We start from the raw sequence: 70,555 nt of genomic DNA, 5'->3' as shown, positions 1-70,555 counted from the left end.
TTATTAGTTATTTTGCCTGATTAATTTATTATTTTGCTTGTTCAGGTGCTAATGATTCACTTAAAAGTTTTTAATATGAACTAAATTACAATAAATTGAATTATGAACTGATTTGAATTACGAACTGAATGTGTATTGTACAATGCTGGAACTTCAAATGAATGAATCTATTTACATAACTGTAATACAATTTATATTTTTGTATTTAGAGGAAGATTTTGTGTGCACACAGAATCTAATTGATTTTTGGATCATATGGGTCCTGTTCTTTATCCAGGCCATATATAGATGGTGAGCTAAGCCCAAACCAGAGACAGAACAAGCACTGGTGCCTACCTAGGAACTTTCTGCATCCTATTGCTCAATCTAAGCTTGTAGGAGGCTCCTGTAGCCTACAGAGACTCATTTCTTTTTTTGCATTTGCATTCTTCCTACAACCCAGTGACATTTTCATAAACTTCAATCACCCCCCTTCACTGGACACCTGCCTCTGGATTTATCAATTCCTGTTTGGGTTGTACGGACGATGCATGAGCTGATTCGAATACATTGGATCCCTAAAAGGACTATTATTTGTAAGTAGTTGAACATTGTAATTTCCTGGATTTGTGCTTTCCCTATTTGCATAGTATTGCATGTTATGTCTGTTTTTTTGTCAAATTATTACAAAGTATTTTTTCAAAGCAAATCTTACAGTCTCTGCCTCCTCTCTCCTTAAGCCGTTCCTGATTTTTCTGATCACTAGTCCACAATATATATGCTACAGAATTAGTGGTGAGCTAGCTAGGAGCGAGGTTTGGCAGAACTGTTGGTATGGTGAAGTATTGTCATTAATTCAACACAAATATGGATGTATTTGAGAAATTTGGCATTAAGATTCCCAACGCAGTGGCCATTGATGGTTTCACCAAAACAGAAACAGATGAAGAGATATTTGGTTTTCTGAGCAAGTATGGTCCGATTTCAAAAACTCACGTTATTGATGAGCCTGATTCTGCATTTAACCAGAAACTTATTGTTGAATTTAGTTCCGGGTTTGCGATTGCTGCGCTCTGTGATATGTTGCCGTATACTTACTTTAGTGAAGATAAAACCACCACATATAAAATTTCTGAACCATCAACTCTTTGCGCAGCTCAAGTTGAAAAAACGATGACTAACACTTACCTGCGTGAACTTCAAACTGTTGCAAAATGTATCGGAAAAAACTATGCAGAAGTTCTTAGGGATGTGATGTCTCTGCTGGGCCACTCAGTAGCAGAGCTAGGATCACAGTACCCTGAAGATGAAGTTGAGATGTCATCAGCTACATCATCTACTAGAGTGCCACCATTTGCCGCTGGTCCAGATTCACAGGAACCCCCTCGGCGTACTCTACCAGAACCAAGAGCTCAGTTTCCTTCCCATGTACCTGATCTCAATCTATCAGGAACTGATCTACCAGGAGTTCAAGGTTATGTTGTTGAGCACATCATTAAAAATGAAGACACTCAAAGGCTGAGAGTATTTTTTGGTCGGCTGCCCCGCCCACAAAATGAAGGTGACTTTGAGACATGGAGGTCTTGTGTTGAACTGATGATGAATGATTCTGTTGTTTCAGACTTGCAGAGAACAAGAAGAGTCTCAGGAAGTCTACTGCCTCCAGCTGCAGATATGGTAAAACATCCAACCCAGAAACATCTCCAGCAGAAGAGCTTTATGCAAAATTCATGGACACATTTCAGAACACAGGAGAAAAACCATCGTTATATCTACAACGGTTGCAAGTTGCACTCACTGCAGCAGTTAAGAGGGGAGGAGTTCCGCCCTCTGAAGTTGACAAGCGACTCCTCAATCAATTCTGCAGAGGTTGTTGGGACAATACATTAATCACAGAACTACAACTCAAGCAACGAAAGTCAAACCCACCACCATTTTCCGATCTGTTACTTCTGCTTTGAATAGAAGAGGATTGGGAAGCTTCCAAGATGCAGCGGATGAGACAATACCTTGGTCCTGCCAAAGTCAAGACTCATGTTCAATACGCTTACTCTGAGCATGAAGAGAAACCAGAGACCACTACAATACAACAACTCGCGAAACAACTAGCTGATATTCAAAAGCAGCTAGCGTCTTTGACTGCTGCCCAGCCAAGTTAAAAGTCTAAAGGACCAAAGACCACGTCTAGCAGTCACTCTAGTGAAGGTCAGCAGGTGGGGAAATCTCAAATAAACCCACCTTCTGCACCTAAGCCTGGTTACTGCTTTAGATGTGGTGAAGATGGGCATATCAAGCCTCAGTGTAGTAACCCTCCTAACTCTGCCCTGGTTGCTGCAAAGAAGAAACTGTTCAATGAGAAACACGGCAAGTGGACAGAGTCAAGGTCATCTACTAGGCCTGGGCGATAAATCGATCAAATGAATTAATTTGAATTTTTTGTTACGGGCGATTTCATAAATAACTGAATCGAGTTGTTATGTGGCGCATTTTTGGCTCCCCAAAGCTTCCGTAGCATTAGTGTCACACGGCGACAATCGACGCACGAAGCAGCTAGCGACAGCACGGCGACCGGTGACAGTGGGACGTTTGTTCCCAAGAAAGGAATACAGTATAATCATCTGTTGTTTGGAACTGGTCTGGGTTTACTGCCACAGACGTGGAGGAAGAGACAGGACAGGAGCAGGAGCAGGATGGTCATCTGAAGGTCATCGCTTACGCCAGCCGTCGACTCTCATCGAGTGAAGCAAGGTATCCAGCACACAAACTGGAGTTTCTGGTGTTGAAGTGGTCCATAACAGAAAAGTTTCATGACTATCTGTATGGAGCCAGTTTTGTTGTCATCACTGATAATCCATTAACATACATACATACTCACGTCAGCTAAATTAGATGCAGCTAGTCATCGCTGGCTTGCTGCACTCTCCACTCACAACTTTACACTCCAGTATCGCGCTGGCATACAAAACCTCGATGCCGATGCACTCTCGACGTCCACACGATCCTTCATCAGATGTTTCCTCTGCTAATGATTTTATCCACCAGTTCACCCAAGAACACAGCTGTGAAACTGAACAGGTTTCAAAAGAAGTTATTGCGGCTATCCGTCAGCTGGTAAACAAAGTAATCATCAAGGAGACGCTGGATTCTGCCTGCTGGGATGGGCCGCTGAGGACCAACCAGCGCTCTGTGCTCAGATGACTGTGGAGGACTCCAGGGGGTTGTACCTATGTCTGTGTAAGGAGGGCGGCGTGGAGCCTCAGGAAGGGGTCCTGGATCAGCTGCAGGAGGGTTCCAGACTGGACCTGAGTGGACAGAGCCTGTCTAAAGACACCTGCTCGGTGCTGGCCCGGGCCCTGTAGGACGGCGCTTTTACGCAGGTGTCGCTGAGCGACTGCATGCTGAGTGAGGAAGGGGCCAAAGTCCTCCTGAGTGGACTGTTTGGGGACACCACAGTGAAATCTCTGGACATGAATGGGAATAACCTGCGGTCGGCCAGAGCTGAGGTGCTGGGAAAGCTGCTGGCCCCTAACAAGACCCTAAGTAGGCTGGTGCTGGAGTGGAACGCCTTGGGCGTGTGAGAGGAAGCGTTCTCGGGGTTTTGTGACTGTCTGGGCATCAACAACACGCTGACCCCTCTAGACCTGCGCAATAATCAGATCAGCCCCTGTGGAGCGGCTGCCCTGGTGCTGGCACTGCGACGCAGCGGCTCCGTGGAGGAGCTAGATCTGAGGTGGAACAACCTGGGCCTGTTGGGTGGCAGGTCCCTGTTGGAAGCCCTGCAGAGTAACAAGAGCATGGTGAGGCTGAAAGTGGCTGGGAACAACATCCCAAGCGACACGCTTAAAGCTCTCGAGCAGACCGCAGGACACAATGCAAGATGGCGCTGTAAGAGACAGCAGCTACTCCAGCCGGTCCACAGCACTGTTTCTTGTTTTTCAATCTTTTTTTGTTTTTTTCTCTCTTTTTTTTTATCCTCCGATTTACTGCTGTATCCTATGGATACGGAGGTTTTTCACATTAGAGCCAGCTCTCTCGTTTAATCTAGAGGTTTTGCTGGCTCTCAGGAAGAGTACGCACGGAGTGAGGCACAACATCCCAGTGGAGTTGCGGAGGAGATACCGCGGCTGCAAAGCCGGGGCTGAGCTAAAGGCTAGGCTAGCGGACAATCGGAGGCGTTATAAACCATCGCTTCCCTCTGTGATTATGGGGAACGTCAACTCACTGAGCTCGCTGGAGGCCGAGAAGGAGGACAAGAGGGAGAAGCAGAGCAGACGGAGGAGGAAGAAGGAAGAGGACAGTTTGCTCAAAGAAGAAAAACTTCTGAGAGAAATCCAAAACCTGTCGGAAACCAACAGACAGCTGAGGAGCAAAGGCGAGGAGCTGGAGCAGAGGTAAAAGTCCCAGCAGCAGCAGATCTTTGAGCTGAAGCAGGAGCTCGCCAGCAGCACCGCCGAGCTGAAGATGCTGCTGGCACAGGCCGACAATCGGCTGGAAATGGAGAAGCGAAGGTCCAAACAAGCTTTGGAGGACAGCGAAGGCCTCCGTCAGAAGGAGGTGGAGCAAGTCAGCCAGCGGCTGGAAGAGAGTCACAGGGTGCTGCAGGAGCACATCCTGAAGCTGGAGGAGCAGCGCATTCAGCTGGAGAAAGTCTCCGTAATGACATGGGCCATTTAGGCATCGAACGGACATTAGATCTCATCCGGTCTAGATTCTTTTGGCCTCATCAGATGTTGAGACCAAGATCCGAACCTGTTATAGATGTGTGAGGAGTAAGACGCCGCTGGAGAGAGCTGCACCTTTAGTTAATATTTTCACTTCTCGTCCATTAGAGTTAGTTTGTATGGATTTTCTTTCCCTCGAACCTGATCAGAGTAACGCAAAAGATGTTCTCGTGCTTACAGATCACTTTACAAAGTTTGCAGTGGCTGTACCAACACCGAACCAAAAGGCCAGAACAGTTGCTCGCTGCTTATGGGAAAACTTCATCTCATGTTATGGGTTTCCTGAACATCTTCATACAGACCAAGGAGCTGATTTTGAGTCAAAACTCATTAAGGAACTTTGTGAAATATCAGGAATAAGAAAAACAAGAACAACACCCTATCATCCTCGAGGCAATCCAGTAGAACGTTTTAACAGAACACTCTTGAGCTTGCTGGGAACTCTCGAGTCTACACAAAAGAAAAAATGGAAAGAGTACGTCAAACCTCTCGTTCATGCGTACAACTGCAGCAAAAATGAAGTTTTCTGGGTTTGTGCCATATGAGCTTATGTTTGGTAGTTCACCACGTCTTCCTATTGATTGGCCTTTGGACTTCCTGTCCAGAACAACAATTAAAAAAAAAAAAACATTCACAGTACGTCGAGAATCTACGCTCCAGACTTAAACAAAGTTATCAACTGGCTTCCAAGAATGCTAAAAAAAAATCTGCTGCTAGAAATAAGACCCGCTTTGATCAGTGTGTGGTTCCTGGAAGCTGGTGATCGAGTTCTCGTACGCAATCCGAGACTGCGAGGAAAACAAACTGGAAGACAAATGGGAAAGAGATGTATACCTTGTCCTCAGTCGTGCTGAAAATCTCCCAGTATACACAGTAAGGCCAGAAAATGATGCTCGTGCTCCCACTCGTACACTTCACCGTGACCTCTAAATCCCTTGTGGTTTCCATCCTTTTGATACCAACCACCGTCTGGAACTGTCTCCTGTTCGTAGGCCTGTGACTCGAAGCCAGTAAAAACCGGATCCTGTGACATGCCTACCACCAGATGATGATGAAGATGATGAATGTGAATCACCTTTTGTCGTACAGTCACCTGAGTGCTACTGGGTTGAACACATTGCTCCTGGGCCTGTACTTTCCGTTGCTGCTGACCCAGAGCCAGTGTCTACGCCTCCAACTTTGCCCTCTCTAGGAGAATCCTCTGCTGCTGTTGAAACGATACCACTGTCTTCACCTGTCGAAATCATTCCAGAGCCCTTACCTCAAGATGCAGAACCTCCTGCCAGGGATGTCCCTAGCGATGAGGCAATGTTCTGTGGCCTAGCAGGGGCATCTCTAGACATTTCCGAGACTGCTGTTGCTCAGCCTGTTTCAGGCGACTCCCAACAAACCATTGCCAAAGCAGAACCTGATGGAGCTATGCGTCGTTCGTCTAGAATGCGACAGCTGCCTAGTCGTCTCCACTATTCCACTCTAGGTAATCCGTTAGTTTCCATGGTTCAGACGGTGTTCCACAGTCTGGTGGATCCCTGTGGAGATGTGCTCAATACGGTCCCAGTTGCAACTTATGGGTCAGACTCGGCCGTACATGTTGTTTAGCATGCACAAGGAGGTGCACAGTCTTAAGGGGGGAGGGTGAAACACGGGTGCCAATCTAGGCCATTGTATTTTTTTTATCTTCCTCACCTGTTGCGTGTGTACTACCTGCCTTGGGTCACGTGACCGCGACCAACCAATCAGTTAGCTTTATAAGCCGCTACCCCGGAAGCTATCACAGTACATGACAGGAGAGCCGGATTATGACGCTACGAGGTATGTTTGGCTTCGGATTTACTTTAAAATCATTCGATCGTGTCCTGATCTTTGCCATATGACTTATCAACTTGTAGGAACCAACTACCAGTTTAATCTCGTCGCAAATAAACCGCATATTTGACGCATTTAGATGAAATCGGTAAGTCTGTACTTCCTCCTGTTTGTTTTTTGGTTAGCTTAGCATTTGATATTGTCAATGAATGACGTGGACCGGTTTTCAGATGCCATCAATGCCAAATTTCTGGTTTTTACAACGTTGATGTTTACACTATATGGTAAAATGTTTTTGTTAATGCAACCACATTGATTATTAATCAATGTATAGGTTTTTTAGTTATTTTGCCTGATTAATTTATTATTTTGCTGTTGTATTATGAACTGAAATGCACGTTAAATTGAAAAGCCGTTCCATTAAATGGAAACACACACTTATGTTCCTTTTTCTCTTGTGCTTGTTCAAGTGCTAATCTTCTTTGTCATTCGGCTTATCCCATCAGGGATCGCCACAGCGAATCATCCTTACTTTCGAGGACGAGTCGCATGGTTAACTTGGCAATGTTTTACGCCGGATGCCCTTCCTGACGCAACCCTCTCAATTTAGCTGGGCTTGGGACCGGCACAGAAGTAGAGAAGGGAACCGGGAGCAGCCCGGATTTGAACCCTGGTGCTACGGACAGAAAGCGCCGTGTGCTAATGATTCACCTAAAAGTTTTTCAGTAAGGGTTAATGGCCGACGAAGTGTGCGTTTATTGCTTTTTAACGCACGCCGTGGGAGCCTGAACAGTCTGACGCGAACCCGCTTATACCATGGTCACTTACAAATGCAATACACATTAACCATGTTTTAGCCCTTAATTCTTGTTTTTTTTCCGATTTTGGATATGTTACGTGACAAATGGTCCGCGTTGCGCCGCATCACCGCTACAGTCAAAGTTCTGCGATATATATATCTCCTGATCGTCCCGATGGGTTGAATAAAACGTCAGATCAGAAAGAAAGTTCCTCTTTTACCACTTGTTTTTGTCCAGATGATGAAGTCAAAGGTTGTTTTGAAGAAGCCGGCGCAGTGATGCAAAACATTTAAGCTAAGTGACCGGAACTTATTTTTTCACCGTGCGGTTATCAGGTTTTAACGCATACCCAGCAGCCAATCAAAATCGAGTATTCACCCGGACCATGGTATAATATGAACTAAACTACAATAAATTGAATTATGAACTGAATTGAATTATGAACGGAATGTGTATTGTACAATGCTGGAACTTTAAATGACAGAATGTATTTTTTTGTATTTAGAGGAAGATCTTGTGTGCACACAGAATTTAATTGATTCTTTGGATCATATGGGTCCTGTTCTTTATCCAGGCCATATATAGATGGTGAGCTAAGCCCAAACTAGAGAGAGAACAACCACTGGTACCTACCTAGGAACTTTCCGCATCCTATTGCTCAGTCCGGGCTGGTAGGAGGGTCCTGTAGCCTACAGAATCATTTCTCTCTTTTTTTTTTTTTGGCATTTGCATTCTTCCTACGACCCAGTGACATTTTCATAAACTTCAATCACCCCCCTTCACTGGACACCTTCCTCTGGATTTTTCGATCCCTGTTTGGGTTGTACGGACGATGCATGAGCTGATTCGGATACATTGGATCCCTAAAAGGACTATTATTTGTAAATAGTTGAACAATGTAATTTCCTGGATTTGTGCTTTCCCTATTTGCATAGCATTGCATGTTTTGTCTGTTTTTTTTTGTCAAATTATTAAAAAGTATTTTTTCAAAGCAAATCTTACAGTCTCTGCCTCCTCCCTCCTTGAGCCGTTCCTGATTTTTCTGATCACTAGTCCACAATATATATGCTAAACAAGCTAACAACTAAGATTAACAGGCTGAAGAAAGAAAATAAAAAGTACGACTTGATGATACAGGAACTCAAGGCAGAACAAAAGACTCTTGAAGAGAAGAAGAGACAAAGTCAGAAATTGGAGGAAGATCATGAGGAGTTAAGAGACTGCAAAAGCTTATAAGCTTAAGGTTAGCCAAATGAAAAAGAAATTTGGCTCTTTCCGATGAACTCCATCAAACCCAAACTGCTATTGAAAGCAAAGAAAATGCTCAAGCAGAAATTTTGGCTTTATGAAAAGAAAAAAAGTCTTCTCAAGAACGACAAACTCATGGTCGAGCAGGAGATTCAAAAATTGAACATGGACAACAACATCTTCAGAACAACAACAACCGACTCCAACAACATCATCATTAAGTATGCAGACGACACAACTGTCCTTGGCCTCATCAGAGGAGGGAACGAGTCTGCATATAGAGACCTTGTGCACAGGATCACCATCTACGGAGAGGACGACGACCCTGACATGAGAGATGCCAAAGAAAAATTCCGATGTACCGCATGTGCAAACGGCAATAAAACCTTGAATAAAACCTTGAGAACGGTGTCCAGATGCACACCATGGATGTTGAGAGACGCTTTGGAGCTAAAAATCCAGGAGGAAAAAGAGGCCATCCAACAAACACAACAGGAAGTCTGCGCTCTGCAACAGGACCTTCAGGTAAAGCAGGATGTTACTCAGCACAAAGAAGAACTGAAAGATGAACCTTCTAAACTGTAGCAGCAGATAAAAAATTTTCAGAACTCAAGTTTCAAGCTGAGGTGTGAATTACAGAAGCTTCAAAATACTGGTGGCGACTGCAAATTACTGAAGCACGAACTTGAGGTGGAAAAGACGATTCTTTACGTCAAAAGGCAGAAATTGAAAACTTTCAAAAGAGAATATGAAGATGTTACCACAGATGTGGAGAAGGAGAAACGAGACATTGACACACTCAGGACTGAAAACCAGGCTCTGCTGGGAGAAATCCAAGCTTTAGAAAGAGTTGTGAAAAGGAAGGCCGAGGCAGAAGCAGAGCTGGGTGGTTTGAGGAACGAAAGCTCCCGTCTTAAAAACAGCGTACAAAGACTGAAAGTAGAGATTCAAATGAAAAAGGCTGAGCTTCAGCGTCATTCTAACCTCATTTGGGAAGGAACTGTCAGCTCGTCGGATCCACAAGCTCTGTTAGGGGCAGTTCGAGAAGAACAGCGTGTTGTCGAGCTTTTAAAAAGGGAAGCCACATACCTGAAGACTCAACTGCATGAATTGGAACTATCTTCAACATTCCAAGGAGGTTTGAGAGGAGAACTGAGGGGCCTGTTGGCTCAGAAAAAGTCAGCAGAGGAAAATAATTCCAGGCTGAAAAAGAAAATCCGACAACTCCAAGAGGAACACAAAGAGGTGATCGAAATACGAGGAGAAGTTGGGGCACAAAGCAAGGCTCTGGATGCTTTGAATGCAGAAGAAAAGGAGTTGGAGGAAGCTTATAACAGCATCAAGGCTGATATCGTGGCTCTTGGATACGGCAAAGGTCAACTAGAACTTGAAAAAGAGGTCCTGTCGGGGCAAATCCAGGAGAAAAAGAAGGTTTTGCAAAAGAAGGGCGAGGTAGAAGCTGAGCTGTGTGCTCTAAAGGAAGTTAGCAGTTCTCTCAAAGACGGCATAGAACTGATCAAACAGGAGATTGAAAGAGAAAAGGCTGAATTTGAGCGGATCAGTGAGTCTAAGGAGCTTCCTGACACACTGATCTCAACTTTGACGAAGAAAGTTTGGGAAGAAAAGTTTGCCGTTGAAAATTTAGAACAGGAAGCTGACGTTCTCAAGCGCAAGCTCCAAGACCTGAAAGTTTCTGTTCAGCAAAAACAAGGCGTAGAAAATGAGCTGCGTCAGGTTTCTGCACAGAAACGGTCGGCGCAAGACAATATTTCAGAGATGGAGCGTGAAATCACCAATCTTCAGAGCACGCTCCATCAATACGATAAGATCAATGCTGAAGTTCTGTCAGAAAGCAAGACTCTACATGCTTTGCATCAGCGACAAAGGGAGTTGGAAAAAGAACAGGAGAGCATCCAGGCTGAGATCTCAGCTCTTCAAGTCAACAACAGCAAACTGGCTGCTGAAAATCAGACCCTGTCAGAGAAACTCCAACAACAACAACAACTTGGGAAAAAGAAGACAGAGGCAGAGGAAGAGCTGCGTGCTCTGGGGAGAGTTACCGCTAGTCTCAAAGACAGCATAGGAACCTTGAAGCAGCAGATTAAAAGTGAGACGGCTAAGTTTGGAGGCGTCTTCCAAGACGGTGCGCATGAAGCCATGCCTGACCCATCAGACGTCTTCAAGGATTTCTCCAGGAGAATTGCCGACCAGAAGATTGTCGTTGAGAATTTAAAACTGGAAGCCGACAATCTCAACAGCAAATCCCAAGAAATGCAAGAACTTAACAAGCAAATACCATTATTGGAGAAACAGCTTTTGGACCTTGATCGACGAAAACAGTTATTGCAGGAAAATGTTTCCACGACGGCGCGAAAAATCTCAAAATTTCAGGAGAAAAAAAAGAGCTACATCAGCATGAATGAAGAAGTTGTGGCAAAGAACAATGAACTTAAGAAACTGTACAGAGAACAAAAGAGGGTGGAAAAAGAATATGAGGCAGCAAAGACTGAAATTAATGCTGTTCGAGCCAGCACTAGCAAACTGAGGGAGGACAATTACATTCTAACCAAAAAACGTGAGTCCTCACAAAAACGTGTGCAGAAAATGAAAAAAAAACAGCCAAACCAGGGGGCTTCAAATGTAAAAGAGCCGGTTTTGAAGGAAAGTGTTTCACCAATTAAACATTTGAAAGAAAACCCTCCACCGAAAAACCCCAAATTGAAAAGTCCTGATCCTGTCTTAGAAAGCTCATCTGATGACGATTTAACCCTCGATGACATTTCAGAGCTTCCTTTTGACACTCCTTCCCTCAGTGACTTCTGAATTCAGCAAACTGATATAAAAGACGTTTTTTTAGTTTTATAGATCAGTTATATAGTTGTTAGAAGACTCAGACTCTTTGTTTTAGTTAACTTATGGGCTGTTTTATATTGTTTTATTTTCACTTGACTTTTATTGTATGTTTTTACTGTGTATTTGTCATTAGCTTAAACTAGAAGTAGGTCTTTTATATCTCTATTTTTGTTTTTATGGTAATTTAAAGTAGTAAATTCAAATGTAATAAAAATGATAATAAATAATAGGTATTAGTATTATTATTTTTTTTTTTATTATTATTTTTTTTTACTTGTCCTGTCCAACAGCTAGGCAAACAGATGAGAGCTGAGGGCCTCTTGTGTTGGACATATTTTATTTTAACAAGAGGGGTTATTAATCTTCAGACAAACCAAAGGTATGTCTGAATAAACCCCTTTTGTAATTGAGGCCAAACTTTAGTAATTTCAATCATGTTTGAAAATCTTTGGTGTTGGACCGGACGGAAAAGGAAAGAAGGGAAGAAGAGGGAGGGACGATAGAGAGAGGGGGGGGGGTAGGAGGGTGATAATAGGAGGGGAAGGGGGGTAAGACCATGAAGCAGCATAGAGCAGACAGGTTTACTGGTTGTTTATCATTACGGTACGGTTCAAATGTAGTACAAAAAGGGCGGGGCCTGTTCACACACACTCAAATATTATCAACACACCTGCTAGCTGCAAAAATGTCCACATGTCAACATGTACACAAAACAGATAGTGTTCACAAACGCATACCTATGCCTTAAAACCAACTAGTGTGAAATCTTTAATTCATTCAATCATGCAAACTATTAGTGCAAAGGTAAGCTAACACCTGTGCTCAAGTGAGTGTTTATGTTCTTCTAAAATGGATGGTGGAATGTGAAAAGAAGGAGGAGGAGCGCGGTATTAGTATTATTTAAATGAGCGATCAGTCTGCCAGCTGTCCCCGACCTACCCTCTTTCCTCTTCCAACCACTTATTGGGACGATGGGGGGGGGGGGGGCAGCCTGGGGGGGGGGGGGGGGTACTGAGAAATCAGGCGATGTCCTCTCAGTGCCCTCCACTCTTAAAATATAACTGCACATTACTTAATAAAATCAGTGAAACATTTCACTTTAAAATAGCTGAGTAAATATGAAAGCTCTCAAATCAGTCAAAAGACAGGAATATTCAGTATATCTACTTAATATTTACTATTCCATTGCAATAAAGTGACTTGGCACAAATGGAATTTAAATGGAGTAGATGTAACTCAAATACTGTGTAAACTACATAGAAAATATATGTTAAAAAAATTGAGTTGATCTACCTGAAACGATTCACAGGAGATAACTTGAAAAATGAGACCAAGAAACTACCAAGAAAATCTATTTGAAACTCTGACAAGTAATACTGCGCATTACTTAATCAAATCAGTGAAACATTTTACTTTAAAATAACTGAGTAGATATGAAAGCTCAAATCAGTCAAAAGACATGATTATTGAGTATATCTGCTTCATAGTTTCAATTTCATATCAATGAAGCGACTTGGCACCTCTTTCATACTTCCAGTTAACACCTACGGTCCCTCTGACCGTCACTGGGACATTCATACTCATTCACACACCAGTGGAGCATCACTGATGAAGTGTCTTGCCCAAGGACACAACCACAGCTGACTGGGGAGAGCAGGGATTCAACTGCCAACCCTTTAATCATTGGATGGCCTGCTCAACCGCTTGAACCGCTGTCACCCAAATAAAAACATCTTTCCACGTCTACTTTCCTTAAGTGGTTATTTCTACAGCCGTAAAGCACATTTTGAACATAGAGTGAATGCTCGATCAAATTTCTCAAACTCATAGACAGAAACATGCAGGCATTCATCAACCTGGAGGACAAGGTTCGGCCGGTACTTGTTAAGGCCGAGCCCGTTGAGTTGGCGACTGAAAAAGTCATGGTGGCCTGAAAGTTTTAAGCTTTACACGGGTGCTCCCACCTGGCATTAGAATTGATTTTGACTCTAGTCCCAAACTGGCTCCAAAAATTGTCAAACATTTTGACATGATACAAAATATTCCTAGTGGTATAACCTGTAAAATATGTATATAAGTAACATTAAGAATCTGCTGCAATGTCAATTCAATTCAAATTTATAATCATTCATAATATAAAACTATTTATCATCCTAAGTTAGTGCTGTACAGCATAAAACAAGAGAAATTTCAGACTGATAAAACAAAAACAAAAATCTATTTTAGTACAAATTAATATAAAACATTAAAGCACTACAGTAAAAAGCAATAACTACAATCATAAAAGCTATTGCAACAAAGATTGTAAAATAGCACTACTTGCCCTACAAGATCAGTCACTCTCTGAAAACCGGCAGAGGTAGTGATTTTGTTCCGTCTCTGCAGGTCTGAGTAAACCTGATCTCCAGCAAGCAGCACACAATCTAACTCACAACTGTCCCACAGAAACACACTTAACAGTGTGCTTGGCTGCAGCCACCAAAGAGATGGCCATGCACTGCCGCCCACTGTTCCTGCCAAACGGCTCACTGCCTTGTGTTTTGGCGGAAGTTGTTAGCGGGGATGCTAAAATCAATTCAGGTGAGATCATAGATGTGGGTGCCTTGGTTCCCCTGAAGGAGGGCTCGGCTAGGATGACGGCACAGTGCAACATGTGTCTGCTGATACTGTGTGAGAACACGTGTGCCGTCATTGCTGAGAATGGACGCTGGGCTATTACAGACTCCCATTGTCGCAGTCCTGAAGGGTTGGTGGGGTTCCTGACGGAACAAGTGTAGTTTTGTTTTTTGACTCTGTGGGTGAAGTTCATAACTACCTGCAGAGGTCAGTCGAGGGCATTGTGTTGACTCAGTTTGAAATAGTTGGTGTAGTTATCTTTTCTGCTTCAGAAGGGTTTGACCCTTTCTTAGGAAGTCCTACAGAGAGAAACTCTCTGAACCTCTGCACAGAGAGCCTCTTCAAAATGGCGGCTTTTCTGTTGATTTTATCGACAATTGAATCTTTTGGTCAGCTATGGATAATAAATTGACGTCAGCATCTGACAAATGGGAACAAGTAGCCTTTTTGATCTTGGAGTAACTGAGATTTTTTGCTAACCACGCCCACATTCCCTATATATCCGTATCCAATGTTAAGAGGATCCACTCAGATGGGACATGGAGTGAACCCACACACAAAGGAAAATATGGGACTTCCCTCAATGTGTCGTTCTGGACCAAACAGTCTCCTCCACTCAGCCACGGACGCATGCAGAAGATCCTCCAATGTGGGCGTGGTCCATGTGAAAGGAGCCAAACACGTTTCCATGAAGTCCTGTGAAGAAATGAGAAAAAGGATGAAGGGATCCATGCAGTCGTCCAAGCGAAGAAGGTTTTCTTACCTCCAGAGAGCTCACAAAAACAGCTCCAGTCAAATGGGCTTGCTGGAAGATCTTGGAGATGTTCGGCTCGGAAACTCTCCAAACTGCACCAAAAGGAGAAGCTAAGCAAGGACACCGTCATACCGGACCTATACAGGCCATCGGCCGGTGCCCCCACAAAACCTCCCCACCAGGTATGAAGTCCACACACAGAAAATCTCTTCTTTACATCTATTTTTTTTTTAATATTTCTTTTTCTTCATGTCTCCAGTTTTCAAGGATGGATGGTGTCATCCTTGCAGCCATGGATGGAGAAGAAGCCGCAATGCGGGGGCAAACTCAGGCATTTTCCCAGGAATTCTTGGCAGTCTGTGAAGAAGAGGAGAAAAAGGATGAAGCTGACAGATGCAGGGATCCATGCTCTCAGTTAAGTCCAGACGGTTTTCTTTTTTACCTCTAGACAGGTCCTGGCTAATTTGCAATGTCCTAAAAGAAAAAAACAGTGTGGAGTGGATTGTGGGGGAAGAGGTCAAATGGTCACATATCGGGGGACGCCATTTAAGAGGGAACAAAGCTAATGGTGGAATTTGGAAAAGTAAATAAGTAAAACAAGTTCAACTAAAGCTACAAGTAGCATTTAGCGGGCCCGAGCACGTGTGACCGCCTGACACGGGCGACCGCCCCGCGAGAAACACCCTGCTTAAGCTTTTTCATGTCGTACTTCCTTCTGCATTCTGGAGCTGTGAGCTACTGTTAACATGACAGGAGCCAGTAGGTGGGGGGTGGGGGGCTGTAATCTGTTGGCTTTAAGGACAGAGACTTTTGCATATAGCATGAAAAAAAATTCTTCAACCGAAGCTTCGTTCAGATCTGCTCATTTTCTCATCAAGAAGAAGGCATTTTCAGATTAAGCAATTGTCAATCAAGCAATGATTGTAATTACTAACACCGTACCTAAGGATGAAAAAATGGAGGTGATCTAATTTCCACTACAATGTCTAGACCAGTGTCGGCTATGTTTGATAACTTGGCCAATTAGCTGGACCGGGATATTCCAAAGTGCTGGTGGTTTTGCATCGAGTGTGATGAGTCTGTGGAAAGCAGCAGTACAGCGCAGCTGTTGTTTTTTTTTAACATCAAGAAAGAACTCTTGACACAACTGCCCTTACAGACAACTACAAGAGGAGTTGAAATGTATAACACGGTGAAGGAGTTTTGTGCAGAAATAGGTACAATTAGAAAAGCTAGTAGCAGTGACTGCAGACGGGGCTTCTGCTATTATCAATAGACAAACAGGTTTCATCACTCACTGTAAAGCTGACCCAGACTTCCCAAAATGTCTGCATTACCGCTGCGTCATTCACCAGTAGGCTTATGTGCAGAAGTGATTGGCTCTGTACATAGAATGACTCCTGCTGTGAAAACCATAAACAACCTCAGCTGCAAAGCCAAACAGAACAGGATTTTCAAAGTGCTATTGGAGGAGATGTCTGCTGAATATGGTGAATATGAATTTGGTGAATATGAACTTGCATTTTTGACTGATATTACTGGAAAACTAAACCACTTGAGCTGCGAGCTGCAAGGCAATGACAAAACTATATATTTTTTATGAAACAGCCTGCCCGAGCCAGTGTTTATTGTGGGGATCTTTTCTGCCAGGGCTTGCCGGCTTGGTCGGTGGTTGTAGCTGCAGTTGTCGCCCTTGCTGGGACAGCTGGGGTTTAACTTTGCAGCCTCCCGGCTGTGAAGTGGACCCCGTTACTGTCCCAGTCTGGGTGGGTGCTGTGGCGATATTCCTACAGCCAAGCTGGCTCCTGGAATGAAGAGATTCCCAAAAACCGTTTCCTAACTGCAGAGCCAAGTATATGTTTACATGTTTAGGTCAATAATGTGATGAACAGCTTCATGTTGTCTTGTGATGTAAGTTTTTAACCTAAGTAAGCCTAAACATGCCACCCTGTTACTAATCCAGTTGATATGGTTCTTCATTTGTGTCTAAGTGATATAAAAACATTGTTTTTATATTTAAAGCTCTAAGCAACAAAACAGTTGTCTATACAAAAGACCTTTTTACAATTGTGCACTTTTAGCAGGACTCTGAGTACATGTGACCAATGTATGGTCGATGTTCACAGACTTTGTTTAAAACTGAAGGTGACAGAGACTTTGGAGAAGTGGCTACATTGTTCTGAACTTCTTTGTTTCACCCACAGAAAAGTTAAATTGCTGATTTGTTTTAACAAGCTGCTGAAAAAATTATCTTTTTAAAATTGCAATTTCTAATTTGGGTTTTACATTTTGTGTTCCATTTTTTGTGATTTTATTAGAAAGATTTGTTATTTCTTTGGTGTTTAAAGGTGGTACATATTGTATATACACAATCATCTTAGAGACATTTGCTATATGTTGTGTTTGTTGTCGTTGTAGTTTAATTTCTTTGGAGGAATAGAAAGGAAAAGAAGTTGCAGCATTGATTAAAAAAGCATAAAAGAGACATTTACTGTCTGACGTTACAGCTGTAGGAGTGTACTGAGGCTGGGTTTTGTTTTGGAGCACATTCATATGTGTCGTTTGTAAAAAAATAAAAGATAAAATATAAAGTTAATTGTATTTTGGATGAATAAAAAAGCAATGATTAGTGCTAAAGATGTATAAAAGCCAAACAAAACAAAGGAAAAGGCTGTCTTTCAGTGTTGAACTAGGCTTTCTAACTGTTGACATTCTTGTCTGCCACTCCTGGCTAATTTACATGTGAGCACACAGCCGTTGGGGGGGGGGACTCCACTCCTGCAGCAGGGGAGACTGAGGAAAGGCTGGAGGATGTAAGATTTAAAAAAATCATAGAGTTGACCAGTTCATTTTATATATGTATATATTTTTTATTTTGGTGCTGATAACCTAAACAGAAGCTATGATAAAAATATTTGTTTGAGTCAAAATGTCCAAAAAGTTGCTTTCAGCACAATAGGGTGATTAAGGTGGTTAAATGTTTCTCGCACGTATAGTGCTGCTTTTCAAACGTGGAGCTTTGTTAGACACATCTAATTCTGAAATCTCAGCTTCCTGAGACAAACGGCTGACTGATATGACGCTTTTTTCTATGACCGCATCACAATCGACCACTTTATCATATCCATTGAATTTTAGTGAGATTGGACAAGGAATGTGCACGTGAGAGCAACTTTTGTGTGCATGGCGAGATGCCCAACTTTGCCGCTATGTCACAACCACACCCCCGCATTGAAAGATATGTTTTTTATCAGAGTAAACTTCAATGGTTTTTCAACAGGTGGACGTCATTTTGAGGTGTGTCGGCTCATCCTACTTGGAGCAGTGATGCTCCAAGTCAAACATGTCATTTCCTGTTGCCAACAGGTGGCGTTACATCTGTTCCGAATTCTTCCACTGCTGATGTGTTTAAGTCAGACTATAATCATGCACATCAATTTTGGATCAGATTGGATTATGCATGGATGAGTAATGGCCATTTGTCTTTTCATGGCATGTTTTCGAAACGACCTCCAATTTTGACGTGCCGCCACGGTCACAAACAACCATAAAAGCTTAAAAAGCTACGCAATTTCACATTGGACATGGGTTTAGTTTACAAAACACAAGTTTGGAGTCATTATTCACAAATCTCTAGGAGGAGTTCGTTCTAGAACGAGGCCTGCGAATGACCAAAATCCACCAAAAATGACATATTGACATCAATATATCAGACTTCCTGTGCGTGTGACAGGTGGGGCCTGAGAGACTTTTTTGTAGGTATCCATCTGATGAACATGCCCTGTTAAAATCAAGCTTGTACATTAAAGAACATGGCGGGGCTCGCAAAAACAAACATTGTAGGTGGCGCTATTGAGCCGTTTTTGTGCACCCATGCGAGTGCTGTATATCTGGAGATATACAAGAGGCATCTCATTCTGAAATCTCAGCCTAATGATACAAACGGCTGATTTTTTATGAATTTCTACTTATCTTTTTTTTTTTTTTTTTTTTTTTAACTTGTCCTGTCCAACAGCTGGGCAGACAGACGAGAGCTGAGGGCCTCTTGTGTTGGACATATTTTGCTTTAACAAGAGGGGTTATTAATCTTCTGACAAACCAAAGGTATGTCTGAATAAACCCCTTTTGAAATTGAGGCCAAACTTTATTAATTTCAATCATGTCTGAAAATCTTTGGTGTTGGACCGGACGGAAAAGGAAAGAGGGGAAGAAGAGAGAGGGACGCTAGAGAGAGGGGGGGGTAGGGGGTGATAATAGGAGGGGAAGGGGGATAAGACCATGAAGCAGCATAAAGCAACAAGTTTACTGGTTGTTAATCATTATGGTAAGGTTCAAATGCAGTACAAAAAGGGCGGGGCCCGTCCACACACACACTCAAATGTTATAAACACACCTGCTAATGGCAAAAATGTCCACCTGTCGACATGTACACAAAACAGATAGTGTTCACACGCATACTTATGCCTGATAACCAACTAGTGTGAAATATTTCAGTCATTCAGTCATGCAAGCTATTAGTGCAAAGGTGAGCTAACACCAGTGCTCAGGTGAGGTTTTATGTTCTTCTAAAATGGATGGTGGAACGTGAAAAGAAGGAGGGAGAGTGCCCAGCCATCCCCACCCCAAGACCCCCACCGCAGCAGCAGCGGCAGCCGGAATCCCCCCAACGCCACACGGGAACCGGCAGGGAACAACCGCCGCCCGGGCGACCAAGCCCGCCACCCAGGCCAGGGCCAGCAGGGCCGCCGCAAGGCCCCGAGAGCCAGAGGCCAGGGAAGCACGGAGGGAAAGAGAGCGCCGCCCCAGCCCAACCAGGAGAGCAGCCCCCCCGCCGCGCCGGGAGAACCCAACGCAGAGCCCCACCGGAGAAGGACGCCCACAGCCCCAAACGAGCACCCCACCACCACCCAGGAGTTCCGGGCATCCCCCCGCCCCAACCCCAGGTACGAGCCAGGACCCCCCAAGGGAGACCCGCTCCGCACTCCAGGCAGCCATCCGCCCGGCCCACGGTTGGTCCAGGGAGGAGCGAGGCAGGGGGCCCGCCGCCCCCGCCCAGGAGGGGGGAACCCCGGGGAAAAAAAGAGGGCCCACAAGGGGTGTTATAAATATCGCCCGACCAGGCTCTGCCACAGTTGGAAATTTGGCGGGGCCCAGCACTCAGGAGCAAGGACCAGAACCCACCCCCCAGGGACCAGACACCCCCGGCTCAGATGTAATGTGAACTCCCCCACCGCGCGGAGAGAGCACCGCCGGGCCCAGGAAGCCGGCACCCCGGGGACACGGCCGCCGTTGCAAAGGGGGGCCCGCACCCCCCACCAGGGAAGAGGCAGGGGACAGATGGACCCAGGTCCCACCTTCCTTGCAAATTGTGTGTGCGTGTATGTGTGTTTGAGATGGTGTGTGTGTGCATGTGTGTGTGTTTATGTTGGGATGTATATATTGAGGGGGGAGGGGTGTGTGTACTAAGGGGGGTGCAGTTAAAATTGGCGGGTAGGGCACTAAGGGGACATCTCCTGATTACTCACAGTGACGTCCCCTCACCCTCCCCACCAAGGGGCCCTAAATGTCTAAGGTGCAAATAAAACCGAAAGAGGGGGGGCCCACTCCATACGGCAACCATAGGAGGGGGGCCACTGCCTAGTAAACCCCCCCCCCAAGCCTCATCGCAGGCTAAGCCCCCCACCCCCTCACCCTATTATGAGGTTATATGAGGAAGGGGGTAAGTTGGGGACAGCTGATAGACTGTCCCCCGGTGGTCAAACAGCTGTCCCCCCCCCCCAGCAACTACTTATCTGACTGCAACGCAATCAACCACTTCCTGTTTGGCAGTGGCTTGCGCAAGCACCATCAGGTTTACATCCATGAAACTTTAAACGATGAGAGAAAACCCTTATGAGTATCTCCTGTTGTAATTTTATGAACGTCGGACAAAGCACAGAGAAAAGATAGGTCAGAATGTGATATAAAATGTATTTGTCAATATCTAGGTGGCGCTATAGAGCTCGTCCAAGATTGTCATATCCATTGGTTCAGAATAAAAGCCTCATTATGTCCATCGAATTTCAGTGAGATCAGACAAGGAATGTGCACGTGAGAGCAACATTTGTGTGCATGGCGAGACGCCCAACTTTGCCGCTCTGTCACGACCACACCCCCGCATTGAAAGTTATGTTTTTTTATCAGATTAAACTTTAATGGCTTTTCAACAGGTGGGCATCATTTTGAGGTGTGTCGGCTCATCCTACTTGGAGCAGTGATGCTCAAGTAAAACATGTCATTTCCTGTTGCCAGCAGGTGGCGCTACACCTGTACCGGATTCTTTTACTGCAGACGTGTTCAGAGTCGGACTAAAATCATGCACATCAATTTCGGATCAAATTGGATTATGCATTGCTGAGTAATGGCCATTTTTCTTTTCATGGCATGTTTTCGAAATGACCTCGAATTTCGATGCGCTGCCAAGGTCACAAACATCCGTAAAAACTTAAGAGCTTTGCAAATTAACATCGGACATGTGTTTAATGTACAAAACCAAAGTTTGGAGTCATTACTCCAAAATCACGAGGAGGAGTTGGTTCTGGAACGAGGCCTGCAACTGAAGGTTGCATCTGGAGATCAAAAAAGTCTTGGAGGGTGTCTTGGAGGGTGTTGAATGACATTCTCAGCCGCAGAACAAAAACTACAGTCATCCCCGATGCCTTAGAACAATGTCCATCAAACAATCTCAGTTTACCTGATATTTTTAACAATTCTTTCTGTTCAGTTTGGAAAAGTCTTTCTCAAAACATTTGTCCACCAGGTGGTGCCAATTACAATGTTTATCTTCAGGGAAGAACAAATTCATTCTTTTTAAAACCCACCTGTAAAACAGAAGTGGTGAATATTATAAACAAGCTGAGATCATCCTACACAGTTGGTGCTGATAACATAAGTAGTAATATCATTAAAGCCATAGTAAATGAAATTGCAGAACCTCTCACCTATACCATTAATCTTTCACTAACACATGGCAAAGTTCCAAAAATGACAAAAATAGCTCAAATAATACCCATATATAAGTCTGGGGACAAAAATGATATTAAAAATTACAGACCCATATCAATACTGCCAATTCTTTCCAAAGTTTTTGAGCGAGTTGTGTACTCAAGATTATCCGACTATTTTGTAAAACACAATATACTAGTGCCTCAACAATATGGCTTTAGGAAAAACAGCACCACAGGTATGGCTATCTTAGATCTAGTAGAAAAAATCAATGACGCCTTTGAAAGAGGTGAATATGGTATTGGGATTTTTCTGGATCTTTCTAAGGCATTTGACACTATAGATCATGAAATATTATTCAGCAAATTAAGGCATTACGGGGTCAGGGGATTAGCGCTCCAATGGTTAAGGAGTTATATCTGTGGAAGAGAGCAACATGTAAATTGATGAACTAAAATCACAGAAACTCAACATTCAAACGGGTGTGCCACAAGGGTCCATATTGGGACCACTTCTCTTCATAATTTATATAAATGATTTTGTTTACTGTTCCGGCGCCATCCACAAAATACTTTTTGCAGACGATACTAGTTTATTTCTGGCACATAGAAATATAGACCAATTAGAAAAACTCTTAAATGAACAACTAATAAAAGTAGATACTTGGTTCAAATGCAATAAATTGTCATTAAACACTAGCAAAACCTTTTTTATCGTATTCCACACATCCAGACACAAATCCACCTACAGGAAGTTAAACATAAATATAGATAGACGACCTCTACAACAGGTGGACTCAATAAAATTTCTTGGAATCCATATAGATCAATTTATAAATTTTAAAAAACACATAGATGAACTTGTAAAAAAATTATCCAAATTTGTTGGTTTGTTCTATAAGATTCGACACATGCTCCCATCAGATGCATTGCTAACATTGTACAGATCCCTGTTTGAGCCTCACCTGAATTACTGTAACATCATACGGAATAACACATACTCTACCATGACTCTACCGCAAAACTCCTGATTACACAAAAAAAAGCAATAAGAGCAATAACCTGGTCCACGCCAAATTCTCCTACAGATCCACTCTTTCACAGATACAGCCTCCTTAAGTTACCGGAACTTAACACGTATCATAACGCATGCACAATGTACAGTGTTGTTAATAAACTAAAAAGTGGTTTGTGTGACCTCATACCACTTTCCTCGCCCTCTTATTACCATGACACCAGGGGAAAGCATATGCTAAAAGGCAAAAACAGAAAGTTGCAATGTACAAGCTTCTCTGTCTGTACTAGAGGTCCACAAACTTGGAACACATTAGACAATGACATTAAACAGTCTGCTACAATATACATGTTTAAAAGGGAACTGAAATTACTATTATTGTCATCATACTGTACAAATGCTGCTCCGACTGAAACCACCTATTAATGTTTTGTGATTTCTCTCTGTTTGTTGACACTTATATGGCAACACGCCAGAGTTTATGTTGTTCAAATCCATTGTCCCTATTGTATAACACTTTCCACTATATTACCATTATTTTCTCATATTATTATTGTATTTTATTTTTTTAATTATTTTCTTTTTCTTTTATTTTCTTTTTTTTTTCTTATGCCACTCATCTTCTGTACTTTTATGCTGGTTTCAATGCAGGACCCCTAATAATAAGCAGCTGCTTCAGGGATGTCCATTTTTTCCGCATTTTGTATTATGAGGGGATTTGTTGCTTTTGACACATTGTGGAAAAAAAAAATAAACTAAACTAAATATGAACATGGTGAATCTGAACTTGCATTCTTGACTGATATTACTGGAAAACTAAACCACTTGATCTGCGAGCTGCAAGACAATGGCAAAACTACATATATTTTTTTTGACCAGCCTGCCTGAGCCAGTGTTTTTCTTGTGGGGATCTTTTCTGCCAGGGCTTACCGGCTTGGTCGGTGGTTGTTGCTGCAGTTGTCTTCCTTGCTGGGACAGCTGGAGTTAAACACAGCAGCTCACGGCTCTGAAGTGGACCCCGTTGCTGTCCCAGTCTGGATGGGAACTGTGGCTATGTTCCAATGGCCAGGCTGGCTCCTGGTATGAAGAGATTCCCAAATACCATTTCCTTTTTTTTTTTTTTTTTTTTTTTTTTTTAAACTTGTCCTGTCCAACAGCTAGGCAAACAGATGAGAGCTGAGGGCCTCTTGTGTTGGACATATTTTATTTTAACAAGAGGGGTTATTCATCTTCAGACAAACCAAAGGTATGTCTGAATAAACCCCTTTTGTAATTGAGGCCAAACTTTATTAATTTCAATCATGTTTGAAAATCTTTGGTGTTGGACCGGACGGAAAAGGAAAGAGGGGAAGAAGAGAGAGGGACGTTAGAGAGAGGGGGGGGTAGGAGGGTGATAATAGGAGGGGAAGGGGGGTTAGACCATGAAGCAGCATAGAGCAGACAGGTTTACTGGTTGTTTATTGTTACGGTACGGTTCAAATGTAGTACAAAAAGGGCGGGGCCTGTTCACACACACTCAAATATTATCAACACACCTGCTAGCCGCAAAAATGTCCACATGTCAACATGCACACAAAACAGATAGTGTTCACGAACGCATACCTATGCCTTTAAACCAACTAGTGTGAAATCTTTCATTCATTCAATCATGCAAACTATTAGTGCAAAGGTGAGCTAACACCTGTGCTCAGGTGAGTGTTTATGTTCTTCTAAAATGGATGGTGGAGTGTGAAAAGAAGGAGGAGGAGCGCCCAGCCACCCCCACACCCATACCCCCGCCGCAGCAGCAGCGGCAGCCGGAGCCCCCCCAACGCCACACGGGAACAGGCAGGGAACAACCGCCCCCCGGGCGACCAAGACCGCCACCCAGGCCAGGGCCAGCAGGACCGCCGCGAGGCCCCCAGAGCCAGAGAGCAGGGAGGCGCAGAGGGAAAGAGAGCGCCGCCCCAGCCCAGCCAGGAAAGCAGCCCCCCGCCGCGCCGGAAGAGCCCAACGCAGGGCCCCACCGGAGAGGGACGCCCACAGCCCCAGACGAGCACCCCACCACCACCCAGGAGTTCCGGGCATCCCCCCGCCCCGACCCCAGGTACGAGCCAGGACCCCCCAAGGGAGACCCGCTCCGCACTCCAGGCAGCCACCCACCCGGCCCACGGTTGGTCCAGGTAGGAGCAAGGCAGGGGCCCGCCGCCCCCGCCCAGGAGGGGGGAACCCCGGGGAAAAAAGGGCGGCCCACAAGGGATGTTATAAATATGGCCCGACCAGGCTCGGCCATGTTGGAAGTTTGGCGGGGCCCAGCGCCCGGGGGCAAGGACCAGGACCCACCCCCCAGGGACACGAACACCCCCGGCTCAGGTGTAATATGAACCCCCCCACCGTGCGGAGAGAGCACCGCCGGGCCCAGGGAGCCGGCACCCAAGGGACACGGCCGCCATCGCCAAGGGGCCCGCACCCCCCACCAGGGAAGGGGTAGGGGACAGATGGACCCAGGTCCCACCTTCCTTGTAAAATGTGTGTGCGTGTATGGGTGTTTGAGAGGGTGTTTGTGTGCATGTGTGTGTGTTTATGTTTGAATGTATATATTGAAGGGGGAGGGGTGTGTGTACTAAGGGGGGTGCAGTTAAAATTGGCGAGTAGGGCACTAAGGGGACATCTCCTGATTACTCACAGTGATGTCCCCTCACCCTCCACACCAAGGGGCCCTAAATGTCTAAGGTGCGGTTAAAATTGGCGGGTAGGGTGCCAGGAGGACATCTGCTGCTTGCTTGCAGTGATGTCCAAGCACCCCCCCTACCAAGGACCCTACATGTCTAAGGTGCAAATAAAACCGAAAGAGGGGGGGCCCACTCCATACGGCAACCATAGGAGGGGGGCCACTCCCAAGTAGCCCCCCCCCAAGGCGCATCGCAGGCTAGACCCCCCACCCCCTCACCCTAATATGAGGTTATATAAGGAAGGGGGTAAGTTGGGGACAGCTGGTAGACTGTCCCCCGGTGGTCAAACAGCCGTCCCCCAGCCCACCCCCAGCAAAGGGGCCAGGGCCACCCAGCCCAGGGGCCCACCCCCGGAGGCGCCGACACCCCAGGCCCGGCACCACCCACCCCACACAGAGAGAGAGGAGCCAGAAAGCATCGCCCCCCCCCCCCGGAGCAAGCCCAGGCCCCCACCCCCAGACGCCGGCCCTAGAAGAGCTCTGGTCAGGCCTCGACGGGACCGAGGAGGCCAACCGGCCGAGGCAACCACTGATTGCCTCAGCGGAGACCCCGACCCGCTAGCCCCCCCGACCCGTACTAATAATGGGCCCCCCCCTCCCCCCCAGAACGCCCCCCCACAGGACAGGGCCGACAAGCCCCCCACCCCACCCCAGACCCCGCAGCCGAAGCGGGTGACACCCAGAGCGACCGGGGGCCCCGAGAGGGTTGTCCCGTCCCGTCCCAGAGCCAGGGAAGGGCCGATCCCAGCCCCAAATACCATTTCCTAACCGCAGAGCCAAGGATGTGTTTACATGTTTAGGTCAAAAATGTGATGAACAGCTTCATGTTGTCTATTGATGTAAGATTAAACCTAAACATGCCACCCTGTTACTAATCCAGTTGAAATGATTCTCCATCTGTGTCTAGGTGATAGAAAAGCATTTGTTTTATATTTAGAGCTCTAAGCAAACAAACAGTTGTCTATTTACAAGAGCTTTTACAAATGTGCCCTTTTAGCAGGTCTTTGAGTTCATGTGACCAATGTATGGTGGATTTTCACAGACCTTGTTTAAAATTGAAGGTGACAGAGACTTAGAGAAATGGCTTCATTGTTCTGGAGTTCTTTGTTTCATCCACAGAAGAGTAGAATTGGTGATTGATTTTGAAAAGCTGCCGAAAAAAGTATCTTTTTCAAATTGCAATTTCAAACTTGGGTTTTACATTTGGTGTTCCATTTTTTGTGCTTTAATTGGGAAGTATTTATTTGTTTGGTCTTTTTAAGGTTCTGTAAATATACACATAATTTTTAGAGACATTTGTTATCAGTTGTATTTGTTGATTTGTAGTTTAATTTCATTGGATGTCTAGAAAGGAAAAGAAGTTCAAACATTGATTATAAAATAGGATATAAGAGATAAAAAAAAGAAAAAGGAAAAAGATAAAATATTGATTTAATTGCATTTTGAATGAATAAAAAACAATGATCAATAGAATCAGAATCAGAAATCAGAAAAAGTTTTATTGCCAGGTTCAGTAGAGCGCACTTTACAAAACGAGGAATTTGACTTGGTGTATAGTGCAATTAAGAATAAGTTAAAAATTAAGTTAACAACAACAACACACTATATACAGTAGAGTAAGGTGAAGTAAAGTGGGAGCACAGATGGGCTGGGATGGTGGGGCCTGTAAGTGGCACAGACAGTCCTTTGGTGGGGGGGGGGGGGGGGGGGGTCACCTGGGGGAGTTGGGGTACTGTTCAGCAGGCTGACTGCAGTGGAGAAGAAGCTGTTCTTGTGGTGCGAGGTCCTGATGGACCGGAGCCTCTTGCCAGAAGGGAAGGGCCGAAAGAGATTATGTCCTGGATGAGAGGGGTTGGCTACAATCCTGGCTGCCCGCCTCCAGGTCCTGGAGATATGCAGCTCCTGGAGAGACGGGAGGTGGCAGCCGATCACCGCGTTGCAGCTTGGCCTTGTCTCTGGCCGTGGCCGCAGCGAACCAGACTGTGATGGAGGACGTGAGGGTGGATTCGATGATGGCAGTGTAGAAGTCTACCAGCATCTTTTCAGGGAGGTGAAACTTCTTCAGCTGCCTCAGGAAGTACATCCTCTGCTGGACCTTCTTAGTGATGGAGCTGATGTTCTGCTCCCACTTGAGGTCCTGGCTGATGATGGTTCCCAGGAAGCAGAAGGACTCCACAGAGGTCACCGGGGAGTCACAGAGGATGACAGGGGGGAGGGGGGCTGGGGCCTTCCTCAAGTCCACTGTCATCTCCACTGTCTTCAGAGCATTAAGCTCCAGGTTGTTAGCGCTGCACTATGACACCAGCCTGGCTATCTCACTCCTGTAGGCCGACTCATCTCCGTCAGAGATGAGGCCGATGAGTGTGGTGTCGTCAGCAAACTTCAGGAGTTTGACAGACGGGTGACCAGCTGTGCAGCTGTTTGTGTACAGGGAGAGTAACAGGGGTGAAAGGACACAGCCCTGGGGGGATCCGGTGCTTGTGGTCCGAGTATCTGAGACAAGCTTCCCCAGCCTCACATACTGCTGTCTGTCCGTCAGGAAGTCTGTGATCCACCTGCAGGTGGAGTCAGGCACATTCATCTGGGAGAGTTTTTAATACTAAAGATGTATGAAAGACATACCGAAAAAATGTCTTTCAGTGTTTAACTGGCTGTCTTTGGATTATGCATGGCTGAGTAATGGTCATTCTTACTCCTCATCTCTCTGTTCACTGCTTGCTAATTTACATAGGAGCAGGGGTCCCAGCAGGAGGGGGCAGGGTTGTAACACGACTCCTTCAGCAGGGCCAGGCTGAGAGAGGCTTTGACATGCAAGATGTTAGAAAATCTTAGGAATGACCGGTTAATTTTATATCTATGAAGATATTCAGGGACCTATGGGACATGTTCAGCTATAGGTCTGTGAAAATTGGTGTCGATTGTTGAAACATAAGTTACCATAAAAAATGTTTGTTTGGAGTCTAGACAGATTCAACACAGGTTTTGGGATGAAAAAGGATTTTTTAAAAATCATCTGTTACACTTTTAAGTCTGAAAAAAATATGGAAAGCAGCAAACACAGATCCCTACCATTTTTAATTTTTTTGTGTTGATATTTGAAGGATAAGTTATGCAAAATAATAGGTGTTTGTAGTTTTGCCTAAAAAGACGTTTTGACCTTTTTGGATGTAAGGTTGTCTCAAAGTTCACCTGTAACTTCAATCATTCTGAATTTTTTTAGGAAGCAGTAGCACATAAATGCCTATGAAAGTTGAATTCTTGGTGCTGACTACCTAAACAGAAGTTATTATAATAATAGTTGTTTAGTCCAAAATTTCATTAAAAAAATCAAGTGATGAAGTTTCTCGTAGACCCTATAGTGTTACATATCAAAGCTAGAGCTTATTAAAGGTATCTAATTCTGAAATCTCAGCTTCCTGAGACAAACGGCTGATTTATAATAAATTTCTATTATTTGGGTGCACATAATCGACCACTTCCTGTTACGCAGGCACTGTCAGATGTACAGCCATGAAACTTTAGATTATGAGAGAGGACCCTTCTGAGTATCTCCAGTTTTAATTTCATGCACATTGGACAAAGCATAGAGAAAATACAGGGCAGAATGCGACAAAAACTGTGTTTTTCAATAACTAGGTGGCGCTATAGAGCTCGTCCAAGATTGTCATATCCATGGGTTCAGAATGGAAGCTTCATCATATCCATTGAATTTCAGTGAGATTGGACAAGGAATGTGCACGTGAGAGCAACTTTTGTGTGCATGGCGAGACGCCCAACTTTGCCGCTCTGTCACGACCACACCCCTGCGTTGAAAGTTATGTTTTTTTGTCGGAGTAAACTTCAATGGCTTTTCAACAGGTGGACGTCATTTTCAGGTGTGTCGGCTCATCCTACTTGGAGCAGTGCTGCTCCAAGTCAAACATGTCATTCCCTTTTGCCAGCAGGTGGCGCTACACTTTTTCCAGATTCTTTCACTGCAGATGTGTTCAGAGTCAGACTACAATCATGCACATCAATTTTGGATCAGATTGGATTATGCATGGCTGAGTAATGGCCATTTTTCTTTTCATGGCGTGTTTTCGAAATGACCTCCAAGTTCGACGCGCCGCCAAGGTCACAAACATCCGTAAAAACGTAAAAGCTTTGCAATTTAACATTGGACATGGGTCTAGTTTACAAAACCAAAGTTTGGAGTCATTATTCATAAATCTCTAGGAGTCCGTTCTAGAAGGAGGCCTACAAATGTCCAAAATAGAGCAAAAATGTCATATTGACATCAATATAGCAGACTTCCTGTGCGACTATCGAGCCGTTTTTGTGCGCCCATGCCAATCTCCTATAAAATACGAAATTTTTGGCGACTCCTGATGTGTGTGCCAAATTTGGTGAGTTTTGGGGTATGTTAAAGGCCTCAAAAAGGCGACTCTTCCGTCGGAATAAAAAGAATAATCCTTACAGATACAATAGGGTCCTTGCACTCCGTGCTCGGGCCCTAATAAGGCTGGTGTGAAAAGAACATTTCTGTTCTTTTTCCACTTTCTTCTCTACTAGGTGCTGTTGTTAATGTATCAACAGCAAAGAAAATACAGCAATCTCCAATTCTTTGAAACGGAGGTGGAAGTAAGCTGCTTATTCTGTCCTCCTTTGAATAAAGACACACTCAGATGAAAATGGGTTTTTTTAAGTTCTTGCGCCATTTTTCTGATAATGGAGGACACCGAAAGAAAATGAAGCTCAAAATGACAATCGTCAGTATTTCTTTATTTAAATGGTTGTGAATCAGGAGCAGAAAAGAAAAACACCTTTTAACCAAGTTCTATAAAGTGACGGGTTTTTGATTTAGGCCATTCAAAATGGCACGATTCCAATTAAATGACCACCTGGAATGCTCTTGAAATGGATCAGTAGATGATCTGATAGGGTCTTTAAGCTCTACTCAGTTTTTGGTGTCTACTGTGATCTTCTAAACCTAATAAACTGTTGTGCTACAGTTTCATTTGATCCTATTTTTTTCCAGTAAGAGAGAACTGGCCTACCTTTTCGGGACTTTCGTGATGGAGGACGACTCAGTGTTCCTGAGTCACGGACTAGATGCCTACCTGGCACGCAAATGCAAGTCACTCCTCCTATGACTATAGTCAGGTATTGGTTCAAAATGGTACATCTTTCTTTTTAATATTCCTGTAGAACAGAGCAGCCTGGTCCAGATGATCCTGCTGTTTGCTGTGGTTCTGGGCTGGATTTTACATCTGTAGGACCAGGGCTGAGCACCTCTGCTGTAGAAGGGCTTTAAAGTCCCCCTCTAATCACCTGTTGATCTATTTTAAAAGCCTTCTCAGTGGTCTTTTCATTATGATCATGGTTTTCTGGGGGGGGTTTTGTTGCCAAAATTTAAAAACCTGCATTTCTTTCTAGGACATAGCTTCAGCAGAGCATCAGTAGTTCATCAGTGTTGTTGGCGCAGGTCAACCCCACCGCACTTCCCCTCCCTGTTGCTGAGAGCAGGGAGCTTGTGAGCTCTTTTTCAAACTGCACCACTTTTCTCTGCCCTTGACTCACAATGGTTTGAATAAAGATGGACAGCAGAGCAATATCGAGCTTCATGTTCTTTATGCTTGTCCTGCATCATGAAAAAAAGCCACAAGAACATGTTAACCACCATGTTTAAGAACGAACCAAGGCATTTCCTACAACTATTGACTGTATGTGAGAACTGGACAGAGTGACCCAGGGCTCCAGACTAATTTTTTTCACTAGGGGCACTGTGGCCCCCAACTGAAAATTTTAGGGGCACAACCAGAAAATTTAGGGGCGCATAACGTAAATCAACATGCTAACCAAATCTATTAATTTCCACTGTATTACTAATAAATACTTTAATAATAAAAAAGAGAAATTACAATGTGCTGTTTCAAATTCAGTGTTACATTTTATTCTGCACTTTTGAAAATGCAACAACAAGGTAAACTGACAGCAACGCCGCTGTCATGACAGTACAAATAGTAAAGAAAACGGATGGAAATGTATGTTGGTGACACCAAATAGGTGCAGCCAAGATGCACAATAAGCGTCTTTGAGATCATCCAGGTGGATGCAACGCTGCGCAGATCACCTGGTGTGAGACATATATTTTTGTTTTGCTCAAACATCACCTGTGAATCATCACAAAAATATCACGAGAAAGGGGTGGGAGCAAGGCCCCAACCTGAGCGAACGCAGCTGGAAATTTAGTACTGAACTGACTGAAAGCTGCCCTGATGACTACAAAAAAATGCATTATGGGACATGTGTCCTGATGGTTTTTGTAGTTGAGTGATCAATTAAAATAATTTAAAACACAAATTTATTAAAAAAAAAAAAAGGCTACATACATTAAAAAACATTTAAATAAATATAAAACATATAGCCCCGTTAGCTGTCACGCATGTAGGTGTGGGACATTTATTCTCTTCAACTGACCCGGTGTAGGTACCATAACCGCTCGGCCTGGAACTACCATTCAGGGTCCCATTTACTGAAGGTAACGTCACACTACGGTAACCCCACTTGGACAAACTACGTAGAGTGGAGATCTGCTCGGGCTCTACAAATTTTCATTTCACATTCCCTTTTGTAAGTTATTTTCCCTCATAAATTGTGTCTGACAATATTCTTTGTAATTTTTATAAAAAGATTTTGCCACAATCCGCTTGTTATTCCAGTTTAAGTTCAGCCAATATGGCTGAAAATGTTGTGCTTCCGGATCCGATCTGCCAATAATAAAGCACTGGGCGCAGGGATTATAAAAACTATAAGGAAAGATGCATTCAATAATAATCATAACAATAATAAAGGCACGTTTAGAAGACAATGTTGCTCTATAACGGAGCTCTGTTTGTTTACAACTGACTTCATAATATTTTCGTCTATAGTAATATCGTACTTTGTCCAGACCAATCACTATCTGACACGTCATCGGACCAACGGACAGACAATCACATAATGTTACGTCAGCATTAGTCTCAGAACCCCGAACGGATGTTCCAGGCCGAACGGTTATGGTACCTACACCGGCTCCTGCTGGAGAACGAAAACAGTTTTTTTACTAACTTTCATATTCCTAACTACTCAGTGTTTTATCAGGGCTTGTTTGGATAAACACAGAGCTGATATCCTGGAGATGGAAGATGGTTTCGGATCAGTGAAAGAGGGCAATTTCCCACGGCAGCAGCACACTACGGCAAACCGGTTGAAAAACCCTGCTCTAAGGAACCACCGGCGCAAGGTCCGGTCACACAGTGACTTCTGCTGCTTTGAACCTATTAATTTTACTTTTAAAGCCTCACTTTATCTGAATTAAGATGAAGTCGTTTTTAGCCAAAATCCAATGTTTTTTAATCAAAATTTCTCTGGAATTTCATTCTGAGAACCTCTGATTTTCAACATCTAAAATCTAATTGTATTTAAGGTAACTCAATCTGAAAGTTGATTTTGAATAACAAATGTCCCTGGGCAACCTGAAGTTGAGGCAGTAGAAAGACAATGAATGGATATCATCCCATCTGGCCGTGGACCAGCAAAGGCTGACTGCATGAAACGTTTGGCAGCTGAACCACAAGCTTCAAGTACAAGAAGGTGGCAACTTGTTATGTCAACAATAGACATAATCTATTCAAAAAGGGAAGAAGAAAAAAAAGAAATCCAACGGTTAATTATTGACTCTGTGTGTGTTGGTTGCAACCCAGATTCATCCTTGTTGCTCATTTGTGTCCATGTGTTTAGTGTTGAAATGTTTTCTAAATCCATAAAAAGTCCCAAGTTCACGACCATATGCAGTCTGAGCACATTCACTCGTGAATGCCTAACAAAAGTATTTGAACAAGTTAACTCAGAGTGACAAACAAAACACTTCATCTCAAATAGGCGCGTTCACCTGCTAATGAAGCAGCCTGGCCCCAACTTCTGCAACACGGGGGCTCTCCTTCACTTCCCAACATCTATGTTGTGCATCTTGTCTGGAAAAATGTGAACATGTTGTGTAGCGTTGGGTTGTACGTTGTGGCAAAAAAAAAATGTGCCTTGAATAGTTCATCAAAAGCACCAAGTGAGGAAGCCGACCTGTAAACGATGGGCAACACTGTCCCACCACTGTCCCACCCTGTGAATACACAAACATGTATTTCAAGTAGAGCAACAGTCAGACATGCTTAGAGAATATTGTCATTTGACCCTTTAACTATTGCCAACATGTCACACAATAATAGCACAAAGTAAAAGAAAATAATGGTAACTGTTGCAAAACTGTAGTTGAAACTGTTATTTTTTTTTAATTTACAGAAAATGAGTAAAGAGTGCCAACTGTGTGTAACTGTTACCAATGGTGTCATCACTTCAGCTCCACTGTCAGGGTTATCAGCTGCCAGGAGGAGATCTACCAACTCACTGCTGGTCTGCAGCTTTCTGACTTTTTGCTTGAATGCAGTCATCTATTTTTCCAGAAACTTGAAACCTGAGATTTCCTCCCCGAACATCCAAACTAAATCTCGTTCCACCTACATTGAAGAGAAAACTTTCAAATTTCACTGATGAATCTTTTAAACTTCTAAATTATAAAACTGTGTTCAATAATAGGGTTATTTATTTACCAAGCCTTTGATGTCTTTAAACGTGGAAAGACCGTCAGAACATTGCTTGACTGCTGTGTGTCAAGGACCATGTTGGACATTTGGTCAAATGTCAGCTTCATCTTCCTCTTGACTACATCTTCATCCGCTGAATGTTTCATCAAGGCCTCAGCACTGTTTGTGGAACTAACTGTGATTCTGGCTGGATGCTGGTCCTCCAAGCTGATCATCATGAGATGCTCCTCCAGATGATTCTTTACAACACAGGACAGATTTTGATAACCAAACATGCAAGCAAATTACATTTAATGAAAATGTATCCCGAAGTTGTTCAACTCTTTCAGAATTGTAGTGTTCCCTCCATGTGATGATGGTCTGTCTCTTGCAGCTGAATAGTTTTAAGTAGCCTGTTCCACTCTCACCATCATAGTGATGGTCCTGATAAGACCGAAAACATCTCATTTGTAGTTCCACATTCACAACTTGAATAAACTTGGTATGCATAGGACGTATTACTTCTTTTTATCCATTTCATTTGTAAAAAGTAACTTTCAAAACCTTTTATGGGTCAAACGTCTTAATAAACATTGACGTCATAATTTCTGGTGTGACTTACATAACCGGTCCCAGAGAAAGGGTCACTGAGACGGGAAAGAAGCTCACAATTCCCCTGGCAGACATTTCTTTCACGTGTCTTGGTGGCGACATCCTGCAATAGAAAAAAAACAAAAATCAAAATTCTTAGTGTACAGTGATCCCTTGATTATCGCGGGGGTTACGTTCCAAATAGAACCCGTGATAAGCAAAATCCGTGAAGTAGAAACCTTTATTTTTTTTACAATTATTATACAATGAAATACACTATTATACATTGAAAAGAAAGAACAAACCATTTAACAGGCTGAATCAATTGTTTTTTTAACAAATAAAAGTACTTTAGAAACGTTTTTTCAACAAATAACTTCTGTAGTGTGCTGTCAAATAATAATTTCAATCATCGATAAGAACAGAAGGCTTTAAATTGCGGAGATTAGCCCCGCCCACCGCGACCCGAGTGGATTAAACGGAAGAAAATTTAAAATGATTATGAAAAAAATAAAAAAGTACAGTGGGACAGATAGTGACTCCGGTCTTCTTTTTCACTGCTCTTCCTACTGAGCCGCTGCATCCTCTGCAGCGTTTTTTCCTTTTGAAGCCCGCGGTGCAGCTGCAGGTGTGTTTGTTCAGGAGAGGAACATAGTGATAGGCAGTTGTTGTCGCTCTTTTTTCTTCTTTGCTAAAGATCCTTATACACCGACATGCCACCATCGATTATGTTGGAGAACTGTAATGAACGGCTCATCAAAGGGTCCCATTCTTGAGCTACTCGCTGAGTGACTTTTTAGCCAATCAGAATGCAGAACACAATGCACAATCCAAATCCGTGAAGTAGCGAAACCGTGAAAAGTAAACCGTGACATAGCAAGGGATCACTGTATACAAATGTCTGAGTTGCATTTGTTAAAGATCAGAATGACATGTTAATCATACACTGAGTCCACTAAGCCATAATGATAGATGACCAATTCTTCTCTGTCATGTCAGCAGCCAGTACGTGAACCGGTTCTCTTCTGGTTTCATGTCAAAGCTTTGCTTCCACATTATATTCGTTTATTATTTGTTCCCCACCAGGTTCTTGGGTGAGAATGGATTCCACCAACTAAAAACACAGATGTAACACCCATCTAGGGCTGCACGATATGAGGAAAACTTGCGATATGCGATATTAGTGATCAATATTGCGATAACGATAAATTTGCGGTAAATAAACAAATAGAAAAATAAACAAAAACATCATTCCCATTTCATTGCAACAGTTTTAAAATTATACTCCAAATGACCCTCATCGACATGGTGGACAAACGTCAGGGTGGCTAACCCTGGTCCTCAAGAGCCTCAACCCTGTCTGTTTTCCAATTCTCCCTAGACTGCTCGATGATGATAACCAAAATCAGGTGTGTTCAGTCAATCAGGATGTGAAATCACTTGAGTCAGCCAATCAACAGCAAGCTGGTTAAGGAGAGCTGGAAAACAGGCAGGGTTGAGGCTCTTCAGGACCAGGGTTAACATAATAGGCCTCCATCTGATTGGTCAACAATGGGAAGGCGTCCATCTGATTGGTCAAAGCATAAAGGGATTTATTTGATTCATTAAATGCTTCAAGCTGCTAGAAGATTGTTTTAACACATTTTGGGTTTGCGATTTATTGCGATATTTGCCGTCTTTTGCGATATGCATATTGCAGAGCTGGATATTGCGATAACGATAAATTTGCGGTATATTGTGCAGGCCTACACCCATCCCATGTAACTAAATGAATATACACACACACACAGTTAAAAGAAATATATATATACAGTGTCGGAGGTGTGGGAAGAAATGAGGATGCCTGATATTAGCCAACTTGTAATTTGTGTTTTCTCAGCAAACGATTGTGGTAATTCTCCTCGTTTCAAGCATCTCAGTTGAAATCTAGCAAGTATGTAGTTGCTCTGTGGCCTGCTGTAGCCTTCAAGTTTCTTAAACACTGGGTTTAAGTTAGTTTAAGTTTGTCATCCTCACTTGCAAAAATAGCTGTTTTGTATATTTCCAAGCCTTTATCTCCAATCCATAACAAAAGCAGTCTCACCTCCTTGTCTTCTTCTGTGTCGGAAAGTGGGCCCCTCAAATGAGTTCACATTTTTGTTTGAAGAGCTTGAATCTTTTGTGTACGTCAACAGGACTAGTCCAGTCCATACGTGGAGGTTGGAATCTTTCAGCCATCTCAGAATCCGCAAAAATGTATTCACTGTGTCAAGGCATAATCCATCCAGGAATTAGTCTTGTCCGGTATGCTAATTAGCTAGCGTCGTATCTTGCGCTGGTCCAAATACGTTTCAGACGGCGGTTTAGGTAGGCACGTCCTTGTGAAGATTATATCCCACTTCTGACACCATGTCGGAGGTGTGGGAAGAATTGAATATTCCTGATATCAGCCCACTTGTAATTTTTATTTTCTCAGCAAAACGATCACTGCACACTGGCAATATGGAACAGTCAAAGAGAGTCTTGAACAGATTATACTGAGCGTAAAATAAAGCATCTGGTGTCTCACACTGCCATCTAGTGGAATATAAAAGAAGTGCTTTGACCAACAACAAGTATGTTGTCTCCTTACATTTTTACTCTTAACTTTATAATACTATGACATACAGTTTACGGTTAACCAAGGAGAGGTGGGGGGGAAAAAGTTCCTTACACTGAAAAAAAGGGTTTGTTCAGAGACAGTTTTATTGCATTTTTGTTTTTTATTAATTTCAGATTTAAAATATAAACTGATCTCTTTATGAAACGTATTGAATAATGGTTTGGTTTTTAAGAATCTGCTCTTATGAATGAAAAATTTCCCAAAAATTAATAAAGTATTGAATGTCAAATCAAACTTTAGAAAAAATATTCAATGATAAATTAGCTTTATTTATTGAAAAACATAAAATTATAAATGAAAACCAATATGGTTTTTGAGAAAATAAATCAACCTCATTGTTATCTTTGATGCTGTGGAGGAAATCACAAATGCTTTGGACAAAAAGAAATATGCAGCTGGAAGTTTCATTGACTAAAAAAAGCATTTGATACTCTCAATCATGAGGACTAGCACTAACTTGGGTCAAAAGCTATTTAACGGTAAGAAAACGATTTGTCAGGATTGATGAATACACATCAGAAACCAAAGAGATAATTTGTGGTGTCCCACAAGGATCAATTCTGGGCCCGCTGCTATTCGATATTTACATAAATGATATATTCAATGTTTCAAAGCTTATGAAACTCATAGCATTTGCTGATGACACAAATATATTCTATTCTACAGACAACCATAGGGAACTTATCAATGTGGTAAACACAGAGTTAACCCTCCTGTTATGTTGCGGGTCAAATTGACCCGATCAAGGAAAAATAGTTAAAAGTATTTTTTCAGCATGAAACTTCTTCTGCTTGCCTTAATTAGTGTAATCAACATAAATTATGAATTTGGTTCATCTCACATATTTGCAACCCCCCCCCCCCCCCCCCCTGCATGTTTATATCACATAGATACTGTTCAGGTCAATTTGACCCGGCAGTCAAACTGGAGATACAAGGATGTCTTATTATAAGTTGTATTGTTTTCCTGCAGCTGTGAGACATATTTCACCCCAATCACACACGTAGACACACACACACACAAACACACACACACATGTGCATAGGTGTTATGACTTTTGACAGGAACCATTTATGTTCTCGCAGGAAAACTCAACCCACATTCAGTGGACACTCAACAAGGGAAGGGCAAAACATATAAAAGATTCTCTGCATGGGAGTCCTTCCAACATTACACTCTGTCAGGCAGACCTTTAGAAAATGAGCAGCAGAAGCAGAACGATGACAGTCCAGGAGGCTCTGGAAGTAATCAATGATCATGATCAGAAGACTATCTTGAGCTAAATTTTGATTCTAATGATTCTCATTTTGAACCAGATGAGAAAATTTGCTATTCCTGTTCCTCCAAGCAAGACATTCATATTAAAGAATGGTGAAGTACATTGGTCTTCATCCCCAAATATGCGACAGACAAACCTGTCTGCAGAAAACATAATAAAGACAGTGCCAGGGCCCACCAGGATGGCAGTGACTCATGTGACCATGTCAATTCAATTCAATTTAATTTTATTTGTATAGCCCAAATTCACAACAACAGTCGTCTCAATGGGCTTCGTATCAGTAATTGAAAAAGTAAAACATAAAATCGCGGTGATTTGACAACTGATGCTCATCTGGTTCCTGCTGCTGAAGGTAACTGGAGCTACCTTATCGCCTTCAACACCAACAGCTCCAGTCAGTCCTTTCATTCCATCTTCACCCTGTGGAAACAAAGTGAAACGGATATTTACAATTTATCTTGAAGATCTGCTGCTCAGAAGAAGCATTTCCATCTGAGGCAATTGTTTTCATTTGATCTTTTGATCCTTATGGAGCATCTTCTCTAACGAAGGCGAGAGAAATGAACCCGACATGGTTTGTTCCTGCTCTTCCTCTAAAAAAGAGCCAAATGCTGCAGACAGACAGTCTGGATCATCACCCCACCACCAGACCTGGTGACCCGAGCTGAGACTAGAGCTGATCTGATGACTAACCGAGACTGTGGCGAACCGGAATGAAAGACACTTTCTGTTTGCCTCTCAGTCTGTCAGCGCCCATCACAAGGGGACTCTTGTCAGCCAGGAAATTAGCAACACTCCTTTAATTATTATTAAAACGTTTCCTCTTTAAAAGCAACATTTTTCATGTCTGTAGAAAACAAGCGACTGACAAAAGCCAAGAGGGAAGAACCAGCATTTTTATGCATTACTGCTCTGTAGAGTAAAGTTTATCCAAATCATGACGGCATGGAGTGGTTTGCTCCGGGTCAACAGCTGATTTATCTGGTTTTTGTGGTTGCTTTCGTCATTGAGGGACCACAGATCGATGGAAGATTAAGAAAAGAATCTGTTTTTGTCATTATCGGTAGGCGGGACAGACCCAGACGCTGAAACCCAGAATGATCACAAGAGTGGCTAGGTTGGTAATTGAGTTTTAATGTCAATATTGTCTTGGCTGTAAGATGATCCTTGGCGAGAGCGTGGCTCGTGATGTGGCTGGAGGCAGAGCAGCGGCAGAGCGTCTCCGGAATTCGTCGTGGCAGCAGGTAAACAGCTGAGGTTTTCCACACAGGTGACCGTCGTGATGAATCTATTAAGGGTAACCATCTGGCATCGAATGAATGGACTGGATCTCCTTAAGAGCAGACGGGTTGATGAAGGTGAAGTGGTCACATTTCTTGGGGGATTGTGGGACATTTCTTTAAAGTGGGCAGAAAATTCAATTCAATTCAAAAGATTCAAGTGCATAATTGACATTTAGTAAACAGAAAGCTTTTAGGAAAAAACTGTTCCTAGGTCTGTTGGTATAGGTCTGTAACGTCTGACAGAAAGCGGCGGATAGAAAAGGTGAAACCAGGGTGACTGCTGTCCTTCAGAATGTTCCTCGCTCAGTGAGGATGGACTTCCCTGCGAAGACTCATATTCCTTATGGTTCCATGGGTTTCCATGGGTAACAGGGTTTTTGTTGTCGTCAGTTTACCAACAAGCTTTCTTAATTCTAGATTCAATTAAAAGACTGATCATCTCTGACGTCACCCATAGGAACATAAAGTTTATTTTTGGTGGACTGTTAACAGAAACTCTTCCAGCCGAAGCCTGCCTCTAGTGGTAAAAAGAGGGAACTGCAGCATTGAAAACTTCAGAAACTGAATATGGGGGTTTGGGCTAAACCAAGATCATCTTCCTGGGAAACAATGATGCTCCTAAGCCCTCTATGCAGCTTTTATGGAGCTACTGATGATAAATGCAGAGATTCAATGATAATTCATATTTACTCACGAGATAGCCCGGAGGACCGGCTGGACCTCTTGGCCCTCCGTCTCCTGGAGGACCAGTTGGCCCAATCTCACCCCACGGTCCAATGCCACCCTGTACACCCTGTAGAAAAAGAGGCATTAGATGGGCTAAAACTAAACATAACGTACACAAATAATGCTTTAAGATGGGAGGTTTTAGATTTTAATTCTCCATTTTTGCTGCATCGGTTTAACCCTTTCATGCTGTGGGTTACTATTTCACAGCGTGCTAATAAAGCCAGGATTCCACTTCACTGAGCATCATTTTGAAGGAAAAACACTGAAACATCTTTTTATCTTATGGACATGAAAGATTCAAGGTAGTTTCCTTTTTTATTGTTTTTTTATTGTGTTTTCGTGCATACAGCCAAAGCTTTGTCTTCTCTTTAAAGATCTTTGCCTCCATGTTTGAAAGGTTGTAGAAACAGTTACCGGTAGCTGCTTTACCTCAATATAAACAAAAAGCCTTTAAATATTTGAACAGGCTTTTTAGGCTTGTATGGATCCTGTCAGAATCCAAAAATGAGTTTGCGTCCTCAAAAAAAGGCCGTTTTTTGTGTCTTGAGGGATTTCGGAAATGGTTTTCTAATTTTTGGCTGATTGGGTCACAGTTGTGGCGTCTTCAAAGCTCTGTTAGAAATGTGTGGTTTTTGACAACGAGGCCCTCCACTGCAAACAAACACTGCTGCTGTTGAAAACTGCAGACACACATTACCATCATCCACACTTCCAAAAGCAAATTAAAAAAAGAAGCAAAAACCTTTGTTTTTTAATATTGAAAATCATTGTAATTTAGTTTTACTGTTTGGAGCAGAGAAATGGTCCCAATCATCTTACAGGAGGTCCTCTGTATCCTTTCGGTCCAGGTGAGCCCATCTCACCCTAAAGCACAAATTGCAGGAGCATGACTGCACTGAAAGAATAAAAAAAACTATATGGGCTGAGGAAGGTTTTTTTTATATTTGAATCCTGTTACTCCTGGGTGGCCGGCCAAACCCTGACCCAACACCACACAGACACAATGAACTTAATGAAGCAAACTGTTAAGCATGTATACTCAACAGCCATTAAAATGATTTGAAATCTTACTATGTTCAAAGACACAGCTAAATCTGTGTCTGTGTATCCTTGGTTTTATGTCTTAAATGTATTGAAACACATCATAGAAAAAGCAATGCAGCCAGACAGAAACCTTAGTACCATATTCTCCTTCAAGCCCCGCCTCTCCTGATTTCCCGCTCTCTCCCTGCAAACAGAAAACATCACCAAATTGCTGTCAGACAGTATCCAGTTCTAATATTAAACACACCTCACATATATTCATGTGCATACTCACAATGGGACCAGGCAGTCCAGAAAATCCTTCTCTACCTTCTCGACCCTGAACGCAACAAAGACTTTTTATCCTAAAGTCCATTTCCAGTTTGATTTTTTTTTTGAACTTTCATGAAGACTATCACTCGCATCACTGAAGTTTGTAAAGTAAAAGGTCTACCTTGTCACCTCGAGGGCCAGGATTTCCTCCGACACCAGTTGGTCCTTGACCTCCCTGCATCAGAGCACATACAGATCATCAAGTGTGCACAAACACATATTATGTCATTTTGCAGTTTGCGATGTGTGTGTCCATTTTCACTAAATTACCTTTGGTCCTTTGTCTCCCTGCTTTCCTTGCTCCCCCATGGTGCCGTCAAATCCCTGCCACAATGAAATGGAAAAATTGCAGTGCCTAAAATCTGCAAATCTTAAGACAGATCCCAAAAAATATTTTGATTTGAAAAAGAAACTCACGCATATATAATATAAAAATAAAGCTTAGCCTCAAGTACAAAAGGGGTTTATTCAAATGTACACCTCGTGTGTCAAAAGCTACTGTTGTAACAGTAAAATCTGTCTCACACCACCCTCGGAAATACGCGAGGGTACCCCCCCCCCTCTCACTATCACCCCCCCTTTCTCTAACATCCCTCTCTTCTTCCCTTCTTTCCTTTTCCGTCCGGTCCAACACCAGAAATTTTCAAATATGGTTGAAATTAATAAAGTTGGGCCTCAATTACAAAAGGGGTTTATTCAGACATACCTCTGGTTTGTCAGAAGATTCATAACCCCTCTTGTTAAAGTAAAATATGTCCAACACAAGAGGCCCTCAGCTCTCATCTGCCTGCCCAGCTGTTGGACAGGACAAGTTATAAAAAAAAAAAAAAAAAAAAGGGATGGAAATAAAATGCCCCATCACAATGCGTAATGAATCACAATGGCTGATCTTGCTCTCTTAGAAGATGTGGCAAATGGAAGAATTCGGAGTGAACGCATCTTTAGACAGCAAGAAGACTTGCTGGCAAACGAGGACGAGTGGCTTATGAGCCGGTTCCCACTTCCTCGAGACATCCTGTTGGACCTCTGCGGGCTTTTGGTGGTGTGTCACCTGGTGCTTCTGGCACGTCGGTGTCCCCCTGCGCCTCAGTCACCACTCCACTTAAAAGGGATTACCCAATTATTGCCACCAGTCTGTCATCAAGAGGGGTCAGCTCCGGTGCCCCCCCCCCCAAGCGCCAGACGTTTTTTCGCCTCGACTTTGATGTCCGACCATTTCTTTTTTATTTCGGCCACGGTCCAAGGTTGTGAGGCTACAGCATTTACGGCGTCTGCCACCGTTTGCCGCTCACGTGCCTTTTTGGCATTAGTAATGCCCACACTGTGCCCTCCAAACAACACTTTTCTCCTCTTTTCCACCTCGCCAACGATAACTTCTACTTCACATTGAGTGAAGTTACGTTTTTTTCATTTCCTCTCTGTGTTTGCCATGGTTTCGCAATCAATGAATATTAATTTGTGGGCGTTTCACGGACTATTTATGGGCAACTATGGGCGTGTCATGAAGCCGCAAAAGCTGCGCTGCATTTAGAATTGGTTGTGATTTATTAAGGGAAAGATGCGTAGGATGTGCGTGCGCACGGTTTTATAAATCCGAATATTTCTGTGCGTACGCACGTCCTATGTTTCATCCGTACGCCACTTCTGACGCAAATCCTACGCAAAGTTTTATAAATGAGGCCCCTGGTCAGTCATATATCGGAACAGTGGTGTGAAGGAAAAAGCCTGGAGCAAGACTTACAAGATGCGCACCGCTTGACATTTTGCAGAGCTTCTGTCAGAGCTCATGACCAAAGTTCAACATAGATCGACCGGCAAATTGAGAGCTTCGCTTTGTGGCTCAGCTTTGTCTTCACCACAACGGACCAGTACAGCAACCTCTTAACGGCGGACGCTGCTCCAATCCGTCAGTGGATCTCCTCCCTCCGGTCTTCCCTCACTCATGAAAATGATATATTTAAACTTCTCCACCTGGGGAGGGGCACTCGACCCACCCAGAGAGGGAAAAACTACCTTTCTCCAGTCAAGAAACATGGCCTCAGATTAAAAAAAAAATGTTGCTAATTTGATGTGGAAACCATAATTTAAAATTTAAAGTTCATTTCTCTCACAGTGGGTCCTGGAAGTCCTGGTGGCCCCTTTGGCGCTGCCAGTCCCTGCAACCCGGTTGGCCCTGGACGCCCCTTAGGTCCCTGTGTTCCTGGAGGACCTGGCAGTCCCTATGGTAATAACAACTTTCAAAGATGTATTAATCTGGATAAATTATTCAACGTTGGAAAAGAGAGACCACACAGATGGAACAAACCCACCTGGTCCCCCTTAAACCCTGGGTCGCCGTTCTCCCCTCGTCTGGCTGTGGCTCCCTGGGAGAGACATTCAGAGCTGAACACCATCTACCATCAGGAGTAGTCATTTTGTCCAGGTATGATCAATGATGCAACCATTTCAGGAGTAATTCAATGGTTTTAAGCAATCTTACGGGATCACCTGAGGGTCCAGGCTTTCCAGGGTTTCCAATGACCCCCTCATCAAAAGACAAGAACAAAGAAAGACTCATTTAAGCAGAGATGACCACCAGTTTTGATCTGCTCTCAATGTTTTAACTTACATTTAAACCAGGAGGACCAGGCTCTCCAATTTCACCTTCATCGCCCATTTCCCCCTGACAGACATGCAGATTGACTTATACTATATCATTTTCCTCTTGTATTTTCTTTTAATTTCCACTTTGCTTTTCAGCACACTCACAGGATCGCCTTTGGGACCTTTTGATCCCTGTTGTCCAGGATCACCCTGTGCAGGAATTTCTCAAACGATTATTCAAATATTCAGAGTTGAGTTAAAGACTGAGCCGATAGTCCTCAGCACGTCTGAGTTTATTACCTGAGGGCCGAGGACACCAGGAAACCCCAAAGCTCCACGGGGACCACGCTCCCCCTGAGCAATCAAAGCAAATCAAATGAAAAAGAAAATCAAATCAAATTATTATTGTAGAGCACTTTTCTGACTGACATAACTCAAAGTGCTAAACAAAAATACATTTTCCAATTTTAAAAAGAAAGACAAAAAATGACAAAAACCCACACACAACATAATCATGCATCAAATGATTCAAAAATATGATATGCAGTTGTTTGTTTTAGGTCAAACAGTCGATCAGTGACTCAAGAGAAAGCAGGTCATTGTCCCCTCACCTGTGGTCCAGTGGCTCCTCTGACCCCCGATGGCCCCTGATGACCCTGGCAGCATCACATTTAGTTACCATTTCTCTTAAGCATTGATTGCATTTTTGAACTAGTCCTTCACTTACTGGAGGCCCTTTAATTCCCAAAAACCCCTTTACCCCCAGGGGGCCCAGTTTGCCCTGAGGAGCAAACACACTGATTAACACCCCCCCCCACACACACCCCCACTTTTGCTGACGTAATTGTACTTTTGTCAAATGTTACACATGGATTGAATGTAGCGATGGAGCTTACAGGAGGGCCTGGTGGACCCGTGAAACCAGGAGAGCCAATCTCGCCCTGAAAACCATCAGTGTTTGTTATCTTAGCGTCAATCTTTATTTTTCTACTTGTTCTGTTTAATCTGTTTACTTCTGTGTCATTTTAAACTCTCGTCTACAGTAGCTGAGCAAAAGGTTAGCCACTGAACTGCTGGACACAAACCGTTGGTCCTGATGGTCCTGGAAAACCACGAGGACCTCTTGCTCCGTGCACCCCCTAAAAAATAAATAAATGATGCACCGCATCAAGAATGTGGAGCTTGTTCATGGTTTGGCTTTAGAAAATTAGATATCTATCAGACTAAAAGGTTTTGTGTGCATGAAGCATTAGTTAATGAAATTATGGAGACAGAACTAAGATGGAGGACAATCGTCTGCATTTACCGAGTAGCCAGGAATCCCTGCAAAGCCCCGAGCTCCTTTATTCCCCTTCACACACAAACACAAATGAATGAGAGTCACACAGAGATGCCCTGTTTGGGGTAAACCCCATAGGATCCTTTGTTTCTGACCTTGTATCCTGTTTGTCCTCTGCTCCCTTGAGGTCCTGCCTCTCCCCGAAATCCCTAAAAGAACGGCCGTATTTGGAGGTGAAGTTTAGTCAGAAATGGACCGAAGACGTCTTTGGACCAACTGGAGTGTAGAATCGACTGAAATAATGCTTTTATGTATAAGTTTGGTAACTTTCAGGGACATTTTGACCCCTTCCTAATGCTTTTCTGCTTGCAGCTACAGACCTGCCACTTTCTGTCTGTTCCTTAAGAGAAACATTATTTTGCTCCAGCACTCTGATGGTGAACTCATTTTCTGTATAACCTAAATTACTCGGCCGGCTGGGGGGGGGGTAACTGCATGGCGGCGGGGGGAGGGAGGGTAACCAGATGATTGTGAGTATGTGTGCGTGAGTGCATGGGTAGGACGGACCTGGGGGCTGGCTCGCTGGGACCCTCTGGGGCTCTCCCTCCCCTTCACAGAGAGGGGAGGGCACTGAGAGGGTTGGGGAGGGGGGCTCAGATAATATGGCGGGGGGGGGGGGGTTGTAGTGTGTAGGGTTGTAGGGTTATGAGGGGTGGCTGTGGGTGCGCGGCGATCCCTGGGTTGCTTAGGTCGCGTGCCTGGGCTGGCTTGCGGAGACGGGGCGCCGGTCGGGGGGTGGCCGACTCATGGGTCCCGGGGGCCCTGGCTTCGTCCCTGGCCTTTGTCTCGGCGTCCGGCGCCCGGTGGCCCCCATGGCTGCCGCCTGGTACGGCTAAGCGCTCCTGTCTCGTGGCCTGGGGGCCGGACACTGGGTTCGCTTGTGCCTCTGGGCATTGGGGGGGCCCCTGTAGGGGGCCTTTTCTGTGCCTGGCTGGTGGGGTGGGCGGTCCCCTCCTCCTCCCCTCCCGGGCTGCCTGGGTCCGGATGCTGGGGGGGCTTCTGGCCTGGGGGGCTCTCCTCCCCTCTCCTGGTCTGGCTGGTCTGGCTGGGTAGGATCTGGCTCCCTTTATGAACACACGGTTCACATCGGCAGCATGCATGTATCTCCACCCTCACGTGCACGTGCACACTGCCACACTGCTCCCTGTCTGCTTCATCCCTCCTCCTTACCTACAGTGTATTGATGGACAGATGTTTTCCACTCTTCTTCGAGTCAGATTTTCACCTTTTATGTAACATTCGTCTTTCCAGCAGATCTGGTATAATTGTTACAGTTTAAAATAATAACTTATTCAAATCAGTGCTTGTATCCCCCACCTTTTCACCTTTCTTCCTTTTACTCTCTTCCACCCTCCCCTCACATTCTTCCCCTCTCCCTCCCCACACACACTAAATGTAACAAATAAATAAAAAATAATACGACAAAAAGGGGTTTATACAAATCTAAACTCTAGTTTCTCGAAGCTATATAACCTCTTTTTGTGATAGTAAAACCTGTCCAACACAAAAATGCTTTCAGCTCTAATCTGTTTGCTCAGCTGTTGGACAGAACAAGTTAAAAAAATAAAAATAAAATAAAATAAAAAAAATAACCTAAATCACTGAATTAGAAACTAAATATTGTTGATATTTTAACTTGTCATTCATTTTGTTGAGCTCCATCTTCTCTCGAATAACAGACCGAGGCGCAACAGGAGGAGCCGCCAGTTCTTCTTCAACATATAGGAGAGACCATGGTCCTTGTTTTACATCAGACTTGCTCTTAGCTCTGACCCTCCCAGAGCCCTGAGGTCCTCAGGATGAGTTGTGCTTGGGCCGCATTAATGCTGACACCCCGGCCAACAGGAGGACAGGGCAGACGGCGCTTTCTGGGTTCTGTCTTTGTCACTTTTCATTTTTCATTTTCATTTTTTGCTGCCGCAGACAAAAAGAATTTCCCCATCGTGGGATAAATAAATTCTATCTAATCTATTGTAATTTGTAGCCATTTCTCTTTTATTTGTGTTTTTTGTGTATTTTATTATAAGGGGCTTATTCTTATGTGTGGGGATTGCTGTTTTGCATTCTTGTTTGTTTTTATGTACAGCATCTTCAGCTGTTCTTTTTTCATGCAAGGTGCTTCAGAAATTTTTTTATTTGAATTAATTTGAACATGTAAATATTATTAAAAATATGTGAGGTCCAATAAGAAATGGTTTCCTTTTTCTCCCAGTGCCAAAAGACAAAAAAGGCTTAAAAAATGGTTTCGCTAACCTGATTGTCTGACCTGAGACTAGAAGATCGTGGCTTCAAATCCACAGACTTAGCAAACATAAAAAAAACAACAACAACGTTTTCCTGTTTGAAATTCAGTATTTAGGGTTGGATTAAGGTGGGGGGTTATCAACCTCCAAATAGTTCCTGGTTGTTTGCTGCCCACAGTTTGTTTGATAAAACTTAATCTGTGGTTAATCACTGATCCTTTCCTCAACTTTGCTCATAAATTTTCCCTCTTATGGAATTTATTTACGCATTCTGCTAAAACAATCAATTCAATTCAGCTGCAACCTTACCTTAAAATCAGCTTCAAGAGGGTCTCTTCTTGACATTTTTTCACCCTAATAATTAATAACTAAAGAAATTATTTCAGATTTCTGCAGCTCACAACTTTCTGTCAATCTATTAGTCAGTCTGGTAACCAGGTATGTGACACCTAATGACCTACATTTTCACTCTAAATGTCTTTGCCTTTTTATTTACGATGAAACAGGAAGTCGAATGCGCTCTTACCCACTCACCCTGCTCCCCTTTGCTGCCTTGTTCTCCCATGTAACCTTTGGGACCCTGCAAGGAAAAAACACAGCTTAGGTGGCTTAAAAACACCCAGTTAGAGCTGACAAATAAACTTTAAATACCCCACCCCATCTTTATGGATAATAGAGGAATGTTGCTACTATTAACAGCGTTTTAATCCTATATGAACTCAATAAAAGCAACATTTAAAAAGTGGTAAAATGATGACTAAAAAAGTTCAGAGGACACAACTACTTACATCTTTTACACATTTTCAAGCATCATTGTCTATCATTGACTTTAGTTTGTTTTTTATCTTTCTTCTTCTTTGTATTAGTTATATGTACAAGTGGTTTGAGGCAAAATCCTTGTATTTGTATTTTTAACTTAAAGGCAATTCAGACGTCTTAAAGCTTTCCAAAATGAAGGACAATAAAGTCAAAGTAAAATGCAAAACATGTGAGATAAATAACAAAAGTGTTGTATTTTTGTGAGTTACAAGAATTTAAGGCATAAAATATTGTAATGTGATTTAAATGTGTGCACATAATTGATCGTTTTTCTTTATGAATTAACAATAACAAACCTTTTTATTTTTTGAATAATATTATAGTTTAAATGCATCTTCCTATGAGAAACATCTCTGCTAAGGACCTTGGTCTTCCACTTTTTCTAGATCGTTTGGATTTTCCAAATGTATTTTTCTGGCATTTAGCACAGTTTTCCTCTCTAATCTCTTTTATATTTGTCAGTTCCATCCATCACAAGAAAATTTCTTCTTGTTTGTCCTTCCAAGTAAGTCAGAAAGCTATGACGCACTTTAATGCACATCTGCAGCCTTTGACATGTTTTTACGAATCGATTTTTTAACTATCATTTTTAATCTACTTTAAACATTTCTATCTAAAACTCAAATTAAGCCTGTGGAGGGACTGTTTTTTCCTCTCTTTCTGTCAAAATGTATTTTTTTGGTTTGCTTTTTGAGCTAATTGTCCCTCTGTACTCCCCCCTAGGTTCTGTAAATCTGACTTTTGAGAAGTCTAGGTTATACACTGACCAAAAATATAAACACAACACTTTTGTTATTGTTCCCATTTTTTATGGTATGAACTCAAAGATGTGAAACATTTTCCACATACACAAAATAATCAGTTCTCTGAAATATTGTTCACAAATCTGTCTAAATCTGTGATAGTGAGCACTTCTCCTTTGCCAAGACAATCCATCCCACCTCACAGGTGTGCCATATCAAGATGCTGATTAGATAGCATGATTATTGCACAGGTGTGCCTTAGACTGGCCACAAAAAAAGGCCACTCTGAAATCTTCAGTTTTGTTTTATTGAGGGGGTCAGGGGACTCAGACAACCAGCCAGTATCTGGTGTGACCAGATTTGCCTCATGAACTGCGACACATCTGCTTCCCATAGAGTTGATCAGGTTGTCTATTGTGGCCTGTGGAATGTTGGTCCACTCTTCTTCAATGGCTGTGCGAAGTTGCTGGATATTGGCAGGAACTGGAACACGCTGTCGTATACGCCGATCCAGAGCATCCCAAACATGCTCAATGGGTGATATGTCCGGTGAGTATGCTGGCCATGCAAGAACTGGGATGTTTTCAGCTTCCAAGAATTGTGTACAGGTCCTTGCAACATGGGGCCGTGCATTACCATGCTGCAACATGCGGTGATGTTGTTGGATGTACGGCACAACAATGGGCCCCAGGATGTTTTCACGGTATCTCTGTGCATTCAAAATGCCATCAATAAAATGTACCTGTGTTCTTCGCCCATAACATACACCTGCCCATACCATGACCCCACCACCACCATGGGCTACTCGATCCACAACATTGACATCAGAAAACCGCTCACCCACACGACGCCACACACGCTGTCTGCCATCTGCCCTGAACAGTGTAAACGGGGATTCATCCGTGAAGAGAACACCTCTCCAACGTGCCAGACGCCATCGCATGTGAGCATTTGGCCACTCAAGTCGGTTACGATGACGAACTGGAATGAGATCGAGACCTCGATGAGGACGACGAGCATGCAGATGAGCTTCCCTGAGACGGTTTCTGACAGTTTGTGCAGAAATTCTGTGGTTATGCAAACCGATTGTTTCAGCAGCTGTCTGAGTGGCTGGTCTCAGATGATCTCGGAGGTGGACATGCTGGATGTGGAGGTCTTGGGCTTGTGTGGTTACACGTGGTCTGCGGTTGTGAGGCCGGTTGGATGTGCTGCCAAATTTTCTCAGAAACGCCTTTGGAGACGGCTTATGGTGGAGAAATGGACATTCAATTCCCTAGCAACAGCTCTGGTGGACATTCCTGCTATCAGCATACCAATTGAACGCTCCCTCAAAACTTGCGACATCTGTGGCATTGTGCTGTGTGATACAACTGAAGATTTCAGAGTGGCTTTTTCTTGTGGCCAGTCTAAGGCACACCTGTGCAATAATCATGCTGTCTAATCAGCATCTTGATATGGCACACCTGTGAGGTGGGATGGATTGTCTTGGCAAAGGAGAAGTGCTCACTATCACAGATTTAGTAAGATTTGTGAACAATTTCAGAGAACTGGTTATTTTGTGTATGTGGAAAATGTTTCACATCTTTGAGTTCATACCATAAAAAATGGGAGCAATAACAAAAGTGTTGTGTTTACATTTTTGGTCAGTGTGGAAAATACGTTTTTAAAACTTCCCATTTGATTAAAAGAAAAAAAAAAACATCTAACAATAACTTTATTGAAACCCAGTTTGATACCTTTGCAAAATCAAGATAAAATTCGATAACATGTTAACGAGCTGGGATACCTGATCTCCAGGCAAGCCCGGAGGGCCTGGATCCTCATTGTGTCCTGGGATGCCATCTACTCCAGGTCGCCCTTGAGGACCTGGAATTCCATGTGGACCACGACTGCCCTGATGTAGCATTAATGGACATCTTTGATGTTAACCTGAAGGAATTACCTGAAGCTCACCTGAGCAAAGCTTCCTTCAAGTCCACAATAAACATACAATGAAATGTTCTTTTATTCGTCAGAGAACTGTAGATTAAAGATTTAGTCCGAGAAAAAAATCCTAATTCTAAACATAAAGATGTAAGCCAGAAGATGTGGTCTGCATGAATCCTTTTACTCCTGTATTTGTGTCTACCAGCACTTTGACAGCCACTTTCTGGGATCAGTGTTTGTAGATGACAGTCTGCAAACACTGTCGGTGTTTGTGTCTGAACTCAAACTGTTTTTGTGCAAAGGATCTGATAATGACATTAAAATAAGACTGGACTCTCTGACTGATTTGTGAGCCTCCACAGTTATCCTGAAGGGGGCTTCACCTTCGTTTTTATTGGTGTGGGGATGAAAACACTGCTGTTAATCTGTCAGCTTGGATGTGGTGTAGTGAGCTTGCAGTCAGCAGGTTGTTTGGGTTTGAACCCTGATACTTTATCAGTCTGGTTGAGTCAGAAATATTTAATATTATTTAAATATTTAATATTAATATTTAATATTAAAAACCACTCAATTTCAGAGCTACATGTAGATTCAAACGAAAAGGGGGAAAAAAAGTTTAACCCTGGAGAACCAAGTGGGTCAAATTTGGCTGCTGTTTTTTTTCTTCTTATTGTGTTTATTTTATTTATTTGTTCATCATTCATTTTTATTTTTATGGCTGCTGTTATTGCTGATACCCAAACTAAACAAACACAAAATTCAAATGAACTCCAAAAGCCCAGAAAAAAGCTGTTCTTGGGTTCTCCAGAGTTAAAATAATAATTCTTTAACTGAAATGAAGATTTTTATGTCTCATTGTTGTTTTCTTACAGAACACTAACTTTTCTGATCATTTTTGCTTTGGAGACTCACCAATAACATATTTTCTTATTTCCATTCTGACAGATTTGCATGTCTTAACCGTAATAATATAATCAGATACCTACAATTTTCCCTTGAACTCCTCTTTTTCCTTGTTTTCCTCTCATTCCTGGCGGTCCCTAAACAAACACAAAGTAGGTTTAACTAAAACTTACAGAACAAATTATTCCAAAAAATATTTTGGATGCAATTTTCAAGGCATCCATATGAAGCATTGTTCTACGTACTATTGGCCCCTCTTCTCCTGGGGACCCACGGGGGCCTGGGGGGCCCGTACGTTTCTAGGAAAAAACATCAATGTGCACAGCAACAACAGCTTCATAGATCTGACAGAAATACATGTTGACACACGCTGGGAATAAAGAAAAATATGACCTTGTTTGTAAAATTGAATAGTAAAGTCTTAAATGAACAGGAATGACGTACCGGCCAGGATGAGACGAGGTTTTTGTAGATTTTCTTTCTCTGTTGAAAAGAGTTGAGGTTGAATTCTTCTGGTAATTCTTTCAGTGGTTTCTCAGTCATAATGTTTCAGAAAATCAGCTCTGAGATCAAATTAAATCGCTAATGATTACTTTTACAGTACTGTACTTACTGCGTAGTTAAGTGGTATTTACATGGTACTTTCTTTAAAACTACTGGGTACTTACAGGGTACTTTTTAGTACTTTTATGAGCCCTACTGGGTACTTACTATTTTTGTGTCTATTTGTTACTTACATGGTACCTGCTGTGTATTTATATGGTACTATTACGAGGTACCTACTGGGTATTTATACTGGGTATTGATGTTTTTATTTTTATTTATTAATTTATTAAAGGGACAATGCATACAAAAAACAGTGTGGCGTGCTGAAAAAATAGAGAAACACTGTAAACATGCAGGATTGTAGCCTAAGCTAAGTTTCATCCTCTGTCCCGCCTGATTCCTTTGTCTTGAACTTATTTTTTTGGATTCTAAATTGTGTTATTTAAGTGAAACTGCTTTTCTTTGTGTTTTAATTTTTCTTCTCTGTTTATGTTGTACAGACTGGGTTTTAAATAGTACCTACTGGGTATTTACATGTTGTGTAAATGTGTCTTTTGTAGAACTTACCACATGTAAGAACAATGTAAGTACAAATAAAGTACCTTGAATTTATGTCTGCACTCGTATGTTTCATGGTATTAGCCACGTGTAACAAGATAGTAGGGAAACAGATACTACATTGGAAGTACTGTGAAAAAGGACCCAGGATTTGCTTTCTACTTACTCAGCAAGTTTATGTGAGAGGATGGGTAATTACATAGTACTCATGTGGTACCTTAGTGTTTTTCATGGGACTTACTATTAATGAGAACAGAGTATGTACACAGGAAGTTGGATTCATTGTATGTGAATTTTACATGTTAAGTTATGGGGTGTTTTGGAACAGTTACCATTTAGAAGGAGATAGTAGTTACCATTAAATCAATTTATTATGTTTTGCTACAAAACGCATTAGAATTTAACCAGATGTCCAACTGATGTAAACACAGATGGGCTGAGATCCACAAGTCAATCCAATTAAATGAGAACAAGCCTAATGAGGATTCAAGTGGAGAAAAAAGAATCAACCAGAACACTGACCTTGAACGCCTTCCATTCTTCTTCAGAGGCTGTGATCACAAAGGTCACAGGCATCCCAGGTGGACCAACAGCTCCTCGGTCTCCGGTTTGTCCGGGTCTGCCCACGACACCTCGGTCCCCCTTAGAGGCAAATAAGGGATTTTTTAGTTTGAACAGGTAACCTTCCCTATTAGTGTTTAGCTGACGGGCATTAAATTAATGTATTACAGCTGTTTTGTTCGTTAAGTTATGGATAAAAGTGGGCTTTAGATAAAACACTAAACCACACACTTGGATGTATTTCTGACCCAAAATAAAGTGTTTAAATCATACAAGATTCCTACTTTATCTCCTTTAGGTCCCGGGTATCCTGGTAGCCCTGGTGGGCCGTGCAATCCCTGAAAAAAACAATTTAAATGAAATTAAGGCAAGCCCATCTGAAGGTCATTCAAGATGTTATTTTCTGCCGTGGTCACATGTTTTTATGTTTATTTTATCAACTACATTTATGTTGGTTTGCTGTTTCATGGGTTTATTAATGCATATAAATACATTTACTTCTCCAAATTCGTTTATTTTCAATCCTTTTGCTGTGGTTCTCATTGTTACTTAAGGTCTCACAGCATCTACGTACATTTTGTGCAGATGGCACGGATGAAAATTGGTCATACGTGAATATAGGTGGAAAAAGTGAGGAAAGTTGTGGCCTTTTCGGGAAATTTTCACAGATGTATCAGGAATGAACCACGTTAAAACCCCTGAAGTACAAAGAACACATAAAACGACGCAGAACATGAACTATGCAGGATTATTGCGCTGTTTATATGCGATTCATTTGTGATTTGTGCATCAATGATGTAATTATAAAATGATATGTGCGCCGTGTGTACATTATAAAAGTCATACATCAGTGGTTCATGCGTGAAAAGTCCATTAGATATTCATGGAACGGTGGTGGAAAGCCACAAATTTGCATCTCGCAAAAATCCCGCACAATATTTACACAATAATGAGGATAAACCACAAAAAATATGCGTAAATCACAACAGACAAAGAACTTACACCGCTTAAAACCAAATTTCACATTGGCCGAAACCGTCGACAGACATCTGGGAACATTGACGAATGATGACGAATGCAAGAAACACTTATGAATGACGTGTACCACGCACGAATCACGAAAGACCAACATTTCATGGAAGATGCGCTAAATGTACGTAGTGGCTTTGTCATAAAAAACAGAGTTTGTTCAGTTAACAAGTTCATGATTAATTTGATGTGATTAAACAGGATTCAGCAAAATCTCAACTCATTTTCAACCTTTTATACAATCCAGTTATGTGTGGTTAAAAAGGCTCTACTTTTTGTTTATGTTTTATTTCTTTTGTAGAAATCCGGTGACTGAAACAGAAAACCTGAATTTCCTTTTCAGTAATGAATAAAGTATCATCTAATCTTATAATACTAAAGTTTAAACCAAAATGTCATGAATAAAATGAAGAATTTTCCCACTAAAAGCACAAACTGATATGAAAGAACCAAATAAGGCGTGACACATCCTGAATCCCCTCCATGTGTCCCTCAGGGCCAATCCACAGTTTGAGAGACGGGACAAATTCAATTCACATCTTTTTAAAAAAAACTTTAATAACTGTGTAATCTGAGTCAACAAGGACAATAGGATGTAAACCATCACTGCACAGATATCATTTTTTGTTCAGCAGTGATCTAAGCGTGTTTGGAGTCTGTGGAGTTTCTGCTTTCATTGAGACTTTTCTCTCAGTCTTTTTCTGAAATGATTGCTGGAGGTTTGAGTGGGTAGCAGATCTTCTAACAGTCTGTTAGCTGAGTTTGGATTTGCTGCATGATGGGATTTATGGAACTGGTTCAACAGCTCCCCTGAAGTAAATCATTCCGCCCTTTGACCACCAGAGGGCGCAAAAATACTTTGGGGTGTTTGTAGTTTAACATGCTGGTTGTTCTTTTTTCTGCTGTTTAAGCGGCTTGCTGTAAATATTAAGGTTAAAAGCTCATAAATGTAGACGATTTTTAATTTTTTAACCAATCACTGACTGTGAAAATACATTTTGAGGTTTTTGAATGAAGCGTTTGAAACTTCTACTTGAAAAGAACTTCAAGTGTCCATCATTCATTTTATTCATGGTTAAATGGTTTCTATTTGTTAACTTATGTAACTAATGCCGTTTATGGGATTAGAAAATAGACGCAACACATTCCATTTTTTACTTGTCCTGTCCAACAGCTGAGGAAGCAGATCAGAGCTTATGGCCTCTTGGACAGACTTTACTGTTACCATAAAGGTTTATGGATCTTCAGGCAAACAGAGAGTATATTTGTATAAACCCCTTTTGTATTTGAGGCTAAGCTTCATTTATAATTATTCTCTTTGAATGCATTCTTTGTTGGACTGGACAGAAGAAAAGGAGAGAGAGAGAGAGAGAGAGAAAGACATGGGATGATATAGATGGGGAGGGGCAGTCGATGATACAAAGTAAAAACATAAGAGTGTCACAAGTGAGGGCAACAGTGGGGGCGGCATTGGTCGGCCAATGATGGAAGGGTCGGTGGTTCGATTCCCGCTTCCCCAGTCAACTGCCTCCAGAGTGGCTCCACCGGTGCATGAATGTCCCAGTGATGGTCAGAGGGGCAGAAGGTGTGAACTGGCAGCCATGCCTCTGTCTGTCTGCCCCGGGGCAGCTGTGGCAACATCAATAGTTACCCTCACCACGTATGAATGAATGATTGACACATTGGAAGAACTTTGAGCGTCTGGAATAGTGTAGATGAATCCAATCCATAGTTATTATTATTAAATTGCATGACTCAGTTCGTCTGCACACAGCTATTTACAGGTTGGAAGTATATTTATACATTCATCATGGAAGATTTATCTCACAAGACTTATGCACACAGACAGATACACACTAGATTCGCATTACCAAGATTCTTGAAGAGGTCTGTAAAAACAATACCCATGCCCATATATGTGCAAAAGTGAACAAGCAGGTGGGTTGTATGAATGTGTGCTTCCTAGAGTCCTTGATCACACTGAATGCTCCAGCAAAGGCAGGAGGCCCCCCACCCCAGAGCCAGGGGCAGACAGCACAGCAGCCCGGCCGATCCAGGCATCAAAGAGCCCAACATCAGACAAAGACCCGGGAGCAACCCCCCCCCTCAGAAAAAGACTAATTTTATGATGGATGTTTGTTTTAATTCCTTCTATGTCTTTATTTTGTCTTCCAGCTGCTGTTAAAGGTTCAATAAGTAAAGCCAAGAGTTCTAAGGGAGAGTCTTTATATTTTTTATCCAAGTGCTTTCTTGCTCATATATTAACCCTGGTGCTATCCTATGACCCCCCCCCCCCTTACACTGACGTGTTCTCCCTACCATGACAAAGGTGGATAAAGGTGGAAAGATTTCATGTAATCCATGGACACCAGTGAAGATCACAAATCATTGAAGAAAAAAGGTTCAGAGTACTGTCTAGTGGGTCTAGATCAGTGTTTTTCAACCAGTGTGCCGCGGCACACTAGTGTGCCGTGGTAGATGGTCAAGTGTGCCGTGGGAAATTGCCCTCATTAATCATTCACTGATCTAAAAACATTTCCCATCTCCAGGAAATCAGCTCTTTGTTCATCCAAACAGGCCCGGATAAAACACTGAGTGGTTAGGAATATAAAAGATCTTAAAATTACTTTTTCTTTGTGTTTATTTAATTCTATTAAAGAAATTTTGATAAGAATCACGGTACCGCGATTTACCTGCAGCTATGACAGTTTGCGGAAAAGTCCCGTCCCTTTAACTGTCTCCACCAATCATTCTTGAAGGCTTAATCACATGTCATCAGTCTGACCAATCAGAAGTGGTTAAAGTCTTCACTTCCTTGTTCTTAATTCTGCTGATAAAGTCGCTCAGTTCTAACAAAAATACCAGCTAAAGCTCTTCTTTAGCGGTGTAGCTTTCCACAGAGTCCGGTGTCAGACCGTGAAACAAGTGGACAATACAATGAAGCTCAGAGACGCAAGTCTTTCTGCAAGTTTTCGGCAGTTTTCACACTACATCTCCCATGATGCATTGGCTTAAAGAGCCAGTGTCCCAGCGCACAATGAGTTGTCCTTGCGAAACGCCTTGAAACCACAACAAACAAACAGTTTCTAAATTTTCTAATTTAACTTTCATTTCATCTCTTAGAAAAAACAGCCGCAACTTCCTGCTTTTCCGGCCACAATTATCACAAAAATGCACATGAGATTGCGGGCGGGGGGGGGGGGGGGGGGGGGGGCTGTCGATCAATACAGACCATGAATTTCTGTTTTTGTTCTTTTTTTGGATGCTGGTGTGCCGCGGGATTTTTGTCAAGGTTAAAGTGTGCCGTGGCTCAAAAAAGGTTGAAAGATGACCCGCCTCCCAATGTTAAAGTGCCTAGGATAGCACAAGGGTTAACAAGGTAAAATGGTAATAAAGTCTTACCCTTTGACCTCTGACTCCAGGATCTGGTCTGGTGTCCTGATGTCTGTCTGTGTTTGGAACTGTTGGATTTCTCTCTGCTTTGACCAAAGAATCCACGTTCTGATTGAAAAATCTCTCAGCGTGGGTTTGATGAATTATTTTGTCCTTGTCCTCTTGTCCGTACCGTCCCTTCTCTATATCCACACCAGCTTCATCTTCATCCCTCTTCATCCCGCTCTCTTGTTCTTCATCTGGAAGCAGCATCACGTTTGCTGCGGGGGGAAAAGTTGCCTCCATTTCTTTTGTTTCTTTACTTGTGGTGAGTACAGCGTTACCCAGCCGGATCTCTGAATCGCTGGTACTTGATGCATCCGTGCTTTGCTGTGTGGGAGATGAGGCGGTCAGGTTTGTGGGCGGGGCTTTGGGAGGGGATGCGGAGTCCAGTGACTCCGCCTGCTTTTGGGGCATTTCTTCCTCCAGTCCAGACGCACTGAGAGTGACTGCTGGAATCCAGGATGATGAGGAGGATGGACTGGGAATACCTTCCATCATCTCTCCTTCCTCAGATAAAAGCTTCTCTCTGGAGGCGCCGAGTGCAGATTCTGTGGTGGACACAACAACTAGAAGAGATGTTGGAGCAAACTGAGGCTCATCAGAGATATTCTGACTTTTTTCTGCAGGACTCTGAGGTGATTGAGTCTGTGGATTTGAAGTTGGAGTCTCATCACAGCCCATTTTGGTGACACCATTAGATTGATAAAGTGATGGCTGATCAGTCACATGAGGAGGTTCTTCACCATCTGGGCTGTTGGTAGTAATGCCTGTGGAGCCCTGTTCATCTCTCAGTGTCACCATTTTGGGAGAATTGGAATGAAAAATCTCTTTCAGAGTCTGAGGGAGGGGTTTGGAGTTTTCTGGCACTTCCTCGTCTTCAGTGTTTGGTTTTGCTTTTGCGGCTCGGCCGGCTGTGGTCTTGGTTTCTATGGCAACTTGAGGTTTTGCTGCAGCTTGGGAGTCATCATCATGCATGTGTGGAGCAGGAAGCGGGACGAGAACGAAAGTGCTGCCCGGCGGATCAGACCTCGGTGTCAGGTCAGTGTGAGCGGGCTGCACAGTGGAGCTGAGCGGAGAACCTTCAGGTGTGGACGAACTTCCTTTTTCAGACTGAACATGGGACTGCGCAGGTAAACACACCTGCTGAGATTGTTTGACAGCAAAAAAATTACAATTTACCAATCGCAGCGACACAATTCATACCAATTAGATGTTAATTCTGTATAAATCAGACCTTGTCAAATGTTATGAATATTTTCTTTAATAAATACTGCTCATTAGCTTTAGCTTCAATATATTTGTAAAACATACAAACATTTCCTTAAGGTGTGTTTGTACAAAGCTCCATTTTTAAATTACATTACATTAAGTCTTTTTAAATTTATCATAAAAATGTATTTATCTAGTAACAACATTTACACACAAGAAAAAAAATCGAATCAAAATCAAGTTTAGCTCCGATTTATAAAGACATCTAAAGTCATCCCAAAATATTGCATCAAAACATGTTTAATACTCATTTTTTATTCTTATTTAAGTGATTTAGAACTTGATGAGGTAAATATTCTAACTCTACCTCTGAAGGTCACAAAATTCAAACAAATGGAAATTTAAAATATATATGCTTAAAGCACAAAAAATAAAATATGTAGAAACCTCTAAATTAAAATAAAAAATTAACACATTTGTAGAGATTTGTATTGCCTGTAAATATACTTGGAGTATTATTTTGAAACAAACTTAAGGTTTTGCATGTTTACCTTAAACATTATTCTTATTTATACCCACCAGCAATGACCATCAAGCTAAAATAAAGAAATAAATGAGTCAAATACAAATATTACAAGAAAATAAGGACTCAAACACAAACCCTCAGACTTCCATGGGTCAGAAGCGACAGCAGCAGTCCGACCGTGGCGCCCAGCATGGCTTCAACAACAGACTGAACTTCCTGTTGGTGCGTCTAAGTCTATGCAGCCGTCACGCCCCGCTGGACGAGACGTAACGCTCCACCTTCTGAAGGCAACGCTGGTCCCACCTTTACAGGATGGAGAGATGAACACACACAAACAACAAAGAAGACAGTTGTTTGTCTACACATCTGTAAAAATGAAATATTCAGCCAAACAGATTAATGTTTGTGGGCTTACTCAGTGTCTTGGAGGAGTTTTCTATTGAAAAGCTGGATTCTTTTTCTGAAGAAACATTGTTCTTTTTCATGTATATTTGCTCAAACTTTAGGTTAATGCTAAAGATGCTGACTTTAAAAAAGCATCAAATGGAATATTCTACCTCACCCCTCCATTTGATTTCATCCTGGGGGAGAAAAGGAAGACTGTGGCTCAGGTGAGGAATGTAACACCAGGATCAGAAGAGCGTGAGACGGACTGATGGTAGGTATGTCAGGAGGGGTGTGGCCTCTCAGTAAGGGGGGGGGGGGGGGGGGGGGTGTCCTAGTTCCACCCTGAATGGTGGATCCCTAAAGTCAATTTTAGGGGACGGACACTTTACAAGGTCTTGGGAATTTTTCTTCACTATTACTTTGTTGAACTTAATACAGAATTAAAAAATCTTCCATACTCTCTGTGATGAAAGTTGTGTTTTTTGTGTTTTTAACCTGTTCTTGTGGCAAATTCTGGATGATAGAGGACACATATTAAGAAAAATAAGCTTCAAATTGCCTTTGTGAGTGTTTCTTTTCTCCAGTCCTGTTTATCAGGATCAGAGGGAAAAAATGCTGTTTGAAAAAGGATCGTATTTATGACGTAGAAAATATGCTGGGCGTATTGTAGCTCCCTGCTCTGCTCCATTCTGATGCATCCACTTGCATACAAATACATCCATGTGTTTCTTTGTTTTCCTCATCTGCGCTGGAATGTGGCTCAAAACTGGATTGCTCACCATTTTGGTTGCACTGGTAATGTTAGATTGAGGGTCTGTAAGCTAGTGAGAGAGGGCATAAACAGAGAGCATTATGGGTGAGGGGAAGCAGGGGCTACTTTGGGACACAGTCCCTTTCACAACTCAGAGGTGAATTTCTAAAGAACTCCTGCTTTCTAAAGAATTCCACTTTTTAAAATATTTTGGCTAAAAATGGCATCACCATAATTAAAACGCCACTGGTAACGCTTTTACTACAGATCAAAATATATTTGAAAAGATATTGATATAAGATAAAGATATTTGGAAAGGGACTTTAAGGACAACTTCATGAAACATTGTTAGATAGAGAGAGAGTGAGATCTATCTGCATCTATGCTGCTCTATTCTATGCTTTAGCTCAGGGTTGTCAAGCATCCGGCCCCCCAGGTGGTTTACTCCGGCCCACCCATGAAGAGCAAAATCATAAGCATGTTTAAAAAAGAAAGCAGGTTTCTAGTCCATTCCTGTGGCGAGTTAGGATTTTTTTAAAGAAAAAACCAAAATGCGCAATTCTTCTTCTTTTTTTTTTCTTCTTCTTCAATTCTTATTCTTTTTTTTTTTTAACTTGTCCTGTCCAACAGCTGGGCAGACAGATGAGAGCTGAAGGACTCTTGTGTTGGACATATTTTACTTTAACAAGAGGGGTTATGAATCTTCTGACAAATCAAAGGTATGTCTGAATAAACCCCTTTTGTAATCGAGGCCAAACTTTATTCATTTTAATCATATTTGAGAATCTTTGGTGTTGGACCGGACGGAAAAGGAAAGGAGGGAAGAAGACAGACGTTAGAGAGAGGGGGGGGGGGGGGGGGGTAGGAAGGATATCGTAGGAGGAGGGGAGGGGGTAAGACCATAAAGAGGCTTAAGGCAACAAGTTACTGGATGTTTATCATTACGGTAAGGTACAGATAGAGTACAAATCTCAAAGGGGCGGGGCCTGTCCACACACACACTCAAATATTTCAAACACACCTGTTAGCTGCAAAAATGTCCACATGTCAACATGTCTGCTAGCAGGTGTGTTGATAACATTTCAGTGTGTGTGTGGACAGGCCCCGCCCTTTTTGTACTACATTTGAACCATACCGTAATGATAAACGACCAGTAAACCTGTCTGCTCTATGCTGCTTCATGGTCTTACCCCCCCCCTCTCACTATCACCCCCACTCTCTCTAACATCCCTCTCTTCTTCCCCTCTTTCCTTTTCCGTCCGGTCCAACACCAGAAATTTTCAAACATGGTTGAAATTAATAAAGTTTGGCCTCAATTCCAAAAGGGGTTTATTCAGTCATACCTTTGGTTTGTCTGAAGATTAATAACCCCTCTTGTTAAAGTAAAATATGTCCAACACAAGAGGCCCTCAGCTCTCATCTGTCTGCTTAGCTGTTGGACAGGACAAGTTTAAAAAAAAAAGAAAAAAAACATGTAAACAATACAGATAATGTTCACACACGCATACTTATACCTTCAAACCAACTAGTGTGAAATATTTCATTCAATCACACAAACTATTAGTGCAAAAGTGAGCTAATACCTGTGTTTAAGTGAGTGTTTATGTTCTTCTAAAATGGATGGTGGAATGTGAAAAAAAGGAAGAAGAGTGAACAGCCATCCCCACACCAAGACCCCCGCCGCAGCATCAGCGGTAGCCAGAACCCCCCAGTGCCACCCGGCAGCAGGTAGAGAACAACCGCCCCCTGGGCGATCACATCCGCCACCCAGGCCAGGGTCAGCAGGACCGCCGCGAGGCCCCCAGAGCAAGAGAGCAGGGAGGCATGGGGGGACAGAGAGCACCCCCCCTGCCACGCCAGGAGGGCCCAACGCTGGGCCCCGCCCGAGAGGGGTGCCCACAGCCCCAGACCAGCACCTCATCACCACCCAGGAGTTCTGAGCATCCCCCCCGCCCCAACCCCTGGTACGAGCCAGGACCCCCCAAGGGAGACCCGCTCCGTGCTCCAGGCAGCCACCAACCCAGCCCACGGTTGGTCCAGAAAGGAGCAAGGCAGGGGCCAGCCGCCCCCGCCCAGGAGGGGGGCACCGCGGGGAGAAGGGGGCCCACGAGGGTGTTGTAGACATGGCCCGACCAGGCTCGGCCACAGTTGGAAATCTGGCGAGGTCCAGCAACCGGGGGCAAAGACCAGAACCTACCCCAAAGGGACACAGACACCCCCGGCTCCGGTGTGAAGTGATCCCTGGCTTCTGGCCTTGCCAGAAAGCTCAGGGATCCCTCTCCCTACGTGGAGACAGGGCCGCTGGGCCCAGGAAACCAGCACCCAGGGGACACGGCCGCCGTTGCCAAGGCACAAAACGGAAAAAAAAGAATAAAATACATTTAAAATACGGTATGACATCACAGCTTTTTATTGGCTCTTTTTATTTTAAGCGATGACATCATGACTAATCCATGTCTCACAAAAACGACATCATAACGTGTCATAATCTGTCGTCACAGCCTTGTTTTGTTGTTATGATGAAATATGACATCACTGATGACATCAAACACATCACGCAACATGTCATTTGACTCCATCATATTTTTTCATATATATCACCCCCGACTCTTGAAACTGCAATCTCACAGACAGCAGTTAAAGCACTAGATCCGCAATCAGAGGAGCATTTGCTGGTCAAGTTTTTAAAGCCTTTATTTTAGAACAGTTTTTAAGAACTTCCATGATGAGTTTCTTTAGAAGAACTGCGGTGAACATGGACTTTCTTCAGGAGGGCCAACTAGATTGTTTGCACCAAGAAAATGACAGTTTACGTCACAGGATTGAAACTCTTCGTGGCACTTTGGGTAACAGCAAAAAGGTGGAGAAAATGCACAAAGACGTCGACAAACGGAAGAAAGCGGCCTCTAAACTGAACAAAAGTTTGAAAAAAGAACTTGACAAACTAAGTAGGCAGCTTCGGATTCAGATCGATTTGGAAAACAAATGTAAACGTTACCAGGACAAGATAGAAACGCTCAACCGCATGAATGAAATGTATCAAAGACAAACGACAAGCGTCATAGAACAACTGTCGGACAAGAAAACCCTGGAAAACAAACTGAAGGGGCTGAAAGCCAAGGAAGCGCTTTTGAGAAACAATAAACTCCAAATTGAGAAAGACTTGAGGTGCGCTGACCCTTCACAACACAACGGTTTCAAAAAGATCAAAGAAAAAGAAGTTTTAGTCCAACAGTTAGAAGAGGAAACAGAAACTCTTGAACAAAAGCTCAGAGAAATGCAGGTTTCTGTCCAGGAAAAGGAAAACTTGACCAAACATTTGCAAGCCTTACAGAACAAAGAGTCCTCTCTGCAAAATGCTGGTTCCAAGCTAACATCTAAGATCAACAGGCTGAAGAAAGAAAAGAAAAAGTACGACTTGATGATACAGGAACTGGAGGCGGAACAAAGGATTCTTGAAGAGAAGAGGAGACAAATTCAGGAGCTGGAGGAAGATCATGAGGAGATAAAAGAGACTACGAAAGCTTATAAGCTTAAGGTTAGCCAAATGAAAGAAAGAAATGTGGCTCTTTCCGAGGAACTCCATCAAACCCAAACTGCTGTTAAAAGCAAAGAAAATGCTGAAGCAGAATTGTTGGCGTTACGGAACGAAAAAAGTCTTCTCAAGAACGACAAACTCAGGCTCCAGCAGGAGATTCAAAAATTGAAGATGGAGAACGGTGTCCAGATGCACAGCATGAGTGTTGAGAGGGACGCTTTGGAGCTAAAAATCCAGAAAGAAAAAGAGGCCATCCAACAAACACAACAGGAAGTCTGCGCTCTGCAACGGGACCTTCAGGTGAAGCAGGATGCTCTTCAGCACAAAGAAGAACTGGAGGAAGAACTGTCCGAACTGAAGGCGCAGAGAAAAGATGCTCAGAACTCAAGTTTCAAGCTGAGGTGTGAATTACAGAAGCTTCAAAATACTGGTGGCGACTGCAAATTACTGAAGCACGAACTTAAGGTGGAAAAGACGATTCTTTACTTCAAAAGGCAGAAATTGAAAACTTTCAAAAGAGAATATGAAGATGTTACCACAGATGTGGAGAAGGAGAAACGAGACATTGACACACTCAGGACTGAAAACCAAGCTCTGCTGGGAGAAATCCAAGCTTTAGAAAGAGTTGTGAAAAGGAAGGCCGAGGCAGAAGCAGAGCTGGGTGGTTTGAGGAACGAAAGCTCCCGTCTTAAAAACAGCGTACAAAGACTGAAAGTAGAGATTCAAATGAAAAAGGCTGAGCTTCAACGTCATTCTAACCTCATTTGGGAAGGAACTGTCAGCTCGTCGGATCCACAAGCTCTGTTAGGGGCAGTTCGAGAAGAACAGCGTGTTGTCGAGCTTTTAAAAAGGGAAGCCACATACCTGAAGACTCAACTGCATGAATTGGAACTATCTTCAACATTCCAAGGAGGTTTGAGAGGAGAACTGAGGGGCCTGTTGGCTCAGAAAAAGTCAGCAGAGGAAAATAATTCCAGGCTGAAAAAGAAAATCCGACAACTCCAAGAGGAACACAAAGAGGTGATCGAAATACGAGGAGAAGTTGTGGCACAAAGCAAGGCTCTGGATGCTTTGAATGCAGAAGAAAAGGAGTTGGAGGAAGCTTATAACAGCATCAAGGCTGATATCGTGGCTCTTGGATACGGCAAAGGTCAACTAGAACTTGAAAAAGAGGTCCTGTCGGGGCAAATCCAGGAGAAAAAGAAGGTTTTGCAAAAGAAGGGCGAGGTAGAAGCTGAGCTGTGTGCTCTGAAGGAAGTTAGCAGTTCTCTCAAAGACGGCATAGAACTGATCAAACAGGAGATTGAAAGAGAAAAGGCTGAATTTGAGCGGATCAGTGAGTCTAAGGAGCTTCCTGACACACTGATCTCAACTTTGACGAGGAAAGTTTGGGAAGAAAAGTTTGCCGTTGAAAATTTAGAACAGGAAGCTGACGTTCTCAAGCGCAAGCTCCAAGACCTGAAAGTTTCTGTTCAGCAAAAACAAGGCGTAGAAAATGAGCTGCGTCAGGTTTCTGCACAGAAACGGTCGGCGCAAGACAATATTTCAGAGATGGAGCGTGAAATCACCAATCTTCAGAGCACGCTCCATCAATACGATAAGATCAATGCTGAAGTTCTGTCAGAAAGCAAGACTCTACATGCTTTGCATCAGCGACAAAGGGAGTTGGAAAAAGAACAGGAGAGCATCCAGGCTGAGATCTCAGCTCTTCAAGTCAACAACAGCAAACTGGCTGCTGAAAATCAGACCCTGTCAGAGAAACTCCAACAACAACAACAACTTGGGAAAAAGAAGACAGAGGCAGAGGAAGAGCTGCGTGCTCTGGGGAGAGTTACCGCTAGTCTCAAAGACAGCATAGGAACCTTGAAGCAGCAGATTAAAAGTGAGACGGCTAAGTTTGGAGGCGTCTTCCAAGACGGTGCGCATGAAGCCATGCCTGACCCATCAGACGTCTTCAAGGATTTCTCCAGGAGAATTGCCGACCAGAAGATTGTCGTTGAGAATTTAAAACTGGAAGCCGACAATCTCAACAGCAAATCCCAAGAAATGCAAGAACTTAACAAGCAAATACCATTATTGGAGAAACAGCTTTTGGACCTTGATCGACGAAAACAGTTATTGCAGGAAAATGTTTCCACGACGGCGCGAAAAATCTCAAAATTTCAGGAGAAAAAAAAGAGCTACATCAGCATGAATGAAGAAGTTGTGGCAAAGAACAATGAACTTAAGAAACTGTACAGAGAACAAAAGAGGGTGGAAAAAGAATATGAGGCAGCAAAGACTGAAATTAATGCTGTTCGAGCCAGCACTAGCAAACTGAGGGAGGACAATTACATTCTAACCAAAAAACGTGAGTCCTCACAAAAACGTGTGCAGAAAATGACAAAAAAACAGCCAAACCAGGGGGCTTCAAATGTAAAAGAGCCGGTTTTGAAGAAAAGTGTTTCACCAAGTAAACATTTGAAAGAAAACCCTCCACCGAAAACCCCCAAATTGAAAAGTCCTGATCCTGTCTTAGAAAGCTCATCTGATGACGATTTAACCCTCGATGACATTTCAGAGCTTCCTTTTGACACTCCTTCCCTCAGTGACTTCTGAATTCAGCAAACTGATATAAGAGACATTTTTTTAGATTTATAGATCAGTTATATAGTTGTTAGAAGACTCAGACTCTTTGTTTTAGTTAACTTATGGGCTGTTTTTTTATTTTCACTTTCACTTTTATTGTATGTTTTTACTGTGTATTTGTCATTAGCTTAAACTAGAAGTAGGTCTTTTACATCTCTATTTTTGTTTTTATGGTAATATTCTGTTTTACTTTAGGAAAATAAATTAAATCAGTAAATTCAAATTAGTGAACCATAATGTACTTTGTTTAATAGGTATCAGTATTATTTAGATGTAGGAATATCTGGGATTAATGTTTTAAATGTTTAGATTTGACGGGGGTGGGGGTGGGATGGGCATCTGCGGGAATCGGATCTCCTTGTGACCGGGCCCCAGGAGAGACTGGGGGGGGTCTGACCCAGGGATCAGCCTGGGGGGGGGGGGCTACTTGGCAGTGGCCCCCTCCCATGGTTGTTGCATGAAATTGGGCCCCTGCCCTCTCAGTTTTAATTGCACCTTAGACACGGGGGGTGCTTGGACATCACTGTGAGAAATCAGGCGATGTCCTCTCGGTGCCCCCCCACACTAAAAACTAAAACTGCACATTAATTAATAAAAGACGTGAAACCTTTTTACACTTTAAAATAGCTGAGTAAATATGAAAGCTCTCCATTCAGTCAAATGACATGATTATTAAGTATTTCTACTTAATATTTACTATTCCATTGCAATGGCACAAATGGAATTTAAATGGAGTAGATGTAACTCAAATACTGTGTAAACTACATAGAAAATATATGTAAAAAATGGAAGAAATTGAGTTGATGTACCTGAAACCATTCACAGGAGATAACTTGTAAAATGACTGCCAAGAAAATCTATTTTACACTCTAAAAAGTAATACTGCACATTACTTAATTAACTCAGTGAAACGTTGGTTGTTTCTACAGCGGAAAAGCACATTTTGAACATAGTGAATCCTCGATCAAATTTCTTTAACTCATTGACACAACATTCAGGCACACATCAACCTGGAGGACAAGGTTCGGCCGGTACTTGTTAAGGCCGTTGAGTTGGCGACTGAAAAAGTCATGGCGGCCTGAAAGTTTTAAGCTTTACACGGGTGCTCCCACCTGGCATTAGAATTGATTTCGACTCTAGTCCCAAACTGGCTCCAAAAAATGTCAAACAACATATTGAAATTGTACAAAATATTCCTAGTGGTATAACCTGTAAAATATGTCTATTAGTAACATTAAGTGGCTGCCGACATGTCAATTCAATTCAATTCAATTTTATTAATACGACACTATGTATTGACCTCAGTTCGCCAAAGTGCTGTACAGCATTAAGCAGGAGAAATTTCAGACTAACTAATACAACAAAAACAAAAATCCATTTTGTACAAATGAATATAAAACATAAAAACAGTTCAGTAAAAAGCAATAACTACAATTATAAAAGCTATTAAAACAAAGATTGTAAAATAGAATATTAAGTACTGCTTGTCTGGGGCGGGGGGTGCTGTCCGGGGATGGGGTCACAGGCAGGGCCCCTGGTGGGGTGGAGGAGCGTTGTATCATTTTGTTCTTCTTTCAAAAAAATGTTGTTTTTTTTTTATTCCTTTTTTTCCAAAAACTGATTAGAACCTTTTAGGTTTGGAGTTGCTGGACCCAAAAAGGCAGACAGGGACTTAGTTTGATTTAAGGGGTTGGGCGTTGGATCTTTGGCGTTGGTCTTGGTTCTTTGGGGTTTTGTTCTTTGGGGTGGATTGAGAGTTTCTTGTGGCTTTTGTTCAGGAGGCTTGGGTTCTGGAGGCTTTGGTTCTGGTGGCTTTGGTTCTGGTGGCTTGGGTGTGGACGTTGGCATTGGCTTTGGCTTGGATCGATGAGTCCTTCATTAGAGTAGACGAACCGACAAATGCTGGAGGGCGAGATGGACTAAAATAGGTTCACTAATTGGATGCTAAACAGGTGTGTGAGACCGGATCCTCAAGCAGGTGTGCGGGGTTGACCCCGACGCCTGACAGAACCATGATTCAGTGAAATTACAAAACCTTTTTTCATCAGGCTGTTTTTCTGTTTCATGTCGAACTTTTCAGCATAGTGTTTGTCTGCTATGCAATAACTAAATACAAATTATATATATCATTACATAAAAATATAAATAAAAAACATAAAATGCATTAAAAGTAATATAACAGTAATAATGAATAATAATAATTAATAAAAAAACAAGTATTTAATAAATAAACATACAAACAAACATATAACTCTGCCAGAGTGTATCTTTTGGATCACTCTGCCAGTCCCAAGCCTGGAAAAAAGAGGAGGGTGTGTTTCTTGTTTTTCTATTCCATGTCACATCTAAGCATCTGTTTCCCTTCTGCCATCTCTGTGCCTGCCAAGTAAATAGATGATGAAGACCTCCTGTGACGGTCCCTTTAAAGCAGGGGTCTCAAACTCAGTTGACCTTGGGGCCACTGAAGGCAGGGTCTACCACGCAAACTGTTAGTGCAAAGGTGAGCTAACACCTGTGTTTAAGAGAGAGTTTATGTTCTTCTGAAATGAATGGTGGAATGTGAAAAAAAGGAAGGGGGAGTGACCAGCCATCTGCAAACCAAGACCCCCGCCGCAGCAGCCGCGGCAGCCCCCAGCGCCACCCAGCAGCAGGTAGAGAACAACCGCCCCCCGGGCGATCACATCTGCGACCCAGGCCAGGGTCAGCAGGACCGCCGCGAGGCCCCCAGACAGGGAGGACAGAGGACAGAGAGTGCCGCCCCAGCCCAACCAGAAGAGCAGCCCCCCCCCGACGCGCCAGGAGGGCCCAACGCTCTGGGCATCCCCCCGCCCCAACCCCAGGTACGACCAGGACCCCCCAAGGGAGACCCG

General features: G+C 42.9%; 4 protein-coding genes, 1 long non-coding RNA gene and 1 pseudogene across 10 annotated transcripts; 3 read left to right on the top strand and 3 right to left on the bottom strand.

Moving 5' to 3' along the window:
* Positions 1-3,147: 3,147 nt before the first annotated feature.
* LOC110015009 lies at positions 3,148-4,688 on the top strand (annotated as a pseudogene).
* A 3,907-nt stretch (positions 4,689-8,595) lies between these two features.
* Positions 8,596-11,387, top strand: LOC111947408 (golgin subfamily A member 3-like). The gene has a single exon (XM_023954613.1). It carries the CDS (start codon positions 9,506-9,508, stop codon positions 11,375-11,377), a length of 1,872 nt encoding a protein of 623 aa, XP_023810381.1. The 5' UTR covers positions 8,596-9,505; the 3' UTR covers positions 11,378-11,387.
* A 3,001-nt stretch (positions 11,388-14,388) lies between these two features.
* LOC105354024 lies at positions 14,389-34,823 on the bottom strand. 5 transcript variants are annotated; one of them, XR_002873232.1, is made up of 7 exons: positions 34,705-34,823; positions 34,110-34,342; positions 33,840-34,016; positions 33,583-33,622; positions 33,398-33,479; positions 14,787-15,134; positions 14,389-14,719 (listed from the first exon to the last, which is right to left on the bottom strand). It is a non-coding gene; the product is annotated as an uncharacterized LOC105354024 (long non-coding RNA). The 5 variants fall into 5 exon arrangements; XR_002873231.1 differs by having other exon boundaries at positions 33,583-34,016; XR_002873229.1 differs by having other exon boundaries at positions 33,398-33,622.
* A 3,990-nt stretch (positions 34,824-38,813) lies between these two features.
* Positions 38,814-46,025, bottom strand: LOC105357747 (collagen alpha-1(X) chain-like). The gene is made up of 19 exons (XM_023954609.1): positions 45,979-46,025; positions 45,851-45,895; positions 45,630-45,683; positions 45,441-45,485; positions 45,272-45,325; positions 45,156-45,200; positions 44,845-44,898; positions 44,710-44,754; positions 44,570-44,623; positions 44,441-44,485; positions 44,271-44,324; positions 44,073-44,180; positions 42,232-42,285; positions 42,083-42,136; positions 41,924-41,968; positions 41,788-41,833; positions 41,425-41,500; positions 40,571-40,669; positions 38,814-39,013 (listed from the first exon to the last, which is right to left on the bottom strand). The coding sequence occupies exons 9-19, from the start codon at positions 44,615-44,617 to the stop codon at positions 38,998-39,000; spliced, it is 645 nt and encodes a 214-aa protein (XP_023810377.1). The 5' UTR covers positions 44,618-44,623; positions 44,710-44,754; positions 44,845-44,898; positions 45,156-45,200; positions 45,272-45,325; positions 45,441-45,485; positions 45,630-45,683; positions 45,851-45,895; positions 45,979-46,025; the 3' UTR covers positions 38,814-38,997.
* A 1,906-nt stretch (positions 46,026-47,931) lies between these two features.
* Positions 47,932-60,587, bottom strand: LOC111946312 (collagen alpha-1(XXVII) chain-like). 2 transcript variants are annotated; one of them, XR_002873227.1, is made up of 8 exons: positions 60,517-60,587; positions 58,614-59,786; positions 54,467-54,520; positions 54,144-54,263; positions 52,763-53,000; positions 52,601-52,654; positions 51,475-51,582; positions 47,932-48,706 (listed from the first exon to the last, which is right to left on the bottom strand). XR_002873227.1 is itself a non-coding variant. In XM_023954608.1 (5 exons), the coding sequence occupies exons 1-5, from the start codon at positions 60,571-60,573 to the stop codon at positions 52,854-52,856; spliced, it is 1,551 nt and encodes a 516-aa protein (XP_023810376.1). In that variant the 5' UTR covers positions 60,574-60,587; the 3' UTR covers positions 52,670-52,853. The 2 variants fall into 2 exon arrangements, 1 of the variants encoding a protein (XP_023810376.1); XM_023954608.1 differs by lacking the exons at positions 47,932-48,706; positions 51,475-51,582; positions 52,601-52,654 and having other exon boundaries at positions 52,670-53,000.
* A 3,030-nt stretch (positions 60,588-63,617) lies between these two features.
* LOC111947327 (kinectin-like) lies at positions 63,618-67,655 on the top strand. The gene has a single exon (XM_023953872.1). The coding sequence runs from the start codon at positions 64,242-64,244 to the stop codon at positions 67,653-67,655; it is 3,414 nt and encodes a 1,137-aa protein (XP_023809640.1). The 5' UTR covers positions 63,618-64,241.
* The last annotated feature ends 2,900 nt before the right edge of the window (positions 67,656-70,555 follow it).

This window comes from Oryzias latipes, chromosome 4 (genome assembly GCF_002234675.1).
Source record: "Oryzias latipes chromosome 4, ASM223467v1".
NCBI lineage: Eukaryota > Metazoa > Chordata > Actinopteri > Beloniformes > Adrianichthyidae > Oryzias > Oryzias latipes.
This window is presented reverse-complemented; position numbering and strand designations above follow the sequence as displayed.

Excerpts from the sequence above, each read along its gene's own strand:
- LOC111947408 (XM_023954613.1), top strand. The coding sequence starts at position 9,506 with ATGAAAAAGGCTGAGCTTCAGCGTCATTCTAACCTCATTTGGGAAGGA.
- LOC105357747 (XM_023954609.1), bottom strand. The coding sequence starts at position 44,617 with ATGGGCGATGAAGGTGAAATTGGAGAGCCTGGTCCTCCTGGTTTAAAT. Across the intron at positions 41,969-42,082 it reads CTGGCCCTCGAGGTGACAAG|GGTCGAGAAGGTAGAGAAGG; the intron begins GTAGACCTTTTA and ends TGTTGCGTTCAG. Across the intron at positions 41,501-41,787 it reads GGGGCTTGAAGGAGAATATG|TGCAGTCATGCTCCTGCAAT; the intron begins GTACTAAGGTTT and ends TTATTCTTTCAG.
- LOC111946312 (XM_023954608.1), bottom strand. The coding sequence starts at position 60,573 with ATGCTGGGCGCCACGGTCGGACTGCTGCTGTCGCTTCTGACCCATGGA. Across the intron at positions 54,264-54,466 it reads CGGGACCTAAAGGAGATAAA|GGGGACCGAGGTGTCGTGGG; the intron begins GTAGGAATCTTG and ends TTTGCCTCTAAG. Across the intron at positions 53,001-54,143 it reads AAGAATGGAAGGCGTTCAAG|AGAAAGAAAATCTACAAAAA; the intron begins GTCAGTGTTCTG and ends TCTTTTCAACAG.
- LOC111947327 (XM_023953872.1), top strand. The coding sequence starts at position 64,242 with ATGATGAGTTTCTTTAGAAGAACTGCGGTGAACATGGACTTTCTTCAG.